The sequence below is a fragment of the Triticum aestivum genome, chromosome 5A (assembly GCF_018294505.1).
Source record: "Triticum aestivum cultivar Chinese Spring chromosome 5A, IWGSC CS RefSeq v2.1, whole genome shotgun sequence".
Taxonomy (NCBI): Eukaryota; Viridiplantae; Streptophyta; class Magnoliopsida; order Poales; family Poaceae; genus Triticum; species Triticum aestivum.
In genome coordinates, this window is record NC_057806.1 from 389,461,030 (window position 1) to 389,528,403 (window position 67,374).

A 67,374-nucleotide genomic window follows, 5' to 3' on the forward strand; every position below is an offset into this window, starting at 1 on the left:
GGCACTGGCCAATTCCTCTTTTGCCTTGGAGGTTTCAGCCTGTTGGGTTTTCAGGTTTTCTCGCAGATCGATGACTTGGCTTTCTTTCGCCTTTAGCTCCGCCTGCAGGCATACAGATATATGTTTCAACAAATCGGTAGAAGGATTCAAGTACCAATCACATAACAAGTTATGCGCTTGGCACTTGGGGGCTAATGCATATTCGATCTTCATCTTTTAATTTTTTACAAAGTCCCAAGCTCAATACAAGTATTCAACTTGGCACTTGGGGGCTAATGGCTATTTGATCATATGTATTCTGATGCGGCAGTTTCAATTACTTAAAGTACCGGTTTAACTATGCTAAGTTGAACCGGCCCTTGGGGACTACATTAGCAAATTTCAAAGCATCAAGATTCATATTATTAAGTCCCGGTTTGAAAGAATATTTCAAATCGGCCCTTAGGGGCTAGGAGAGTCAGCAAGAATGAAAACATGCAAGCAGGAAGGAGCATATGGAAGTTACCTCATATTTATGATTCATCATGTTAACCAGACCGGCTTCATAGTCACGGCTGGTATACAGCCGGTTCAGATAGCCGGAATGGATATCTTGGGCGTTCAGAGCAGCGTAAGCCGTCATATCAGCATTCCACTTGCCTTTGCCAAAAGCAGCTAATTCTTCCTTGGCAGAATGTTTGGATAAAGCGACAGGATTGCTTCGCTCAGTATGGCTAGTGCCAGTAATGACAATTTCATCATCATCGGTACCGCCGGTTTGCACTGGAGCTGTGGGCTTGTCAGTAGGTTTTGCGGGACCGGTGGAGCTTTCAACCCGGAGGGAACCTGTGGGCTGATGGATAGGACCTGAGGTATTAGTAGGTATTTCCTCAGCAGTAATATCATCATCTGGCTGCGGTGGATCATTGGGAATATCCTCAGGAATAGCCGCTTCAAGATTGGGTGTGGTGCCTGGTTCAAGAATGACATCTTCTTCGGCCGCTTTATCCAGGCGGGCCTTCTTGCTCGGCCTGGGTTTGGCCCTGAGAAGAATAACAAAATTAAATACAGCATATGTTCTAAGGCAATATACTACAGACATCACAATAAATATAGCTTACCCAAGCACCGTTTTGAGCGGTGGGAGCTGAGTAGCCGACGACTCGCCAAAAGATGAGTGGGAAATAACCTGATAATCGGAGTCAGACGGATTAAGAGGTTGACGAAAGCAGCCCGCTTTAGGACAAGCACTGACAAGCGAATTAGAGACCTCGGAATGACATTTCCGAACCGGACTGTTCGGTAAACCGGCGGAGGTAACTACCTGGCCGCTGTGCCGGGTGGTGCGGCGAGCTTCGTGTTGTTGAGTCTTCATAAGAAGTTTAGGATCCAAATAAGCAAGAGGATGAGAAAATTTAACTTTACGGTTTGCCTGACAGATTTTTTGTGAAGGCAAAGTTTATGAATCGGAAGAGAGAATAATTACCTCTGCAACATCCGCATGGCTGGCTTCGGCATCATCCTGACAAATATCATCATCAATAAGATGCATGAAAAATAAACTAAGTGAGTCAAGCTCTACCTCAAAGTCTGGATTATCCACCTCGTCATCAAGGGCCGGATTAGAAGATGAAGTGGTTCTTTTCCGGTGGGCAGTCTTCTTCACAACTTTAGTTTTTTCCCGGGTTGCTCTTTCCGGTTTATCTGTTTTCTCTGGTTTCTCTTGCGGCAGCTTTTTGCTCCAAAACGGATCATCGCCCTGGTTATGCAGACACTGATATTAAAAACAATGACCAGATATATCAATAACAGATTCAGCAAAGAGAAAAATCAAAGTCTTACAGCTGGCGGTTTGTTGGTGGCACAGAAGGGAAGCAAGCCGGTTCTAGCGCAGATGTGCTCCGGTTCATTCAGTATCTTACGCACAGCCTCTGTGATTTCTTCACCAGAAAGCTGGAGTCTTGAATGTCGCAGTGGGTCATCCACACTATCAGTATATTCGCACATCAAACCGGAGCGCTGACTAAGGGGCAGTATGCTCCATGATATCCAACAGCGAGCAAGGTTAACCCCTGTTAAACCGTTGGCCATAAAGGCCCTGAGATTTGACAGCTGAGGAGCATATTTGCTTTTCTCCTGGGCAGTCAATCGTTGAGGAAAAGGATGGGTATTGCTGAGCCGCTCCGGACGAAAGCCAGGAAAGGGATTCTCACCAGCAGGGGAGGTGTCTTTGCAGTAGAACCATGTCTGATTCCACTCCTTGGGGTGACTATGCAGCTTGGCGTGAGGGTAGGTGACCTCTTTCCTTTTTTGAATAGCCATGCCACCCAACTCCGTATTAGAGCCATCAGTAAACTCAGTACGGCGGTTTAGATGGAAAAGATCTCTGAATAATTCCACTGTGGGCTCCTCTTGAAAGAACACCTCAAAGAGCACTTGGAAGTGGCACATATTTGTAACAGAGTTGGGGCCAGTGTCTTGCGGATGGAGTTGGAAATCAGCTAGAACAACCTGGTAGAATTTAGAACCGGGCGGTTTAAAACCCCGGGCTAAGTGGTCTACGAAAACAACAACCTCTCCTTCTCGAGGTGTGGGGGGGCATTCTTTGCCAAGAGCCCTCCAATGGACGGTGTCTTTGCTGCCTAAGGCGCCAATCAGGACTAAATCGTCCAGTTGATCCTCTGTGACGCGAGAAGGGACCCAATTGCACTCATACACTTGCTTGGCCATGATGAAATCTACAAAGTACATTGATATGTGCAATGTTAAACCAGAAGAAGATCTATCTAAACCGGAGTTTATGAAGCAACAGCATCCCGGCGGTTCAACAAGGGGACTAATGATATATGATAGATTGCTTTTTCACAGGTGAACCGCCTATGTGGTAAAGAAGATACAGATCTAAGGCAAGAATGACTAAGGAAGGTAAAAACAGATTTCATAAGGTCGCAGTGAAATTTTGGATCTACCGTAAGACAGGAAAATAAAAGGATTTAGACCTAAAAGGTTGATCTCAAAGCAATTCACAAGGAACCAGATCAGTGTTTTATGCGCATAAAGGTTTGCTTTGGTAACAGAAGATAAGCCATTACGGAGAATACATCAGGTTTGAAGTTTTATTCATGGGCTAAAGAAGAAACAAAGGAAGAACAACGCCAGAGTCTCGATGAACTTCGACGAACGAGGAAACTCTAGAACAGATCTACGAGGGAAAGGAAAGAAGATTTACCGGAGCTGAGGAAGAAGTGGAAGGTCGCCGCGATGCTCTGGTGTACTCAGGTTGATGCAGCGGCCAAGGTTGATGCAGAGGTCGACGGTGGCGGCGGAGCTCTGAAGCTGGGCGACGCGAGGAAGATGAAGCAGAAGGGGTCGGAGGGAAAGAGAAAGGAAATGACCCTTCGGTCCTATTTATAAAGAAAGGGATATGTCAGGCGCGAGAATCAAGGAGCCGCAAGGTTGGAAACAAAGCTGCGGCCTTAACTGTCGCAGGCTTGTTAACAGGATAAGGTTCTTTATAACCAGTGATGTCACACCGGTCTACCGCGAGCAGAGAAGATGACATCACGGCGGTTCAACAAAATACAAGAAGATGTTGAAGATGAAGATTTTTGCTAAGGATTGACATGAACCTGTTCAAATCAATTTGGGGCCTAATGTTGGGGATATTACTACTGGGCGTAAACTGACCAGGACAAGCCGGGTTAACTTCATCAGTAGTTGAGTGTGATAAAAGCCCATGAGGGCAGATGAGGGCTAAAGGCCCATAATCGGTTTAAGGCCTATAGCTATAAACTGGCGTCGGTATGTAACTTGTGTTATAGGTTAGGAATAGTGGAGACCGAACCGGACGCATCTATGAGCCGGTATCGGGACTCTGTGAACCGACGGGCGTCCCCATGTATATAAGGGGACAACCCGGCGGCGGTTGAAGGAGAGACAACAACTCGAGACATAGGCGAAGCTTATTTGCTCCCTAGTCATCGAAACACCGATCAATTCCATCACAACTAGACGTAGGCTTTTACCTTCATTGAAGGGGCCGAACTAGTATAAACTCTCTTGCGTCCTTGTGTCCGCTTTAACCCCTTCAAGCTAACCCGTAGCGATGGCTCCACGACTAAGTCCTTTCTCTAGGACAACTGCCGTGATAAAACCATGACAGGACATGATCTCTGCTTCAACAAGACGTGCCAAGGAAACCGCCTCGCATGACGCGCTGAGGTGGGATAATAAAGCGATTCGAATAAAGGCTTGGCCGTGGTGCGTCACACTACGGAATACGTCAGCAGATTAGATTTGTGAAAATATTATTCTCTCTGTGGCAATATGTGGAAACTTATTTTGTAGAGCCGGACACTATCTTTGTGTTCAAAATCTTCTATGAAGAACTTGGAGGAGGAACCCGCCTTGCAATGCCGAAGACAAACTGCGCGCCGGACTCGTCGTCATTGAAGCCAGGTTTAGGGGCTACTGAGGGAGTCCTGGATTAGGGGGTGTCCGGATGGCCGGACTATACCTTCAGCCGGACTCCTGGGCTATGAAGATACAAGATTGAAGACTTCGTCCCGTGTCCGGAAGGGACTTTCCTTCGCGTGGAAGGCAAGCTTGGCGATACGGATATGTAGATCTCCTACCATTGTAACCGACTTTGTGTAACCCTAACCCTCTCCGGTGTCTATATAAACCGGAGGGTTTTAGTCCGTAGGACAACATACACACCAACAATCATACCATAGGCTAGCTTCTAGGGTTTAGCCTCTCCGATCTCATGGTGGATCTACTCTTGTACTACCCATATCATCAATATTAATCAAGCAGGACGTAGGGTTTTACCTCCATCGAGAGGGCCCGAACCTGGGTAAAACTTCGTGTCCCTTGCCTCCTATTACCATCCGGCCTAGACGCACAGTTCGGGACCCCCTACCCAAGATCCGCCGGTGTTGACACCGACACCCTCCCACCGGCAAGGGCCGAGATCCACTCCGCCTCCATGGCCCTAAGGCCACTGGAGACGGGACAGACCGGCGTCGGCGCCGGCGGGAGGCAGAGAGCACTAGCTTTTTTAGAGGCGACGGCTTGACTACCTACCGATTGATTGTCCCAACAAAATAGCAAGCATAGAGATCAAGATAGTTTGCTATTATGGCCATTCTGCTCATTAAGATGGCTGCAGAGATCTTCAACAGGTGCTGGGGGTGGAGACCGACAACTCGCAGGATTAGAGTTGGATGATTCAGACCTGAATCCTTTGGCGAAGACAACTGTGTCACGAACTCATCATCACAAGAGGGATCGGAGAGGGGAAGGGGATGAGATCGAGACTTGGGGAAGAGGATTCTTTCCAAGGGAGGAGGTACAGGTTAGGTGAGAAAGGTTCAGAGAATCATCATACACAACACACCCACGCCTACTAGCTCCAGCCGACTAAATAGCCAAGCCACACTTGGCAACTTGCCTTACAGGTGGGTCCGTGCTCGCAGGCAGTGGGGCCCACCGAATCACGCGTCCACCGCATCAACTCCTGGTGATGCCGGTGTGACATTCCCCACTCCTTCAGAACAAGCGTCCTCTTCAGCAGCGCCGCGCTGATCGCCGTCGCCAATCGTTAGCTCGTCCCATGCTGGTGCTTGAGGAAAGCGGCAGCAAAGTGTGTCGTAGTCCTCCCAAGTGGTCGCCGCCTCGTCGTTGTGCCAGTGCACCTTGACTTGCACCATAGCGCTGGCGCCACGCTTGACCATGCGGTGCTCCATGATCTCCACTGGTTCGTCGTTGTGGCCGGCGAGATCGGGTGGTCATGGCAGCTCGGAGAAGACTGGTGCATAATTGGGGGTGAATGGCTTGAGCTGTGAGGCATGGAAAACAGGGTGGATCCTGCTGTCCGCCAGCAACTCCAGTTTGTATGCCAGCTTGCCGATCTTGTCAAGCACCGAAAATGGTCCGAAGTAGTTGTATGCTAGCTTGGCGCAAGGTCTGTTTGCCACACACGACTGCACGTAGGGATGGAGCTTGAGGAGAATCATGTCACTGATGACCCACAAGTGTAGGGGATCTATCATAGCCTTTTCGATAAGTAAGAGTGTCAAACCCAACGAGGAGCAGAAGGGAATGATAAGCAGTTTTCAGTAAGGTATTCTTTGCAAGAACTTATCAGTAACAGATAGTTTTGTGATAAGGTAATTTGTAACGAGTAGCAAGTAATAAAAGTAAATAAGGTGCAGCAAGATGGCCCAATCCTTTTTGTAGCAAAGTACAAGCCTGGATAAAGTCTTATATAAAGTAAAGCGCTCCCGAGGACACATGAGAATTATCGTCAAGCTAGTTTTCATCATGTTCATATGATTCATGTTCGGTACTTTGATAATTTGATATGTGGGTGGACCGGTGCTTGCGTACTGTCCTTACTTGGACAATCATCCCACTTATGATTAACCCATATTCCAAGCATCCGCAACTACAATAGAAGTATTAAGGTAAACCTAACCATAGCATGAAACATATGGATCCAAATCAGCCCCTTACAAAGCAACACATAAACTAGGGTTTAAGCTTCTGTCACTCTAGCAACCCATCACCTACTTATTACTTCCCAATGCCTCCCTCTAGGCCCAAACAATGGTGAAGTGTCATGTAGTCGACGTTCACATGACACCACTAGAGGGATGACAACATACATCTCATCAAAATATCGAACGAATACCAAATTCACATGACTACTTATAGCAAGACTTCTCCCATGTCCTCAGGAACAAACGTAACTACTCACAAAGCATATTCATGTTCATAATTAGAGGGGTATTAATATGCATAATGGATCTGAACATATGATCTTCCACCAAGTAAACCAACTAGCATCAACTACAAGGAGTAATCAACACTACTAGCAACCCAGAGGTACCAATCTGAGGTTTGGATACAAAGATTGGATATAAGAGATGAACTAGGGTTTGAGATGAGATGGTGCTGGTGAAGATGTTGATGGAGATTGACCCCCTCCCAATGAGAGGATCGTTGGTGATGACAATGGTGATGATTTCCCCCTCCCAGAGGGAAGTTTCCCCGGCAGAACAGCTCCGCCGGAGCCCTAGATTGGTTCCGCCTTATGGCGGCGGAGTTTCGTCCCGTGAGCTTGCTTATGATTTTTTCCTCGATGAAAGACTCCATATAGCCAAAGATGGGCATCGGAGGGCCACCAGGGGGCCCACAAGGCAGGGGGCACACCCCCCACCCTCGTGGACGGTGGGTGGCCCCCTCTGGTACTTCTTTCGCTCAATATTTTTTATATATTCTGAAACATGCTTCGTGAAGTTTCAGGACTTTTGGAGATGTGCAGAATAGGTCTCTAATATTTGCTCCTTTTCCAGCCCAGAATTCCAGCTGCCGGCATTTCCCCTCTCCATGTAAACCTTGTAAAATAAGAGAGAATATACATAAGTATTGTGACATAATGTGTAATAACAGCCCATAATGCAATAAATATTGATATAAAAACATGATGCAAAATGGACGTATCAACTACCCCAAGCTTAGACCTCGCTTGTCCTCAAGCGAAAGCGATCGAAAAATATGTCCACATGTTTAGAGATAGAGGTGTCGATAAAATAAAATACGGACATGAGGGCATCATGATCATTCTTAGAACAACAACATATACATATTATATATATTTATATATATATATATACAGCCGGTCTATTCTGATAATATTATCAGAATAACTATTCTGATAACACTTCCACACTGCATGCTCAGCGCGAGGGCACTGCACTTTCTTTAGCTAGAGCACTGCATTACAGAGACTAGTGAACTTCGTGTCGTAAAAAACTGTACGCAGTGTTTTTTCGGTACTGTTTTTGCTCTAGTTTTTTAACCGTTTATCGAAACGAGGCGTATGATATAATGTTGGAAAGCTATGGATTAGGCGTAACTTCGCCATGTTGAAAACTTTTCGAGATTCCTCTCGGTTTAAGAGCAGTTTCAAAAATGGTGCGACGAATGACGAGTGGCAGCGAGCGTATTTTCGTGATTGTTTCTAAACCGCTCATCGGAATAAGGCAAATGATACGCCGTTGGAAAGATATCATCGAGGCTTATCTTTTTCATATCTATTATTTTCTCTAATTCGTTACGGTTCAAGAGCAGTTTCGAATTTACTAAATCGCGGAATTCTGTTTTTTTTTTAATTTTTTGCAATTTTCGGTACTGTTTTGCTCTAGTTTTTGAACCCTTTGTCAAAACGAGGCGTGTAATACGTCGTTGGAAAGCTATGGACAAGGCGCAACTTTCATATGTAGAAATGGTTTTGAGATTCCTTACAGTTTTAAGTTAATTTTGAAAATCGTGCGGCGGACGATGAGTGACAGCGGCCGTTTTTCGCGAATTTTTTACAAACCTTTTGTCGAAATGATTCAGATGATATGCTGTTGGAAAGATATCAATGAGACACAACTTTTTCATGTAGAACACTCTCTCTAATTCCTTATAGTTTAAGAGCAGTTTTAAATTTACCGAAATGCGGATACTCTGTTTTTCGCGACACCCAAATCGACGTGCGTACTTCATCCGACTGAAAACCGCACTGCATCGGACGAAAAACCGCAGTGCATCAGACGGGTAAGAGAACTGCATGGTTTCTTTTATTCAAACGTAATTTTTCAAGGACGAGAAAGCAGAGTGCACTTCACATCGGGTGTAAATGGACCACAACGCTATCAAGAAGTGAGCGGCATTACTTTTTTCCCTCCCGTAATATTTTTTTTCACTTATGGGATGAACAACATCATACGGCCGACCACACTGCTTCAGAATGAAAACTGCACTGCATCGTACGGGCAAGCGAGCTGCATAATTTCTTTTGTCGGGCGTAACTTTTCTCATACAATTTTTGTTGTTTTTTTACTTTTTTTATGAACGAGAGTGGACCGCAGAGACTAGGGCAAGTGAACCGCGACATATATCAAAGTGAACCTCATTACAATCTTTGTTGTTGCGCTATTTTTTTTGCACTTTCATGTTGGGGGCAAGTGAACAGCATCACTCTCAAAAGTGAACCACATCCGAGGACCAAACGCACTTCAAGTGTTGATGTAGTCGACTGAATTTTAAGACACACAAAACAAATTGCACTTCATACAAAGGGGTAATGAGCTGTAGATGGGAGACTAGCAAACTTCACCAAAACACACCCGAGTCTTTGACAGCACAGCAGTAGCAACACTACACTGCAAATCCGACATGAAATTAAACTCTACGCGTCGTACTGCACCAAAACACACCGATTCACACCAAATTTTTGGAGTTGGCTGAACCAAACAAAACAAAAAAATCAGTGGTCCACGGTGTACTGCACGGCCAAGGGACGAGCCGGTCGCCATCAGCAAAGAACTACAATGAAAGAGTTGGGTACTGCACCAGCGATCCAACTAACCTGCAACCAAGAGGAACCTAGACTGCTGGCCGTCAGTGGAGAACTACAGTGAATAATTTGATCTGGGCATTTTTTTGTACCTGCTGGTACGCCATGGGAAGAAGACTGCTGGAGTGGGCACTGCAGGCCGCAGCGGAGGGCAAAATCATGTTGACCCTCATTGTCATGCTTTTTCATCCCCATGGCTCTATCTATAGCGGCAATAGTTTAGGCGGGGTACAATCCACGCAAAAGTCTTTAGATTATAGCCTGACATCATTTCTGATGGGACAAAATACATACCTAGTTGGTCGTGTCTCTGTTCCTGGGGACAACCTTGGTACCTGAATTAAGATGTAACAAAGGGAAAATGCACCAGAACTGGTTTAGTTATACAATGAAGTCCCTAGCGTTGATATAACTTTTGATATAGATGTCAGAGTACCTTCTCGGTGCTCTTTAACCTGCGAGCCACATGCCGCATGTATCTCATTTTTTCTAGTGCTAGCGCCTGATGGCCTTCAGACTCCAATTGCCTGAAGATATGAATTGCATCTGTACTACACGTCGTGCATACCCGCTCAACGCCAACGTGTGGTCATTGCACTGCACTAGCTCACACCATGGACTGTATGTATCCAGGAGAACTGCACGACAACAAAATCTGCACCAGAAGATGCTTGGATAGTTTACCCACCCGTCGTTGGCCCGACATCACACCGTGCAGTGGCTCGCAAGCTGCATCCAGCAAACTACACGACAACAAAATCTGCACACGGCAAACTGCACGCACGAGCTAGGCGAGCTGCACGCCCGCACAACCGAGCTTCATGCGGCTCGGTCGAGCAGCACTCCCGTCATCAGCGAATTGCAACCCACATCAATGACGCGCGCGCCATTGGACTGCACGGAGTTGCCGGCCGTACTGCACAGGCTGAGATGTGGGAGTTGGGGGCAGCTTGCTGGGAAGCCCAGCCGGAGATACAGAGAAAAGGACAAAGCCCAGGCCGACGCCATGGTCAACAAGCTCCAATCTCGACGGTGGGGGCACCGGAGAAAGCTTGACACGTGCACCATTTTGATTGTCGTCAAATGGGAAGAGGTGGGGGAGGAGCAGGGCTCCAGATCCGGGAGTGGTGATTGTGGTGGCCGGGTCAAGGCGGGAGATTGGGAGAACAGGGAGGTGAGGCGCCGACTAGCATGAAGAATTGGAGTAGAGAGGTTAGGGAAGGGAGGGGATTTCACGGTGGCATTGGATGAACCACACGAGGGCGCGCGACGCACTGCTCGTAGGATCCGACTGCACTAGACCAGGTGCGAAGCCAAACTGCATGGAGAGGTGGTCACCCCTCTTGTCCTCGTCGCAAGGGGATTGGTGGCTGTCGATCGCAACGAGCATCATGCACACAAGGGGAGAGGCAGTTTCCGTCGGTGTGTCGGCTCCGTAGCCGGTGACGGGGCAGCGCGCGGGGCCGTGGTCGGTTGGACCCTTTGCTAGAGCATCTCCTACCCCCTCTGCCGGCGACGGGAGGAAGTCGAAGGAGGGCGCTGCACAGGCCTGCCTCCCCGCCATGGTCGTCGTGGCCACCCTGGTTCCCACCATGGCCCTCCCCGTCGACAGATCCAGTCTGGGCACTACCGGATCTTGGCGGATCCGGCGGCCCTATGTCGTTGTGCTGGACGCCATGGCAGGGGGGCAGCACGGCGATGTAGGGCGGGGGCGGGGGGAATTGAGGTGTGGGAGGGGAGCGGCGCGGCGGCAGCCTGTGTGGTGCTCCGATGGTGGCGCTGGTAGAAGGTGGAGGGAGGTGGGGGTTTGGACTGGGAGAGGAGGCAGGTGGTTGGGGATGAGCCGGGTGGGGTTCGATTCGCCGGCGGGAGAGTACTCGGGTGTTATCATAATAAGCTCGGTGTTATTAGAATAAGACTCTTAAGGGTGTTATCATAATAGACCCACCCTATATATATATATATATATATATATACATAAACACTATTCTGATCACGGGATCAGAATAATATTCTGATCACAACATGAACTTCCCGAGTAACGCGCCTGACCTTCCCCGAGTACTAGGTTGAACTTCAGCTAAAAGATGTCCAAATGGGGCTTGCGATATACCGTTGGATAGCTATGGACATCAGTATCATGACCCAAATTAAATTTTTGGCAAAATGTAAGCGGTTTAAGAGCAGTTTTGAAAACCGTTTTTTCTTCATATAAAAAATGTGAATCGTATTTTCGATCGCATTTTTAAACCGTTTATCGGAATGAGGCAAATAATATGGCGTTGGAAAGATGCTGCAAAACCGCTCCTTCCGCATGTTGAAAGTTTTCTCTAATTCCCTACGGTTAAAGAGTAATTCGTAAAATCGTAAAATTTCGCAAACCGAACACCCGAGTTCGTATTTTCGACGCCATTTCTAAACGGCTAAACCAATTGAGGCAAATAATATGGCGTTGGAAAGCTTATGAAAATGCGCTAATTTTTTATGTTAAAAGTTTTTTCTAATTTTGAATGGTTTAAAAGTAATTTAGAAAACGGTACAAGTTCAACCGAGTTCGTATTTTCGAGCTAATTTTTTAACCGTACGTCCAAATGCAGCAAATGATATGGCGTTGAAAAGCTTGAAGAAATGCGAAACTTTTTTGTATATATTGTTTCTCCTAATTCATTACGGTTTTATGTCAGGTTTTAAAATGGTTAAAAACGTATTTGTGCCGTAATTTCTACAAACTTTATCGGAATGGGGCAAATAATATACCGCTGAAAAGCTACAAAAAATGCGAAACTTTTTCATGTTGATGGTTTTCTCTGATTCCTAGCCGTTTTCATGTAATTTCGAAAACGGCGGGATCATGCGTTCTGCCTTTATCGCGAAACAGATTCTTCGAAAATGCACCGTGTGAAGAACCTGAATTTCTTGGCGTGTGTACGTGAACTTCACTCTGTTTTTCACGTGATTTTTTTGCTCGTAGCTCTCCATCCACTCACCGGAATTGAGCAAGTGATATACCGATGGAAAACTGCCGTAAACACGCAACTTTCCCGTGTTGATCATTTTTTCATACTCGTGACAATTTTAAAAGTTTTTCATCTCAAATTCATTCACTATAGTAGTCGAACTTCGTGCTGTTTTCACGTTGAACTTGTATGACGTATTTTTGTTTTTAATTTTCCCATCAATTTCGTCAGTGTTACACAAATGATATTCTCTTTGTACAAACCTCTCTCACAACATATTTTTTAACTTTCTCCGACCGAGGACTTGAACTTACACAAGTGATATTCCTGCCATTTTGAAGTAAATTAGAAAATGATGAGATCATGATTTCTGCCTTCATCACGAATGGAAATGCACTGTGTGAAATAGTTGAACTTCTCCGGTATGTCGGTTTGAACTTTTGACGTGCTATTTTCTGCCCGTAATGCCCAAACCACTTACCGGAATTAAGCAAATTATATACCAATGGAAAGCTGTTGAAAACACGCAACTTTTTCGTGTTGATCAGTTTTTCATACTCACGACGGTTCAAAATATTTTTTTAATGCGTAAAAATGTGTTTTTAACGGTATACGTAAAACTTTAAACCATTCATCGGAATATAGCATATAATATACCGTTGGAAAGCTTATGAATAGGAGCATCTTTTTAATGTAGATAAACGTTACAATTTTTTGTCGTTTCAGAGCAGTTTTAAAAATGGCAAAAACAACGTCGTTGTTTGCCTGTTTTTTTACATGTAATTGAAGGTCGGACGTCTCGCACTAGAGATCTTGAACTTCACCGGGAGGAGCACGTGAACTTCTTGCAACAAACATTTTTAAGTTTTTTATTTTTTTATTTTTATATTCCTATCTAAAACACATTTCGTGTAGTAGTTGAACTTCCCGCTGTTTTCATCTTGAACTTCTGTTATGTATTTTTGTTCAACCTCTCTCACAACAATTTTTGAGTTTTCTCGGGCCAAGCACCTGAACTTCTAGCAACAAAATTTTGGACTTCACCTTTTTATTATTAATTTTCTTATACGAAACGCACACCATGCAGTACATGAACTTCTGGCTATTATTCATTTGAACTTCTCTCTATTTCGCTTTAGTAACGGAAAAAGTCTGAGTATTTTATAGACATCGAACCTCTCTAACTTTTTTTATTTAATTTCTTTGTGTATTTTTCAGCAATGTGAAAATTGGAGTTTTGTTAGAAACATCGAACTTCTTCGTTATTTCAAATTGAACTTATTGCTTTATTCTTTATTTAATGGAAAAATCTGATTTATCAAATAAATATCGAACTGTTCTGCTTTTTTGAATTGAACTTCTTAGTTTTTATTTTCTAGCAATCAGAAAACCTGAGTTTTTTAATATACATTGAACCACTCCATTTTTTATATTGAACTTCTTGGTTTTAATCTTTAGTATTCGGGAATATCTTAGGTTTATATAAACATCAAACATCTATTTAATAAACATTGAACCACTTTGTTATTTTAGTGCGAACTTCTAATTTAAAAAAAAGGAAAATCTATGTAAAAAATAATTTAGTTGTTCCATTTGTTTTAATTTGAACTTTTTGTTTTATTCTTTAGTAACGAGAAAACAATTGAGTTTTTATAAACTTCAAACTTTTTGTTAATTTAATTAGAACTTCTTACTTTCTAAATAGGCACAAACAATTTTTTTAATTGAACTTCATACTTTTATTTTTCTTATGAACTGAAAGAATTTGAGTTTTCCATTTACATTGGACTACTCCGTTATTTTAATTTGAACTTCTTGATTTTATTTCTTTACTAACAAGTAAATCTGATGTTTTTTATAAATATTGAAATGCTCTACTTTTGTAAGTTGGACTTCTTGGTTTATTCTTTTGTAACTGGGAAAATCCTAATTTTATAATAAATATCAAACATTTCCGTTATTTATATTCAAACTTATAATTTTTTTAGAAATTCGCAATTCCATATTTTATAAACGGTTTTTTATATACTATTTTTTGAATTGTCTGTTATTTCAATTTGATCTTCTTGGGGTTATTTAAAAATATATTTGATCCTGTTACAAAGTTTGAAAGGCTCTTTTATTTTAATTTGAACTTTTTCGTTATCCATTTTCAATAATGGGAAAATTCATGGGAATATTTTTTCGTACACCAATAAAATTTACTTTGAACTCTTCATTTTATCAAATTTGAACTTTGAGAGTTAAAAAGTTCTTGGTGACACTTGTTTTCTTCTTTTTGTATATATAAACATCGAAACATTAAAATGCTTGTTTATTTTAAGTTGGACTTCCTCGTTTTTGTTTCTAAAACATGGGAATTTCAAAGGAAAGTTCTTGCAAATATCTTTTATTACAAACGCCCTAGTAAATTTGCCCGGCCTTCTTTGCATTTTCTTCGAGTGAAAAATTCTCCCACTATAAGTATGGATTTCTCTGTTTTCCTATTCGAATTTCACTATCAACATTTCTATCTTATTCCATATAGTTTTAGTGCTTTTGTCCTTCTTTGACTTTCACACATGAACTTACATAAAAATATGTATTTTTTTCTTATTCAAACGTCATATTTTTTAACATATGAATAGTTGTTTTTAAATCTTTTTTTCTCAGTATATTGAACTGTTTTGTTTTCCTGGCTACCATAGATCTTCAAACATATGTGAAAAAACCAGTGTTGGAGGCGTGTTTCTTATTGTCAAGGCACTGTTGTAAATATATGTACTGTAACTAATGCCACATTATTTGTATAGAAATTGGATTATTCCCTTTTTAGTTAATTTTGAAATACTTTTATATTTTTTACTAGAACAATTCTTTTTTGTTAGTGGATTTCCACGAAACAGTAAGATATGCATAGAAGATTACAGTACATTAAGCTAATAGGGACCGACCATTAGTGGAAGCAACGAACATGCAAAAACGCATCACTGAAAATTTGCTTTTTGCATGAAACGCTGAACAAGTTTTGTCTGAACTTTTTCCCCAACTCCCAATCGCTACTGCACCTCACCACTTCGCAATCCAGGCGCCATTGACCACCTCTCCTCATCTCCACTTCGGCCATCAGACTCAAACACTACCCAAGGCGAGAAGGAGAAGAACATTTGTCTCCTCATCTCCACTGCTATGGGGAAGGAAATGGAGTGTTTGTCATAGGAAGTTCAGATGGGTGGAGCTGGCCGGTCGGCGGGAGGGGTAACCGACGGGAGAGCATAGCCATTACTTGTTTTCTGCAGTTCAAACAGAAGAGCCAATCAAGTTCGGGAGAGCCATGGTCGGAAGAGCCTCCGGGCATGGGCAAGTGGAAGTAGTGGAGGGGCGGAGCTGAGGAAGTGCGCGAGTTCGCACCTGGGTCGCACATATGCAGGAAGAAGATCGAGGGTGGGGCTGCCGGCAGGGAGCCCAGGAGTGGATTTGCGCTCGTGGACCTCCAAGCGGCGATCTCGTCGAAGAACACGACGACGGGATGAGGACGAGGTTGGCGGAGCAGTGGGGGAGTAGCAGTGGCGTCTAGGAGATCCGGCGGGCCACGCGCCGGCGCGTGGTGGCGTGATTGGTCCCGGGGGCAGTGGCGGCGTGCGGGATTCCGGGGATCCGGCGGCGCCCGGTGGTGCTGGCGGTCCGGCGGTGCCAGGAGGCGCATCAGGCCAGGGAAGGGGGTGTCGGCGGTGGGTGACGTGCTGGGGTGGTTGGGGGAGGAGGTGGCCCCGACGACGGTTGGGTAGAGGCGGCGAGCTAGAGGCGCGCAGCAATGGCGAGATCTGGCGTTCGGGGGAGGGACTCGAGGGAGGAGGCGGGGATCGGGGCAGTGGGTCGGGTGTGGTGGTGTTTTTTAGTCGGTCCAGTGGGTTTCTCAGGACTCCTGAGGATCTCATCGGGCCCTTATAGGACGGGCTGTGATCCAAATAACTATTCTGATCCCGGGATCAGAATAGTGCTACTCTCTCTCTCTCTCTCTCTATATTGTCATATGATCTCCCATGCTAAAGTAACAATTCATTCACGTACTCATGTATGAATCAGAAACTTCATTGAAAACTAACAAACTATAATCTCAGTAATTGAAGCAATTGCAATTTATCATAACATAGGAAAGAGTCGATATAAGAGCTTCTCAACAAGTCCACATACTGAACCATCATTTAGTCTTTCACAATTTCTAACATTCACGCGATATTTATGGTTATGAAGTTTTAATCGGATACAGAGAAAGACAGGGGCTTATAGTTTTGCCTCCCAACTTTTTACCTAAGGGTAATGTCAACAATAATAGTTCATGAAAACCCACATCCAATTAGCCATATATATCAGGATCTTTCCAACACATTATGCTTGCCAAAGGATAAAATGTAAAAAGGAAAGGTGAAGATCACCGTGACTCTTGCATGAAGTATAAGACAAGAATAAAAGATAGGCCCTTCGCAGAGGGAAGCAGAGGTTGTCATGTGCTTCTATGGTTGGATGCATGAAATCTTAATGCAAAAGAACATCACTTTATATTGCCACTTGTGATATGGACCTTTATTATGCAGTCTGTCGCTTTTATTTCTTCCACATCACAAGATCGTATAAAGCTTATTTTCTCCACACTAATAAGTCATACATATTTAAAGAGCAATTCTTATTGCTTGCAACGATGACAACTTACTTGAGGGATCTTACTCAATCCATAGGTAGATATGGTGGACTCTCATGGCAAAACTGGGTTTAGGGATATTTGGAAGCACAAGTAGTATCTCTACTTGGTGCAAAGAAATTGGCTCGCAAGAGAGGGAAAGACAAGCTCAACATGTTGGATGATCCATGACAATATAATTTATCTCAGATGTAAGAAAACATAACCCATTATGTTGTTTTCCTTGTCCAACGTCAACTCTTTAGCAAGTCATATTTTAATGAGTGATCACAATCATAAAAGATGTCCAAGATAGTATATTTATATGTGAAAACCTATCTTTCTTTATTACTTCCTATTAATTGCAACGATGACTAAAACTATGTTTGTCAACTCTCAACAATTTTTATTCATCATACTCTTTATATGTGAAGTCATTACTCTCCACAAGATCCATATGATCTCTTTATTTCCTTTTATTCTTCTCTTTTATTCTATTCCCTCAAGATCATAGCAAAATAATCAAGCCCTTGACTCAACACTAATCTTTATTATATATAGCTCACGGACTCGATTACATAGAAGGATCATAAAGCAAAACTAAAACTAGATCATACTAAAACTTTATTCTATTAGATCAAGATATTGCCAAAAGGATCGAACTAACAAAAACGGTAAAGATAAAAGTGATGGTGATACGATACCGGGGCACTCCCCCAAGCTTGGCAGTTGCCAAGGGGAGTGCCTATACCCGATGCTCAGTTCTTATTTGTTGGTGAAGAAGGTGTTGGTGATGATGGGTAGTCGCACATCGAGCGTAAGAGACCTTCCAATTTGCGGATAATGCCCTTGAGTGCGATGATATGCTCCTTCAACACCATATTTTCACTTGTGAGATACTTGTTTTGAATGCGAGCTAACTCAATCATCTTGAAAGCTTCAATCTCCGTTGGGGTAAAGAGATTGTGGTGAGGTTGAAGGATGTCTTCTTCTGCTACTGCCGGAACTTGATCCCCATGGCCTTCTTGATCCCATCATCCTTGTTGATCTCTCCGGGTTCTTCTCTCTTCAGCTCTATCTTCATTAGCCAAGCATCGTTGCCCTCATTGCTGGAGGAGGAGGGAGATGACATGATGCTTGGCCTTGACAACCCTCGCAGAAAATAGCTCGAAACAGATTTTTGCGTGATACGGTGGTCAAAACCTTTGGGAGATTATATAATGCATTTTTACCGACCAAAACAAGTATCGTGCAAGAAAACAGAGTCCATAGAGCACACGGGGTGCCCACGAGGCAGGGGGGCGCGCCCTCCACCCTCGTGGAAGCCTCGTGTCCTTTCCGATCTGCTTCTTATTTTCCTATTTTCTTAAATATTCCAAAACGGAGAAAAAATGCTATTAGAACTGTTTTGGAGTCGGTTTACTTACCGTACCACGTACCTATTCCTTTTTGTAGTTTGAAACATTCTAGAAAGTGTCCCTTATGTATTCCTCCGGGGTTATGGTTTCAATAACATTAGTTTCAATATTTATGGGATTACCTGAGATATAATGTTTGATTCTTTGATCGTTCACCACCCTCGGATTTGTGCCTTCGAAGTTGTTGATTTTTATGGCACCGGAATGGTAGGCCTCCTCGATAACGTAAGGACCATCCCATTTAGAGAGAAGTTTGCCTGCAAAAAAAAATCTTAAACGAGAGTTGTATAACAATACATAGTCACCTACATTAAACTCACGTTTTTGTATCCTTTTGTCATGCCATCTTTTAACTTTTTCTTTAAACAGTTTAGCATTCTCATAAGCCTGGGTTCTCCATTCATCAAGTGAGATGATGTCAAAAAGCCTCTTCTCACCGGCCAGTTTGAAGTCATAGTTGAGCTCTTTAATAGCCCAATATGCCTTATGTTCTAATTCAAGAGGTAAGTGACATGCTTTACTATAAACCATTTTATATGGAGACATACCCATAGGATTTTTATATGCAGTTCTGTAGGCCCATAATGCATCATCCAGTTTCTTGGACCAATTCTTTCTAGACCTATTGAAAGTCTTTTGCAAAATTAATTTAAGCTCTTTATTGCTAAGTTCCACTTGACCACTAGACTGTGGATGATATGGAGATGCAATTCTATGATTAACATCATACTTAGCAAGAATTTTACGGAAAGCACCATGAATAAAATGTGAACCACCATCAGTCATTAAATATCTAGGGACTCCAAACCTCGGAAAAATAACTTCTTTAAGCATCTTAATAGAGGTGTTATGATCAACACTACTAGTTGGAATAGCTTCTACCCACTTAGTAACGTAATCAACAACAACTAAAATATGTGTATACCCATTAGAGGAAGGAAAATGTCCCATATAATCAAAGCCCCAAACATCAAATGGTTCAATAACAAGTGAATAATTCATTGGCATTTCTTGACGTCTACTAATATTACCAATTCTTTGACATTCATCACAGGATAAGACAAAATTACGGGCATCCTTGAAGAGAGTAGGCCAATAAAAACCGGATTGCAATACGTTGTGTGCAGTTCTGTCCCCAACATGGTGTCCTCCATAAGCTTCGGAGTGGCACTTGCGTAGGATCTGTTCATGTTCATGCTCAGGTACACAACGTCTAATAACACCATCTACTCCTTTATAAAGATGTGGGTCATCCCAGAAGTAATGTCTTAAATCATAGAAGAACTTTTTCTTTTGCTGGTATGTGAAACTAGGTGGTATAAATTTAGCAACAATGTAATTGGCATAATCAACATACCATGGAGCAGTACGAGAAGCATTTATGATAACTAATTGTTCATCAGGAAAGCTATCATCAATAGGTAGTGGGTCATCAAGAACATTCTCTAACCTTGACAAGTTGTCTGCAACGGGTTTCTCAGCTCCCTTTCTATCAATAATATGCAAATCAAATTCTTGTAGCAAGAGAACCCATCTAATAAGTCTAGGTTTAGCATCTTTCTTTTCCATACGATATTTAATAGCAGCATGATCAGTGTGAACAGTTACTTTAGAACCAACAATATAAGGTCTGAACTTATCACAAGCAAATACAACTGCTAAAAATTCTTTTTCAGTAGTAGCATAATTTCTTTGGGCACTGTCTAGAGTTTTACAAACATATTGGATAACATTTAATTTCTTATCAACTCTTTGTCCTAGAACAGCCCCTAAAGCATAATCACTAGCATCACACATAATTTCAAATGGTAAATTCCAATCGGGAGGTTGAACAATAGGTGCAGAAACCAAAGCTTTCTTAAGTATTTCAAATGCTTCTACAAAATCATCATCAAAGATAAAAGGAACATATTTCTATAAGAGATTAGTCAGAGGCCGAGAGATTTTAGAGAAGTCCTTAACAAACCTCCTATAAAAACCGGCATGACCAAGGAAACTTCCTATACCTTTAATGTCCTTAGGACACAACATCTTTTCAATAGCATCAACTTTAGCTTTATCAACTTCAATACCTCTTTCAGAAATTTTATGCCCCAAAACAATACCTTCATTAACCATAAAGTGGCACTTCTCCCAATTCAAGACACGATTAGTTTCTTCACATCTCTGCAAAACTCGATCAAGGTTGCTTAAGCAATCATCAAAAGAAGTCCCATAAACAGAGAAATCATCCATGAATACCTCAACAATCTTTTCACAAAAGTCAGAGAATATGGCAGTCATACATCTTTGAAAGGTAGCAGGTCCATTGCATAATCCAAAAGGCCTACGTATATAAGCAAAGGTACCGAAAGGGCAAGTGAAAGTTGTCTTTTCTTGATCCTCTTTTGACACAGGTATTTGAGAGAAACCAGAATAACCATCTAGAAAGCAAAAATGTGTATGTTTGGATAATCTTTCTAGCATTTGATCAATAAAAGGTAAAGGGTGATGATCCTTTTTAGTAGCTTTATTTAATTTGCGGAAATCAATTACCATTCTATAACTTGTAACAATTCTTTGTGGGATCAATTCATCTTTATCATTAGGAACAACAATAATACCTCCCTTCTTAGGGACACAATGGACAGGACTTACCCACTGACTATCAACAACGGGATAAATTATACCTGCCTCAAGAAGCTTTAGTATTTCTTTTCTTACCACTTCTTTCATCTTAGGATTTAACCGTCGTTGGTGATCAACAACCGGTTTAGCATCCTTCTCCAATTTTATTTTGTGCTGGCATAAAGTGGGTCTGATGCCCTTAAGATCATCGAGAGTATATCCAATAGCAGCACGGTGCTTCTTCAGAGTTTTCAATAATTTCTTTTCTACATGCTCTGAAAGGTTAGCACTAATAATAACAGGATATATCTCTTTCTCATCAAGATAAGCATATTTAAGAGTATCAGGTAAAGGCTTAAGCTCAAACACGGGATCACCCTTAGGTGGAGGAGGATACCCTAGGATTTCAACAGGCAAGTTGTGTTTCAAAATAGGACCCTGTTTAAAGAATATTTCATCTATTTCCCTTCTTTCATTCATAAACATATCATTTTCATGGTCTAGCAAATATTGTTCTAAAGGGTCACTAGGAGGCACGGCAATAAAAGCAAGACTAATAATTTCATCTTTACTAGGCAATTCTTTATCATGGGGTTGTCTATGAAATTTAGCAAAATTAAACTCATGAGACATATCCCCTAAACCAACAGAAACAATATCCTTATTGCAGTCTATCTTAGCATTAACGGTATTCAAGAAGGGTCTACCAAATATAATGGGACAAAAGTCATCTTGTGGGGAACCGAGAACAAGAAAATCAGCAGAGTATTTAACTTTCCCACACAACACTTCAACATCTCTAACAATCCCAACTGGTGAAATAGTATCTCTATTAGCAAGCTTAATTGTAACATCAATCTCTTCTATCTCAGCAGGTGCAATATCATGCATAATTTCTTGGTATAAGGAATGAGGTATTGCACTTGCACTAGAACCCATATCACATAAGCCATGATAGCAATGATCTCCTATTTTAACAGAAATAACAGGCATGCCTACAACAGGTCTATGTTTATTTTTAGTATCTGGTCTAGCAATTCTAGCAGATTCATTGCAAAAGTAAATAACATGCCCATCAATATTATTGGCCAAGAGATCTTTAACCATAGCAACACTAGGTTCAACTTTAATTTGCTCAGGGGGTTTGGGTGTCTTAATATTACTTTTGTTAACCATAGTTGGAGCTTTAGCATGATCCTTTATTCTAACAGGGAAAGGTGGTTTCTCAATATAAGCAGTAGGAACAACATGATCATTATAAGTGATAGTCTTTTCTTCAACTTTAACAGGTGAACCTACTTTTACTTCAATGGGAGGATTATATTTAAACCACTTATCCTTAGGGAGATCAACATGAGTAGCAAAGGATTCACAGAAAGAAGCTACTATCTCAGAGTCAAGTCCATATTTAGTGCTAAATTCACGGAAAGCATGGGTACCCATAAAAGATTTAACACAATCAAACTTAGGTGTTATACCTGACTCCTTACCTTCGTCAAGGTCCCAATATTCATAGTTGAATTTAATTCTTTCCAATAAATCCCATTCAATAGTCTTCATCATGAAAGATCCAGTACAAGAAGTATCGAGCATGGAGTGATTACTGAGAGAAAGCCGAGCATAATTTTTTTGAATAATCATTTCTTTTGAGAGCTCATGATTGGGGCATGAATATAACATTGACTTAAGCCTCCCCCAAGCTTGAGCGATGCTTTCTACTTCGTGAGGCCAAAATTTATATATATAATTACGATCATGATGAACAAGATACATAGAATAAAACTTCTGATGAAATTCCAATTTCAATCGTTGGTAGTTCCATGATCCAATTTCATCACATAGCCTCTGTTGGAAATATGCCCTAGAGGCAATAATAAAAGCATTATTATTATATTTCCTTGTTCATGATAATTGTCTTTATTCATGCTATAATTGTGTTATCTGGAAATCGTAATACATGTGTGAATAATAGACACCAACATGTCCCTAGTAAGCCTCTAGTTGACTAGCTCGTTGATCAACAGATAGTCATGGTTTCCTGACTATGGACATTGGATGTCATTGATAATGAGATCACATCATTAGGAGAATGATGTGATGGACAAGACCCAATCCTAAACATAGCATAAGATCGTATAGTTCGTTTGCTAGAGTTTTCCAATGTCAAGTATCTTTTCCTTAGACCATGAGATCGTGTAACTCCTGGATACCGTAGGAGTGCTTTGGGTGTACCAAACGTCACAACGTAACTGGGTGACTATAAAGGTATACTACGGGTATCTCCGAAAGTGTCTGTTGGGTTGACATGGATCAAGACTGGGATTTGTCACTCCGTATGACGGAGAGGTATCACTGGGCCCACTCGGTAATGCATCATCATAATGAGCTCAAAGTGACCAAGTGTCTGGTCACGGGATCCTGCATTACGGTACGAGTAAAGTGACTTGCCGGTAACGAGATTGAACGAGGCATTGGGATACCGACGATCGAATCTCGGGCAAGTAACATACCGATTGACAAAGGGAATTGTATACAGGGTTGCTTGAATCCTCGACATCGTGGTTCATCCGATGAGATCATCGAGGAGCATGTGGGAGCCAACATGGTTATCCAGATCCCGCTGCTGGTTATTGACCGGAGAGTCGTCTCGGTCATGTCTACATGTCTCCCGAACCCGTAGGGTCTACACACTTAAGGTTCGGTGACGCTAGGGTTGTAGGGATATGTATATGCAGTAACCCGAATGTTGTTCAGAGTCCAGGATGAGATCCCAGACATCACGAGGAGTTCCGGAATGGTCCGGAGGTAAAGAATTATATATAGGAAGTGCTATTTCGGGCATCGGGACAAGTTTCGGGGTCACCGGTATTGTACCGGGACCACCGGAAGGGTCCCAGGGGTCCACCAGGTGGGGCCACAGGGCAGTAGGGGGTGCGCCTTGGCCTATATGGGCCAAGGGCACCAGCCACAAGAGGCCCATGCGCCTAGGGTTTCAAGAAGGGAAGAGTCCCAAAAGGGGAAGGCACCTCCTAGGTGCCTTGGGGAGGAGGGATTCCTCCCCTTGGCCGCACCCCCTAGGAGATTGGATCTCCTAGGGCCGGCGCACCCCCCCTTGGCCCTCCTATATATAGTGGGGACATGGAGGACTTCTCACCCCACGCCTTTGGTGCCTCCCTCTCCCTCTCCAACACATCCTCCTCCTCCATAGTGCTTGGCGAAGCCCTACCAGAGTACTGCAGCTCCATCACCACCACGCCATCGTGCTGCTGTTGGAGCCATCTTCCTCAACCCCTCCTTCCCCCTTGCTGGATCAAGAAGAAGGAGACGTTACGCTGACCGAACGTGTGTTGAATGCGGAGGTGCCGTCCGTCCGGCGCTAGGATCTCCGGTGATTTGGATCACGTCGAGTACACCTTCCTCATCCCCGTTCTTTGAACGCTTCCGCGCGTGATCTACAAAGGTATGTAGATGCAATCCGATCACTCGTTGCTTGGATCTTGGTGAAACCGTAGAATTTTTTTTTGTTTTCAGCAATGTTCCCCAACAGTGGTATCAGAGCTAGGTCTATGCGTAGTTCTCTTGCACGAGTAGAACACAATTTGTTGTGGGCGTTGATGTTGTCAACTTTCTTGCCGCTACTAGTCTTATCTTGCTTCAACGGTATTGTGGGATGAAGCGGCCCGGACCAACCTTACACGTACGCTTACGTGAGACCGGTTCCACCGACTAACATGCACAAGTTGCATAAGGTGGTGGTGGGTGTCTGTCTCTCCTACTTTAGTTGGAGCGGATTCGATGAAAAGGGTCCTTATGAAGGGTAAATAGAAGTTGACAAATCACGTTGTGGCTTTCACGTAGGTAAGAAAACGTTCTTGCTAGAACCCTACTTCAGCCACGTAAAACTTGCAACAACAATTAGAGGACGTCTAACTTGTTTTTGCAGCAAGTGCTTTGTGATATGATATGGCCAAAGTTGTGATGAATGATGAATGATATATATGTGATGTATGAGATGTTCATGCTATTGTAATAGGAATCACGACTTGCATGTCGATGAGTATGACAACCGGAAGGAGCCATAGGAGTTGTCTTTATTTTTTGTATGACCTGCGTGTCATTGAGAAACGCCATGTAAATTACTTTACTTTATTGCTAAACGCGTTAGCCATAGTAGTAGAAGTAATAGTTGGCGAGCAACTTCATGGAGACACGATGATGGAGATCATGATGATGGAGATCATGGTGTCATGCCGGTGACAAGATGATCATGGAGCCCCAAGATGGAGATCAAAGGAGCTATGTGATATTGGCCATATCATGTCACTATTATTATTTGATTGCATGAGATGTTTATCATATTTATGCATCTTGTTTACTTAGAACGACGGTAGTAAATAAGATGATCCCTCATAATAATTTCAAGAAAGTGTTCCCCCTAACTGTGCACCGTTGCGACAGTTCATTGTTTTGAAGCACCACGTGATGATCGGGTGTGATAGATTCTAACATTCACATACAACGGGTGTAAGACAGATTTACACATGCAAAACACTTAGGTTGACTTGACGAGCCTAGCATGTACAAACATGGCCTCGGAACACAGAAGACCGAAAGGTCGAGCATGAGTCGTATAGAAGATACGATCAACATGAAGATGTTCACCGATGTTGACTAGTCCGTCTCACGTGATGATCGGACACGGCCTAGTTAACTCGGATCATGTTATACTTAGATTACAGGAGGGATGTTTATCTAGGTGGGAGCTCATTGAATAATTTGATTAGATGAACTTAATTATCATGAACTTAGTCTAAAATCTTTACAAAATGTCTCGTAGATCAAATGGCAACGTAGTCCTCAACTTCAACGCGTTCCTAGAGAAAACCAAGCTGAAAGACGATGGCAGCAACTACACGGACTGGGTCCGGAACCTGAGGATCATCCTCATAGCTGCCAAGAAAGATTATGTCCTACAAGCACCGCTGGGTGACGCACCTGTTCTCCCTGCAGAACAAGATGTTATGAACGCTTGGCAGGCACGTACCGATGACTACTCCCTCGTTCAGTGCGGCATGCTTTACAGCTTAGAGCCGGGGCTCCAAAAACGTTTTGAGAGCCACGGAGCATATGAGATGTTCGAAGAGCTGAAAATGGTTTTCCAAGCTCATGCCCGGGTCGAGAGATATCAAGTTTCTGACAAGTTCTTCAGTTGTAAGATGGAGGAAAACAGTTCTGTCAGTGAGCACATACTCACTATGTCTGGGTTGCATAACCGCTTGACTCAGCTGGGAGTTAATCTCCCGGATGACGCAGTCATTGACAGAATCCTTCAGTCGCTTCCACCGAGCTACAAGAGCTTTGTGATGAACTTCAATATGCAGGGGATGGAAAAGACCATTCCTGACGTATTTGCAATGCTGAAATCAGCAGAGGTAGAAGTCAAAAAGGAACATCAAGTGTTGATGGTGAATAAAACCACTAAGTTCAAGAAGGGCAAGGGTAAGAAAGCCTTCAAGAAAGACGGCAAGGGAGTTGCCGCGCCCGGCAAGCAAGCTGCCGGGAAGAAGCCAAAGAATGGACCCAAGCCCGAGACTGAGTGCTTTTATTGCAAGGAAAGTGGTCACTGGAAGCGGAACTGCCCCAAATACTTAGCGGACAAGAAGGCCGACAAAACGAAAGGTATATGTGATATACATGTAATTGATGTGTACCTTACCAGTACTCGTAGTAGCTCCTGGGTATTTGATGCCGGTGCAGTTGCTCACATTTGTAACTCAAAGCAGGAGCTGCGGAATAAGCGGAGACTGGCGAAGGACGAGGTGACGATGCGCGTCGGGAATGGTTCCAAGGTCGATGTGATCGCCGTCGGCACACTACCTCTACATTTACCTACGGGATTAGTTTTGAACCTCAATAATTGTTGTTTAGTGCCAAGTTTGAGCATGAACATTGTATCAGGATCTCGTTTAATACAAGATGGCTACTCATTTAAATCCGAGAATAATGGTTGTTCTATTTATATGAGAGATATGTTTTATGGTCATGCTCCGATGGTGAATGGTTTATTCTTAATGAATCTCGAGCGTAATGCTACACATGTTCATAGTGTGAGTACCAAAAGGTGTAAGATTGATAATGATAGTCCCACATACTTGTGGCACTGCCGCCTTGGTCACATAGGTGTCAAACGCATGAAGAAGCTCCATGCTGATGGACTTTTAGAGTCTCTTGATTACAAATCATTTGACACGTGCGAACCATGCCTCATGGGTAAAATGACCAAGACTCCATTCTCAGGAACAATGGAGCGAGCAACCAACTTATTGGAAATCATACATACTGATGTGTGCGGTCCAATGAGTGTTGAGGCTCGCGGTGGCTATCGTTATGTTCTCACCCTCACTGATGACTTGAGTAGATATGGGTATGTCTACTTAATGAAACACAAGTCTGAGACCTTTGAAAAGTTCAAGGAATTTTAGAGTGAGGTTGAGAATCAACGTGACAGAAAAATCAAGTTCCTACGATCAGATCCTGGAGGAGAATACTTGAGTCACGAGTTTGGCACACACTTAAGAAAATGTGGAATAGTTTCACAGCTCACGCCGCCTGGAACACCTCAGCGTAATGGTGTGTCCCAACATCGTAATCGCACTCTATTAGATATGGTGCGATCTATGATGTCTCTTGCCGATTTATCGCTATCTTTTTGGGGCTATGCTTTAGAGACTGCCGCATTCACTTTAAATAGGGCACCGTCGAAATCCGTTGAGACGACACCGTTTGAATTATGGTTTGGGAAGAAACCTAAGCTGTCGTTTCTAAAAGTTTGGGGATGCGATGCTTATGTCAAGAAACTTCAACCTGAAAAGCTCGAACCCAAATCGGAAAAATGCGTCTTCATAGGATACCCTAAAGAAACTATTGGGTATACCTTCTACCTCAGATCCGAAGGCAAGATCTTTGTTGCCAAGAATGGGTCCTTTCTAGAGAAAGAGTTTCTCTCGAAAGAAGTAAGTGGGAGGAAAGTAGACCTTGATGAAGTATTACCTCTTGAACCCGAAAATGGCGCAACTCAAGAAAATGTTTCTGAGGTGCCTGCACCGACTAGAGAGGAAGTTAATGATGATGATCAAGATACTTCTGATCAAGCTCCTACTGAAATTCGAAGGTCCACAAGGACACGTTCCGCACCAGAGTGGTACGGCAACCCTGTCTTGGAAATCATGTTGTTAGACAACAGCGAACCTTCGAACTATGAAGAAGCGATGGCGGGCCCGGATTCCGACAAATGGCTGGAAGCCATGAAATCCAAGATAGGATCCATGTATGAAAACGAAGTATGGACTTTGACTGACTTGCCCGATGATCGGCGAGCCATAGAAAATAAATGGATCTTTAAGAAGAAGACAATCGCAGATGGTAATGTGACCATCTATAAAGCTCGGCTTGTCGCCAAGGGTTATCGACAAGTTCAAGGGGTTGACTACGATGAGACTTTCTCACCGGTAGCGAAGCTAAAGTCCGTCCGAATCATGTTAGCAATTGCCGCATTCTATGATTATGAGATTTGTCAAATGGACGTCAAAACGACATTCCTTAATGGTTTCCTTAAGGAAGAATTGTATATGATACAGCCGGAAGGTTTTGTCGATCCTAAGAATGCTGACAAGGTGTGCAAGCTCCAACGCTCGATTTATGGGTTGGTGCAAGCATCTCGGAGTTGGAACATTCGCTTTGATGAGATGATCAAAGCGTTTGGGTTTACACAGACTTATGGAGAAGCCTGTGTTTACAAGAAAGTGAGTGGGAGCTCTGTAGCATTTTCTTATATTATATGTAGATGACATACTTTTGATGGGAAATGATATAGAACTCTTGGACAACATTAAGGCCTACTTGAATAAGAGTTTTTCAATGCAGGACCTTGGAGAAGCTGCATATATATTAGGCATCAAGATCTATAGAGATAGATCAAGACGCCTCATAGGTCTTTCACAAAGCACATACCTTGATAAGATATTGAAGAAATTCAATATGGATCAGTCTAAGAAGGGGTTCTTGCCTGTGTTACAAGGTGTGAAATTGAGCTCGGCTCAATGTCCGACCACGGCAGAAGATATAGAAGAGATGAGTGTCATCCCCTATGCCTCAGCCATAGGTTCTATTATGTATGCCATGCTGTGTACCAGACCTGATGTAAACCTTGCTGTAAGTTTGGTAGGAAGGTACCAAAGTAATCCCGGCAAGGAACACTGGACAGCGGTCAAGAATATCCTAAAGTACCTGAAAAGGACTAAGGAAATGTTTCTCGTTTATGGAGGTGACGAAGAGCTCGTCGTAAAGGGTTACGTCGACGCTAGCTTCGACACAGATCTGGATGACTCTAAGTCACAAACCGGATACGTGTATATTTTGAATGGTGGGGCAGTAAGCTGGTGCAGTTGCAAGCAGAGTGTCGTGGCGGGATCTACATGTGAAGCGGAGTACATGGCAGCCTCGGAGGCAGCACATGAAGCAATTTGGGTGAAGGAGTTCATCACCGACCTAGGAGTCATACCCAATGCATCGGGGCCAATCAAACTCTTCTGTGACAACACTGGAGCTATTGCACTTGCCAAGGAGCCCAGGTTTCACAAGAAGACAAGGCACATCAAGCGTCGCTTCAACTCCATTCGTGAAAATGTTCAAGATGGAGACATAGATATTTGTAAAGTACACACGGACCTGAATGTAGCAGATCCGTTGACTAAACCTCTCCCTAGAGCAAAACATGATCAACACCAGAATTCCATGGGTGTTCGATTCATCACAATGTAACTAGATTATTGACTCTAGTGCAAGTGGGAGACTGTTGGAAATATGCCCTAGAGGCAATAATAAAAGCATTATTATTATATTTCCTTGTTCATGATAATTGTCTTTATTCATGCTATAATTGTGTTATCCGGAAATCGTAATACATGTGTGAATAATAGACACCAACATGTCCCTAGTAAGCCTCTAGTTGACTAGCTCGTTGATCAACAGATAGTCATGGTTTCCTGACTATGGACATTGGATGTCATTGATAACGAGATCACATCATTAGGAGAATGATGTGATGGACAAGACCCAATCCTAAACATAGCATAAGATCGTATAGTTCGTTTGCTAGAGTTTTCCAATGTCAAGTATCTTTTCCTTAGACCATGAGATCGTGTAACTCCCGGATACCATAGGAGTGCTTTGGGTGTACCAAACGTCAGAACGTAACTGGGTGACTATAAAGGTATACTACGGGTATCTCCGAAAGTGTCTGTTGGGTTGACACGGATCAAGACTGGGATTTGTCACTCCGTATGACGGAGAGGTATCACTAGGCCCACTCGGTAATGCATCATCATAATGAGCTCAAAGTGACCAAGTGTCTGGCCACGGGATCATGCATTACGGTACGAGTAAAGTGACTTGCCGGCAACGAGATTGAACGAGGCATTGGGATACCGACGATCGAATCTCGGGCAAGTAACATACCGATTGACAAAGGGAATTGTATACGGGGTTGCTTGAATCCTCGACATCGTGGTTCATCCGATGAGATCATCGAGGAGCATGTGGGAGCCAACATGGGTATCCAGATCCCGCTGCTGGTTATTGACCGGAGAGTCGTCTCGGTCATGTCTACATGTCTCCCGAACCCGTAGGGTCTACACACTTAAGGTTCGGTGACACTAGGGTTGTAGGGATATGTATATGCAGTAACACGAATGTTGTTCGGAGTCCCGAATGAGATCCCGGACGTCACGAGGAGTTCCGGAATGGTCCGGAGGTAAAGAATTATATATAGGAAGTGCTATTTCGGGCATCGGGACAAGTTTCGGGGTCACCGGTATTGTACCGGGACCACCGGAAGGGTCCCGGGGGTCCACCGGGTGGGGCCACCTGCCCCGGGGGGCACATGGGCAGTAGGGGGTGCGCCTTGGCCCATATGGGCCAAGGGCACCAGCCACAAGAGGCCCATGCGCCTAGGGTTTCAAGAAGGGAAGAGTCCCAAAAGGGGAAGGCACCTCCTAGGTGCCTTGGGGAGGAGGGATTCCTCCCCTTGGCCGCACCCCCTAGGAGATTGGATCTCCTAGGGCCGGCGCCCCCCTGGCCCTCCTATATATAGTGGGGACATGGAGGACTTCTCACCCCACGCCTTTGGTGCCTCCCTCTCCCTCTCCAACACATCCTCCTCCTCCATAGTGCTTGGCGAAGCCCTGCCGGAGTACTGCAGCTCCATCACCACCACGCCGTCGTGCTGCTGTTGGAGCCATCTTCCTCAACCTCTCCTTCCCCCTTGCTGGATCAAGAAGAAGGAGACGTTACGCTGACCGAATGTGTGTTGAACACGGAGGTGCCGTCCGTTCGGCGCTAGGATCTCCGGTGATTTGGATCACGTCGAGTACGCCTTCCTCATCCTTGTTCTTTGAACGCTTCCGCGCGTGATCTACAAAGGTATGTAGATGCAATCCGATCACTCGTTGCTAGATGAACTCATAGATGGATCTTGGTGAAACCGTAGGAATTTTTTTTGTTTTCTGCAACGTTCCCCAACTGCCTCAACCATGTCAATGCATCTCACTTCAAAGATAAAGGGAAGACCTTCTTCTTGATAACATCCTCGGGCATACCTGCAAGCTTAAATAATCCACAAACTTCATCCACATAGATTAGGTGCAAATCGGGATGTAATGTTCCATCACCTGTGAAAGGATTAGCTAGCAGTTTCTCTATCATACCCGAAGGAATTTCAAAGTAAACATTTTCAGTAGGTTCCATAGGTTGAGGAGCAACTCTTTGCTCTACTGGTCGGGGTGAAGATACCCCGAACAACCCCCTCAAAGGATTATGTTCCATAGTAACAAGTGACAGTAAATTTCAGCACACTATATAAATTTTTACTTACCAAATTCCACCTACCAAAGGCTCTTCACTCCCCGACAACGGCGCCAGAAAAGAGTCTTGATGACCCACAAGTGTAGGGGATCTATTGTAGCCTTTTCGATAAGTAAGAGTGTCGAACCCAACGAGGAGAAGAAGGAAATGATAAGCAGTTTTTAGTAAGGTATTCTCTCCAAGCACTGAAATTATCGGTAACAGATAGTTTTGTGATAAGGTAATTTGTAACGAGTAGCAAGTAATAAAAGTAAATAAGGTGCAGCAAGATGGCCCAATCCTTTTTGTAGCAAAGGGCAAGCCTGGACAAACTCTTATATAAAGTAAAGCACTCCCGAGGACACATGGGAATTATCGTCAAGCTAGTTTTCATCACGTTCATATGATTCGCGTTCAGTACTTTGATAATTTGATATGTGGGTGGACCGGTGCTTGGGTACTGTCCTTACTTGGACAAGCATCCCACTTATGATTAACCCCTATTGCAAGCATCCACAACTACAACAGAAGTATTAAGGTAAACCTAACCATAACATGAAACATATGGATCCAAATCAGCCCCTTACGAAGCAACGCATAAACTAGGGTTTAAGCTTCTGTCACTCTAGCAACCCATCATCTACTTACTACTTCCCAATGCCTCCCTCTAGGCCCAAACAATGGTGAAGTGTCATGTAGTCGTCGTTCAGATGACACCACTAGAGGGATGACAACATACATCTCATCAAAATATCGAATGAATACCAAATTCACATGACTACTTAGAGCAAGACTTCTCCCATGTCCTCAGGAACAAACATAACTACTCACAAAGCATATTCATGTTCATAATTAGAGGGGTATTAATATGCATAATGGATCTGAACATATGATCTTGTACCAAGTAAACCAACTAGCATCAACTACAAGGAGTAATCAACACTACTAGCAACCCATAGGTACCAATCTAAGGTTGGGATACAAAGATTGGATACAAGAGAGGAACTAGGGTTTGAGATGAGATGGTGCTGGTGAAGGTGTCGATGGAGATTTACCCCCTCCCAATGAGAGGATCGTTGGTGATGACGATGATGATGATTTCCCCCTCCCGGAGGGAAGTTTCCCCGGCAGAACAGCTCCGTCGAAGCCCTAGATTGGTTTCGCCAAGGTTCCGCCTCGTGGCGGCGGAGTTTCGTCCCGTGAGCTTGCTTATGATTTTTTGCTCGATGAAAGACTCCATGTAGCCAAAGATGGGCATCGGAGGGCCACCAGGGGGCCCATGAGGCAGGGGCGCGCCCAGGGGGTAGGGCATGGCCCCCACCCTCGTGAACGGTGGGTGGCCCCCCTCTGGTACTTCTTTCGCCCAATATTTTTTATATATTCTGAAACGTGCTCCCGTGAATTTTCATGACTTTTGGAGATGTGCAGAACAGGTCTCTAATATTTGCTCCTTTTCCAGCCCAGAATTCCAGCTGCCGGCATTCCCCCTCTTCATGTAAACCTTGTAAAATAAGAGAGAATAGGCATAAGTATTGTGACATAATGTGTAATAACAACCCATAATGCAATAAATATGGATACAAAAGCATGATGCAAAATGGACGTATCAGTCGCCCACCTCAAAGGAGCACTCTGAGCGATGCTGATCCGCCTGTTTCTTGAAGCAATGTTGGGCGTAAAGAATTTGCTCTCGCAGACACGCCTTGTGCAGTCCCCAGTCCCAGGGCTTGCCGTCGATCTTGGGCACCGTCTTGTCGTCCCAGAGAGTCATGGCGCCCAGGTTGGGTTCAACGCCATATAGAGCTTTGAAGGGGTGCATTTGATCGAGGAGTGGAACGACGAGTTGTACCGGAATTCTGCTGTAGGTAGCCAGCAGCGCCATTGCCGGGGCGAGTCGTGCACGGCGCAATGCAAGTACATCTCCATGCACTGGTTGACGCGTTCGCTCTGGCCATCCATCTGGGGGTGGTAGGCAGTGGAGAAGTGTAACTTGGTGCCCGCACTGGCGAAGAGTTCGCGCCAGAGTGCGCTGGTGAAGACGCGATCGCGGTCCGAGACAATGGAGCTGGGGATGCCGTGCAGCTTGACGATCTGATCCCAAAAGACCTTGGAGACCCGAGGAGCCTTGAATGGGTTTCGAAGCGGAATGAAGTGCACTGATTTGGTCAGCCTGTCCACGACCACCATGATGGAATCGAAGCCCTCTAAAGATGGTAATCCTTCCACGAAATCCATGGTGAGGTCGCGCCAGGGAGCCATTGGCACGGGCAGGGGCGTGAGCGTGCCCGCCGGCTTGGATTGCTCGTGTTTGGCATGTTGACACATGGGGCACTGCCGCAGGTAGTCGGAGACGTCGGTCTTCAATCCGTCCTAGACGAAAAGTTTCTTGATGCGCTGGTAGGTGGCTGTAGCGCCGGAGTGACCACCGAGCATGCTGTTGTGCAGAGCACTGATGATCTTGGTGCGCAGAGTCGTGTTCTTGCCGATCCACAAGCACTCCTGCTTGCGGATGAGCCCCTTGTAGAGCTTGTAGCCATCATCGTCGGGGTTGTGGATCGCGAGGCGCGCCAGGCGATCCTGTGCATCGATGTTCATGGCGTAAGAGTTGGCCACCTCTTGCACCCATGCTGGCTGGCAGATGGAGAGCGCGTCGAGATTCAGGGTCGCGCCCACTAGAGAGAGAGCGTCCGCAGCTCCATTTTCACTGCCGCGTCGGTAGCAGAACTTGAATTGAAGTCCCACCAGCTTGGCCATGGCCTTGCGTTGCAAGTCGGTGGCGAGCTACTGATCTTGCAAGTTGCAGAGACTTTTGTGATCCGTGACAATGGTGAAGGGGCCCCTCTGCAAGTACGTGCGCCATTTCTCGACGGCCACCATGACGGCGATGAACTCCTCATACGCCGACAGCTTCTGATTGCGCACGCCCAAGGCATTGCTGAGAAACGCCACCGGGTGTCCTTCCCGTGCCAGCACCGCGCCAACGCCGTTGTCGCACGCGTCCGTCTCGATCACGAATGGGCGTGTGAAATCTAGGAGCGCGAGCACAGGCACGGTCACCATTGCGTGCTTGAGGAGATCGAACACCACCTGCGCTTTCTCTGTCCACTCGAAGCCCTTCTTGGTGAGCAAACTTGTGAGCGGCTTGGCGATGATGCCGCAGTGTGCAGTGAACTTGCGGTAGTAGCCGGTGAGGCCGAGGAAGCCGCGGAGCTCGGTGGTAGTTGAAGGAGTCAGCCATGCCACCATAGCGTGTGTCTTCACCGGGTCTGTGGCGACGCTGGCCTTGGAAATGATGTGGCCGAGGTAGGAGATGTCGTCTTGAGCGAAAGAGCACTTGGACTGCTTGGCGTACAGTTGGTGCTCGCGAAGCAGAGCGAGCATGAGACGAAGATGCTCCAGGTGCTCCTCCAGAGTTTTGCTGAAGATCAAAATGTCATCCAAAAATATGATCATGAACTTACGCACATACTTGGCGAAGATTGCATTCATCAGGCACTGGAACATTGCCGGTGCGTTCGTCAGCCCGAACGGCATGACCTTGAAGTGAAAGTGGCCATGGTGTGTCTTGAACGCCGTCTTCTCTTTGTCGCCTGTGCGCATGCGTATCTGGTGGTACCCAGCGCGGAGGTCCAGCTTGGAGAAGAAGGCTGCTCCAGCTAGCTCGTCAAGCAATTCGTCTACGATGGGCAGGGGAAATTTGTTCTTGACCATGGCGTCGTTGAGCCGGCGGTAGTCGATGCAAAAGCTCCAGGTGCCGTCCTTCTTCTTGACGAGCAGCACGGGTGCAGCGAACGGGCTCATACTGTGCTCAATGACACCCGACTGGAGCATCTCGTGGACTTGGCGCTCGATCTCGTCCTTCTACAGGGGCGAGTAGCGGTACATGCGCGAGTTGGCGGGGCGCACGTCGTCCACCAGGGTGATGGCGTGATCATAGCAGTGGTGAGGAGGCAGGCCCTTGGGTTTGGCGAACACGTCAGCGAAGTCCGTCAGAATGCTCTGACCACTTGGTGGAATTTTGGTTGCGGGTGGCTCGAGTGCGCGGGGCTAATCCAGCACGGCCATGTACCAAATGTCGTTGCCGGCTTGCAATTTGCACAATTTCTCTGGCTTGATCTCCTCCACCTGCTTGTGCTGCTTCGATCGAACACCTTGCAGGGTGATCATGGCGCCGTGGTGCTTGAAGGTCAGCGTCTTGTCGAGCCAGTGGCAATTCATCGGACTGAACTGCTCCAACCAGTCCATGCCGAGCACGCCGTCGTAAGCTCCCAACTCCAGTTGACGCGTATCTGTGGTGAAGGTGTGGCCTTAATCCACCAGTTCAGCCCTTGCACCATGCTGTTGCAGGTCATGCGCTCGCCGTTGGCCACATGGACCTCCACCGCGGGCATAGGAATAGTTGGAGTGTGCACGCGCTCGGCGAACGCCTTGGAGACGAAGCTGTGCATGCTCCCTGAGTCCACCAAAAGCAACATGACTTGATTGCCGACGAGCGCACGCAGACGAATGGTGCGCGACGACTTGGTGCCGGCGACCACATGGGTGGAGAGCATGCAACAATCGGGCGCAGGGTCTTGATCAGCTGGTGCGTCGAGCAGGTCCAGGGTGTGCACCGCATCGTCACTAAGCACTTCTCCATAGTTGTCGACTTGAATCGTGAGCAGTTGCGTGGCCGTCTTACATCGATGGTCACGGGAGTAGCGCTCACTGCATTTGAAGCAGAGCCCGTTGGCGCATCGGTGCTCTCGTAGTTGCCGCTCACGCGCCAGGTCGTCATTGGGGGCGGCCGCGCCGCCTGGCCATGGCGCCCCCACGGTGCTGGGAGGAAGTGGCAGCGGCGGCGGTGGTGGTGGTGGTCGCCCTGCCGGAATGATCCGTGCTCGAGCATGTTGCATGCCCGCCTCTTCTTCTATGATCCGGGCCAACACCGCTGCACGCGTGATGCTTGACGGCTCCTGAAGGCGGACCGCAGCCGGCAGATCGTCGCGCAAGCCCAACAGGAATTGGGTGATGAACAACTTGGGGTTGAGCGACGCATCGAGGGCGAGAAGGTGATACATGTGGGTCTCGAACCCCGTCCTATACTCGGAGACGGTGCCGGTTTGGCGAAGTTGCAGCAGTTTATGCATTTCCATCTCAAATTCGTCTGGTGCGAATTCGTTGATGATGGCCGCGGCGAACTCCTCCCACGTCGGCGAGCGATGTGTTTGTCGGTACGCCTAGTACCAGTGCGCGGCGTGGCCGTCGATGTAGAGCAAGGCGGTGGTCACCCAGATATGCGGAGGAACGCGATAGAGGTCGAAGTAGGTGATGCAGCGGTCAATCCAAAGGCTGGGCACGTCGCCGTCGAAGTGCGGAAAGTCGTGCTTCGGCGGCTTGACCGTGTACTCCTCGCGCTGCCCGGTGCATGCGTCGCGGCCCGCCATGAACGCGTTCGTCTGCCCCACGCCCACGTACGACAGTGTGTGCTGCGTGGGTAGCAGAGGTGGGTCATTGTTAGCGAGGCGGACGGCTGGGCCTTGAGGATGAGATCCGCAGACGTGCTCCAGCGACATCATCGCAGAGGCCTGGGTGTCGCTGTCGTGGTGGTCGGCGGTGTGCGGTAGGTGGCGCTTTGCTGCTGACGGCGAAGGTGGGAGCTCGCGCTGCTGCCGAACCTCGTCGACGTCATCTTGGGTGAGGTCCAGCTTCTTGCGGATGTGCGCCAGATCTGCAGAGACTTGCGTATTGAACGCGATCTGGGCCTCACACTGCTTGTTGCCCGCAAGCGTGGTCTCATCGAAGCGCTTCAAGAGCTCCCGCAGCATGCTTTTGAGCTCTCCCGTGGATCCGACATGGCGGAAATGATGTGGCAAGTTTGAGCAGAAGGTTTGCTGGGAGGCGCCGTCGCCCTCGCTCCAAATCAGGCCAACCCTGCTGGGGATTTCGAGCAGATCTCGCCGGAGCAAGACTGCACCCGCAGCGGTGGATGTTACGGCTAGATCGAGAGGATTTGAGGGGCAACACAAAATAATTTGGGTGGGAAAAACCTAGCTCTGATTACCAATTGTCACGAACTCATCATTGCAAGAGGGGATCGGAGAGGGGAAGGGGATGAGATCGAGACTTGGGGAAGAGGATTCTTTCCGAGGGAGGAGGTACAGGTTAGGTGAGAAAGGTTCAGAGAATCATCATACACAACACACCCACGCCTACTGGCTCCAGCTGGCTAAATAGCCAAGCCACACTTGGCAACTTGCCTTACAGGTGGGTCCTTGCTCGCAGGCAGCGGGGCCCACCGAATCACGCGTCCACCGCATCAGCTCCTGGTGATGTCGGTGTGGCAAACTGTTCGGCTTTAGGGTGCTTTTGCTCCAGGGGACTCGTGTTGGATCACCCCGCTTTAGGAGGCTGGATTTGATAATGTTGTTCTAGATGTTCACTAGCTTGATGGGCACCAGGGTAGGGTGCCTGTTATCTTACCTGGCTTTTACTTTTGCTGCACTTGACTGACATTCCTTTTTCTTAAAGGAAATATATCATTTCATTAAAATTCAGGCACAACATGATCGTTGGCTAATAAGTTTACAATACTGCTAGGGACATCATCCACCCAAAAGCAATCCTAGGACTCATTTCTCACCCCGACTTGGGAAAGTTCATGCGCTACGGTGTAATAGACACGACTACTAAAAGAGAACTTGAAAGACTCAAAATTTGAAACACTTATCACCAGTACGCCGATCTTTGCCATATCAAACCCCTTGTTGTTCAACGCTTTCACAAGATTGGGAGCATCAGACTCTCAAAATTAATTTGGTTTGCGCCAAGTCTGATAGCCCCATCAATAGCAGCAAGGCACACCACTGCTTCAAAATGAAGTAAATCTCTCGGGTGCATAGATATTCCCGTGCCAGCAGCAGCAAAATCATCTCTGAGGACTAGAAACTGGCTCCCCTGTGTTGGCTTTCTTGCTGACATCCCACCACTCCCACACAAGATAAGAGCCCTCAGCTGGGAGGCACTATCAGCTTTCCACAATTCACCAAGCATCTCATGGGAAGAGCTGTGCTTAACCAAGATTTCCCTAAGATGACCCAACACCAGCCTGCTCCGACATTCTTTTACCTTACATTTGAGGAAAATGTGTCCGTCGTCTCATTCAACCGATGACACACTGGGCAGGCTATGTCCAGTTCCACGCCCAACCTCTGAATCTTCATCCTGTTTGCCAAACTGTTGTGAGCAAGGCGCCACACAAACATTTTGAACTTATTGGGACCCCACAACTTCTGAATTTGCTTACAGTTGAAATTTCCAGTGCTGCTCCCTTTTGTTTCCACGGGGGTAGCCATTGATCCTATTTACAGGGTAAAAGTTACTTCCCATCGCTGGAATATTTTGCTTGTGTTTTGTGGGAAAAGTGTGAATATCTTGAATGAGGCCAAAAATGGACTTCCTGGATAAAACGATGGAACTAATGTAAATTTCAGAGTAGTGATGTTGAAATCAGTTGATGAGGACAGACTGTTAGATCCTTTGGATTGGATAGGTTAGATCATTTCGGTGAACCTACCTTCTGCTTGTCCAGATGAACTCGATCCAGCGTTGGCCATGGTGAAATAGGGGCCAGTGATGGCAGAGAGATGGCGGTGGTGGTGTGCTTCCCGTGAGCACCGCGCTAACCCTAGATCGGTAGGGATTGTAGGTGGGGATTGTGGCAGCGATTAACCTTGTAAGTCGTGCCCCAGCCCCCACCTCTGTTTATATATAGCGCGGGTCACAAGGGCCCACAAACCATGGTTTGGTTGGGCGCCCCCCATCAGGGCGCGAGTCAGGGGCTCGTTCGACCTGTTGGGTTCAAACGGGAGAGAGATCAACCTAACATTCTCCCTCTTGATCTCAACTTTACTTTTAACCTTATACTTTCTAGTTTATTTGTTTCATCACATATTGGTACATAGAGCATGTTTCATCGTCACAGCTCAATTTCCTATAGGATCATTCAGCTACAACATACATTTTGTTCAGAAACAAATTCTGTTCCTTTTGGGCCTATCCAGGAATCATAAGGCTTTCCCTTAAACCCATGCCGGCTAAGTGTTCCTTGAACACATTGGGTGGTAAGCCTTTCGTTAGCGGATCTGCAAGCATATCCTTTGTCCTTATATGCTCGAGACTTATAGTTTGATCCTGTATTTGATCTTTCACAACATAATACCTTATCTCTATTGTTTTGGCAGCATTACTCGACTTGTTGTTGTGAGCATAGAATACCGTGGGTTGGTTGTCGCAGTACATCTTTAGTGGTTTGTGAATACAATCTACCACTTTCAAGTCGGGTACAAATTTCTTTAGCCGTATCGCCTACCCTGTGGCTTCGAAGCATGCTATGAATTCTGCATACATCGTGGATGATGCAACTATCGACTGTTTGGAGCTTTTCCATGAAATAGCTCCCCCAGCGAGAGTGAAGACGTATCCTGACGTGGATTTTCTATCATCTCTCCCCCCCCCCCCCGCAAAATCTGCGTCTGGATACCCTTTTATCTCCAGGGAATCACTTCTCCTGTATATTAGCATGTAGTCCTTCGTGCCTTGCGCATAACACAATGCTTTCTTTACCATCTTCTAGTGCTCCATGCCTGGATTCTCTTGATATCTACCGAGTACCCCGGTGATAAAAGCTAAGTCAGGGCGAGTGCACACTTGTGCATACTGTAAGCTGCCAACTGCCAAATCATATGGTACTGCTTTCATTTGATCGATCTCGTACTGGTTCTTGGGACATTGGATTTTCCCAAAACTATCGCCCTTGACTATTGGAGAAGGTGTGGCTTTACTCACATGCATATTATACTTTTTAAGAACCTTTTCTATATATGCTTTCTGCGATAGTCCTAAGACTCCATTCTTCCTATCTCGGTGAATTTCTATGCCCAAAACATATGATGCTTCACCAAGATCTGTTATGTCAAAATTTGAGGATAAGAACTTCTTTGTTTCTTGTACTAGACTAACATCACTACTAGCAAGCAAGATATCATCCACATACAAGATTAGGAAAATATATTTCCCATTTTTAAACTTTGCATAAATGCAGTTATCCTCAATATTTTCTTTAAATCCAAAACTTTAAATCGTTTGATTAAACTTTAAATACCACTGTCTAGAGGCTTGCTTTAATCCATAAATGGATTTCTTCAAGCGGCATCCCATATTTTCCTTGACTTCCATGATAAAACCCTTAGACTGTTTCATGTAGACATTTTCTTTTAAATCACCATTCAGAAATGTTGTCTTAACATCCATTTGATGTAACTCTAAATCAAAATGAGCAACTAATGCCATTATGATTCTGAAGGAATACTTACATGAGACTGGAGAAAATGTCTCATTGTAATCTATCCCTTCTCTTTGTGTAAATCCTTTTGCCACGAGTCATGCTTTATACTTTTCTACATTCCCTTTAGAGTCATACTTAATTTTGTAGACCCATTTGCAGCCTACTGTTTTGGCTCCTTTAGGAATTTCCTCTAAGTCCCAAACATCTTTGGAACTCATCGATTTCATCTCGTCTTCCATTGCCTTCATCCACTTCGATGAATGAGGGCTTCTCATGGCTTCTTCATATGAAGTGGGATATTTTTCCATATGAACCATTTCTGTGTTATAAACTTCAAAGTCAATAGAAATAGCTGACTTTTTCTTGGTCTTGTAGACCTTCTAAGGGCCTCACTTTCTGGCACATTCTGTGCCTCAACTTCTAGCACTTCTTCTAAAATTTGTTGTTGCACCTCCCTTTCATGCTCAACAACGGGTTCAGTCGGCTCCTAACGGACAGGTTCCGGGTCTACTCCCATAGTTGTCATGGATAGTGTTGCAATTGGTAGTGAGAAAAATGGCTCCTGAATCATCGGATTAGGTGCATGCACCCACTTCTCCTCAAGATCAATTTTCCGAGCTACCAAGCTCCCCCTCATCATTTCATCCTCTAAGAAGACTGCATGTCTTGTTTCTACAAACTTTGTATATCTGTCTGGGTAGTAGAAACGAAAACCTTTTGATCTATCTGGATAGCCAATGAAGCGGCAACTTACTGTTTTGGGATGTAACTTTGCAATGTTTGGGTTAAACAGTTTGGCCTCAGTAGGGCACCCCCACACCCTGAAATGTTGTAGGGAGGGCATCCTTCCTGTCCATAGCTCGTACGGTGTTTTGGGCACCGACTTGCTTGGTACTCTATTGAGAATGTGAATGGCGGTTTTAAGCGCCTCCATCCATAATCCCAATGGCAAGTTGGAATAACTCATCATGCTGCGCACCATATCCATAAGTGTACGGTTGCGCCTTTCAGCTACTCCATTTTGCTGAGGCTCGCCCGACACTGAATACTGGGCTACTATGCTAGTCTCTTGCAAGAACTTCGCAAAAGGTCCAGGGACTTGGCCATATGGAGTGTGCCAACCGTAGTACTCTCCCCCACGGTCGGACCTTACTATCTTTATTCTTTTATCATGTTGATTTTCAACTTCAGCTTTGAATATTTTAAATTTATCCAACGCTTCAGATCTTTCTTTGATTGGATAAATATAACCATAGCGAGAGTAATCATTTGTGAATGTTATGAACGAGTCATATCCATCCACACTTTTCACAGGAAATGGTCCACAAATGTCAGTGTGGATGATTTCTAGTGTGCTTGTGCTATGGATTGCACCTTTTTTTGATTTGTTTTATATACTTTCCTTTAATGCAATCTACGCATTGTTCTAAGTCTGAGAATTCTAACGGAGGAAGAATTTCACTTTTGACTAACCTTTCTATTCTCCCCTTCGAAATATGGCCCAAGCAACAGTGCCATAATTTCGACGAGTCAAATGTTCTCTTTCTTTTCTTTTGTTCTTTATTCGACACGGAAACATGTACTTTCACATTGCGAACGGAATAAACTTTTTCACGAAGTGATAACAAATAAAGCTCATCATGTAGTAAAGCATCACCCACATAAGCATTATTATACCATATGGCACACTTGCCGTGTCGAAAATAACACTCATAATTTTCTTTGTCCAAACATGAAACACTAATTAAGTTTCTATTACATGAAGGAACATAAAGAAAATCTCTAATTAGAAGCTTGAATCCATCAGCTAACTCCAAGGAGATGTCGCCGACAACTTCAACTTCCGCTTGAATTCCATTTGCTACTTCAATTCCTCTTTCTCTTCTTAGCGTAGTCCGGGTCGAATGGAATCCCTTGCTTTGCGATTAAGGACTTCAGCCAAACAGGGCAGTCTTTCTTGTAATGCCCGGTCTTCTTACAGTGGAGACAAGTGTCTTTATCCACTGGGAAAGGCTGTTGCTGAAGCTGATGCTGATAGGGAGCTTTTCCTTGGGGCTTTGAAGGAGAACTTTTGTTGTTTTGATTGTAATTCTTTTTCTTTTGATCCTTCACATAGTTGAGTGAACCACCATGTGAGGCTTTGAGTCCGTCCTCTTCTTGGACACACATTGCTATTGTCTTTTCAATGTCCCATATTCCAGGTGACATATTGTAGTTCACAACAAAAGTTTCAAACTCCTTTGGCAGTGAAGCCATGACCAGGTGGACCAGGAGCTTTGGTTTGATCTCCAAATCCTCATCCATGGTCTTTAGCTTTTCTGCCATATTGCTCATCCTAAGGATGTGCTCTCTTATTCCATGACTACAACCTGTGTAGCGTTCTGTCACCAGTTGTTCTAACACCTGGGTGGCATATATCTTTGAAGAGCCAGTGAACTGACTCTTTATCTTTGTAAGCAACTCCCCTGCGGAAGTGCACTCTGCAATGGAGCCCACAATGATGCTCTCACTTGTATTCTTTATAAATGCCATGCACTTTTTGTTTGCATTGGTCCACTTTTGGTTTTCTATGATGTATGACATCTCCAAAGGAGCATAATCTCCCCTCTTTTTAGCCCACGTAGCATCATCATCAGTGGCCTTTCTTACTGGTTCTGTAGGTCTGACCGGCTGTGGTTCATCCAGAACCCAGTCCAGATCAGCACAGACAAATGCCAGTTCAACTTTCTTCCTCCACTCAGTGTGATTGTCACCTCTGAGTGTCGGAACATCTTTTAGGCAACTCATCAAGTGAAAGCCTCCTGAAATCACAATTTAAGTGACATCAGTATAACAATCATATGCATTAATCTAATGTTGGTCAAAATAAACATACAATTGTCTATGCAATTAAATCTATATTATCGTTGGGCAAAATATTAGAAATAAATGCACCTTTAAATTTCAATAATAAAACATGATCGTGTTATTAATAATATTGGTCATAAAACTAACATATTCATATTCATTCTAATAATCACTTTAACATGCTCTTAAAAACATAATTCTATCTAAACTTTTATTTTCTTTGTAAAAGAGCACTATTAATTACTTATGCAGCGGAAAAACATGAATAAAAAATCATGAACTTTTTATTATTTATAGAAACTTTTCTTTGACCAAATAAAAATTCATGAACTTTATTATTTTCTTTTTAAAATTCATGAACATTTCATTTTCTGGTTACTTTTATATTTTCTAAAACAAAAATAGCAACAGTGAAGCCTAGCACACGCGGCCCACAGCGGAAAAGGAACGGCCCACGGCCTGTCTACTACGCACCGCGGCGCGGCAGCCGGCCTGGGCGGCCCGCAGCTGCAATTTCAGCCCAGCATGCAGCTGCGCCCGCCTCTACTTTTGGCCCGGCAGCCTAGCGGGTTCTAGGGTTTACTTGTGGCCATTGGATCAGATCCAACGGTCCAGCGCGCGGATCGTTTGATCAAGACCAGCTAGTGACGCAACCACGACGAAACCCTCGCTCCTTTCCCCCTGCTCGCCGCTCTCATTGTCTCTCGTGCCTGGAGCGAGTGCGGCCACCAACGGCAGGCAGTCCGGCCGCCGGCGACGGGGTCGAAGACCACCGCGCCGCACGTGCCTCATGCTCGCTTCTCTTTCATCCCGTTCCCCCTCTCTTTTCTTCTTATTTCTTCCTGTTGCAGAGTGGGCGGGGCCCGTGATCCAATCTTTCCCCGCAGCGGTAGTCGACGGGGCGGCTCTGCGAGCTGGCGACAGTTGCCGATGGCCCGTCTGTGCCACGTGCCGCACTCTCCTCCCCCGCGAACTTTCTCCACCACTAGCGCCTCCTCTGTCCAATGTGGACGACAATTGTGGCGGAGCTTTCGGACGGCGGCGCCGTGGCCTTCCCCCTCGCCGGCTGCGCGTCCACCTCTCGGTGAGCGCGTCGCCGTCGAGCGGTTTGGTCGCGGTGCCCTTTGCCCCTCATGGGGTGGTGTTCTTCTTCCCCGCACCTCGGCTTGCCGATGCGTGTGGGGATCAAGAGGAACGGCGCGGCCGGAGCGGCGGCGCAACTTTTTTTTTTTAGATTTCTTTGCCCTGTCTATGGTTCTTGGGGGAGGGGATTTCTTTCTGTGATTTCTTTTCTACCGAAGATCTTAGCCTTGCATGGCTCTAATACCATTGTTAGATCCTTTGGATCGGATAGGTTAGATCATTCCGGTGAACCTACCTTCTGCTTGTCCAGATGAACTCGATCCAGCGCCGGCCATGGTGAAGTAGGGGCCGGTGATGGCAGAGAGATGGCGGCGGTGGTGTGCTTCCCGTGAGCACCGCGCTAACCCTAGATCGGTAGGGATTGTAGGTGGGGATTGTGGCAGCGATTAACCTCGTAAGTCGTGCTCCACCCCCACCTGGTTTGGTTGGACGCCCCCGATCAGGGCACGAGTCAGGGGCCGTCCGACCCGTTGGGTTCGAGAGAGATCAACCTAACACAGACTTGTTTCACATGGTGTTGTTTGGTTTAGGCCAGGGTTATGCTCTTATTTGGACCAGCACATGCAGAAGCAGGTGTCATTTTGTAATGGAAGTAAGTTGTCTTCTTTGAATACTAGTGTATGTGAGTGAGTGCTAAAGGGATTTGAAATGTGACTTGTTCTTGACATAAATGCCATTTTCGTCTCCATTGGAGACTGATGGATTCTATTCTCTTCCTCATCAACTTGGGTGAAGCTTTTTTTAAGGAGGGTCAGGCCCGGCCTCTGCATCAGAATGATGCATGCAGCCATACTATTCTTCCTCATCAACTTGTGTGAAGCAGACCATACCATTCGCGAAGAAGGAAACTGCGGCATCCTTTGTGGACTTAACTCTTTAGAGATTCTGGTATACTCCTATTTGAAGATGAATTCTGGTACTAGGATCTAGTTTGAAGAATTTTTCTACTCCCTCTGATCTAAAATTGTACTAGAGCTGCGACAATTAATTTGGATTGGAGGGGGTATTACCTTTTGTGAGCTTAAAGTGACTCTACTACTTCTTCATAGCCATCAAACTAACTTTTAATCTCAAGAATCAGTGCTGACGGAAGTACACGGGCCATTGCTTTAAGTGCGCAATCCCATGGGGTGGTGATTGGAAAGTGAAAGGCTATGGGGACAGGAAATTCTTAGCTCAATTCCCATCTCTCGCTACGCTTAGCAAAATGACTGAATATCCTTAGTTTGGTCTGAAGGGAACCAATGTGAGTGTGAAGGTTGTTGAGTGGAATTCGGCTACTAAGTTTAAATTGTTCTGTGTGTGGGTAAGAATTTACGGGATACCGGAATCTCTGCTGCATAGGGACGGTTTTGAGGAAATTGCATCTTTGCTGAGCACTGTGCAGGATGTAGACATATAAGAGTACAGAAAGTCGGACTGGTGTGATGAGTTTTAAGATGTTTATGAGATGAAAATTTCACACAGCGGGGATAGCTCAGTTGGGAGAGCGTCAGACTGAAGATCTGAAGGTCGCGTGTTCGATCCACGCTCACCGCAATCCAACTTCTTTTGCTTACGGCCTAATCTTTTCTTCAGGCAGGTTCAGTAGCACTATTTGCTAAGCGAGGGAGCTAAACTAGCTTAAACTTTTAACAGTGGCCGTATTTAATTTGTCTTTTTTCACCTGCTGCCTTGTTGGACATTGTACTATCACTTCTCAATCTGCATGCATATCAAAGGTAGTTTTTTATATTGTACAACATGATACAAAACAATGTCAAAGGTTGTGCTTGCCAGTTTAACTATGTCGAATTGCACGGATGAACAGAGACCGTGGGCAGAATTCGAGATCAACATCACAACAGATGCAAGAGCAATCTACCAGGCAGCGGTGCACACAACTATTGGCAATGGCAACACGACCCTATTCTGGGAAGACAGATGTCTTCATGGCAACAGAATACAAGATGTGGCACCAAACATCTATGGCATGGTGGTCCCCAGGACAAGGGCCTCACGAACAGTACGACAAGCCCTTCATGAAAATACATGGACAACGGACGTTGGGCCTAATCTTGGCCTAGCTAACATTGAGGAATACATACATCTTTGGGGAAGAGTGACAGAGGTGGAACTAAATAACGAGAGGGAAGACAACATCTGCTGGGCCTGGGAAGCCAATGGATCCTACTCGATTCGATCTGCGTACGCGGCACGTTTCATAGGACGAGAGGTGGCAGCATATGCGGATTTTGTATGGAAGCAAAAGGCGCCCCTACAGTGTCGTTTCTTTGCGTGGTTGGCGATGCGAAACCGCTGCTGGACTTCGGACCGCTTGGCTCGACGAGGTCTCCCACATCAAGCCACGTTCCCCTTCTGCAACCAACAGATTGAAACAATCAACCACATACTCCTCACTTGCGTTTTCATGAGGACATTATGGCTATGGATTTGGAGTGCACTTGATGAGCCGAAACATGCTCCGGGGACTGAAGATGACTTGGTGGAGTGGTGCTCCACACGCATGGTGACACAATGTGCATCTAGAGACTTAAATGCAATCATCACATTAGGTTTGTGGGGGCTGTAGAAACACCGCAACGCTATAGTTTTCAACGGCGAAACACCGTCACTTCTAACGGCACTACATAGCAATGATCGCGAAGGGTGGACGTGGAGATCGGCTGGGCTGCTTAAGCGTGACATGGAGTTATTCTTTAGTGGCCTCGGTAGGCGGGCTAGCGGCGAGTAATTCCTTGTAGCGTGAGTGATTGTGGAGGCTAGAGAGCCTTGTAAATATGTGGTTGTAAAGTTGTGGAGGGTCTCTTCACCCCTTTCTTCTATAATATATGATATGCACACTCGTGCATATTCTATAAAACTATGTTGAATTGTCATTTTTTACACGTGATTTGCCAAAAACTATTTGTTGTGCTCTGCTAGTTTAACTATAGGATTTTGTCATATTTACACCTGATTGTCAACAATGATTTGTCGTGCTTGCCATTTTAAATATGTCGAGTTGTCAATTTTTTTACATGTAATTGCTAAAAAATGATTTGTTGTGCTTGCCAGTTTTAAATATGACGAGTTATCATTTTGTACATGCAATTGCCAAAGAATGATTGTTGTGCTTGTCACCTCCACTTTTAATATGATGAGTTGACATTTTTTTACATGTAATTGCCAAAAAAAGATTTTTTGTGCTTGCCATTTTTGAATATGATGAGTTGTCAATTTTTTACATGTAATTGCCAAAAATGATTTGTTTGTGCTTGCCGGTTTAACTATGTCAAGTTGCCATTTTTTACATGCAATTGGAAAAAAAGTATGGCAATTAAGTTATTTTCTATCAGGCAAGTAAGTGTTTACAAATATGACAAGTGCAATAATATGGCAAGTATGGACAAAAAAAATTGTCAAAACATGTCAATATGAGATCTAGTTTCGAAGATCTCATTGCGAGAAAGTCAATGTAAAAACAGATCATCGATTAATTAACTGTTTTGAAGATAAAACCTTTTGAATTTCAAACATTAGATGGAAGCATGGTAGAGAGAGGGGGATTTTCCGTCGCATGTCAAAGCTACTGAGAAACAGTATAACTTAGCGAGCTACAGCCTTCCACAGCGATTTGATGTTTTGAACCATCCGATCCACTCGTTTAACGCCGCAGATCGTTCTGTTACACAGCGCACCTTTTCACCGGTCGCCCCGCTCATCCAGGCTTGCCCAACGTTATCGGGCCGCTGCTCCCGAGATCGACTTGGGCGGCTTCTCGGTCGTCAATCAGCTGAGTATTTTGTTTTTTGCATCGAGCGCCACAGGCCCACGAGCATCACCTCCACTTCCCTATCGGCCCAGGTCGTCCCTTCCCATTCTGTCGCTCTATAATGTCCGCCGGCGGCGCCATAATGACGAGGGTCAAGGCCGATGGTATTCCTTCAGTAACAGTCCACCGTAAAGTGCAGGCCTACATTTTGATTCCCCTCTCTCTTTCCTCGAAGTTGATAGTGCTAATCGTGGCTGTTCTCTTTGGTGATTGTTCATGAATCATGGAGGCGGCGACGACGACAAGCGAGAGAGATTTGCTCCGGTGTAGGCGAGCGATTAGTATAAGGAGGAGGCGGCCTAAACGGCTTCGATAAAGAATACTGACTGTAAAGATCTCTGCCTTCTTCGGTCAAATCTGGTCAACAATTCTGGTAAAAAATCTTATATTCTCATTTGGCCGGGGTATGCACATTCATCTTACAATAACTGTTGAAGGAAATCTACATACGTACTAAAGAAGACGAGAGAATATAAATATTCAACATCAGTTTATTGACGCCTCTCCTTAAAGATTGATGATATAAATCACTTTTGTTTCAACATGCTAGGACTTGACTTCGATCAGTTCATCTTTGTACCCTGTTATACGGACGATTGCTCATGTTGTTTCTTTCTCTTAAGTCATTGGTTAATTTCCTGAGCATTCCAAATGGTTTGTTGACTGATGAATTCAGGCTTGCTAAAACTTTGTTTCTTCTCTGTTACTTTTGTCACTACTGTAATATCACACTAGATCTTAAATTGGATGGTTTAGTCCGTACAAACTATTTGATGTAAGCTGAACTCTCGGGAATGTTACTCAAGCATTAGAGTTGATGTTGATCTTGTGCAAGAATAGAATATGCTAGCCTTTACAAGATAGAATATTGTATTATTTTTGCTCTGTATTTCCTTGCATCTTCTTGTAATGACCGGACAAAGAGAAAATGTAAAAATGAAAGCATTTATGTGAGTGTATAGGTTCCAAACTTGATGTAAATATGCGCCACCATCAGTGTCAACACATCAAAATTCAATTAGTTTGAATTTTACCAAATGTTTCCATTGTTCAAGTTTTCTAAATATTTATATAGTAGTTCTTTTCTCTAGATGGACGAGCGCGGCAACGCGCGCCATCATGATCTAGTTTGAAGTATAACACGACTGAGGGACGCACTAATTTTGAATTAGCTGGGCCGCCGCTAAGGATGGCAATGGGTTCGGCATAAGGCGGGTAAAACAATACCATACCCATACTTGTGTAGTGAACGGGTACAAAATTTTACCCATACCCGTACCTGACGGGTACCCATACCCATCGGATACCCAACGGGTAGATCAAACAATACACAAGTTATTCACAATTTTACATTCATCAATAGCACATTTGACAAAAAAAACATTTGATGTAGACGATGGAATTTCCTGTAATAGTGTGAGGCGGGAGTAGTTGGGTCACCCAGCTCCTTTGCCACTACCGACCCTTACGCATATGTTGGACCTCTACGGGTAAGGTTTACATGTCAGTATAAATGAATAGAGTATGGGTATATCCACGGGTACAAGGTTATACCCGTGCCCTAAACACGATTTAATGGGTAGTGTATGAGTACTATCCATGAGTATAAAATTGTGCCCATACCCTACCCATGCGGATACAGTATCCGCCGGTACCATACCCATGGGTAAAATTGTCATCCTTAGCCGCCGCACGAGAATACCCAGGTGCGGCGCCGCTACATAGTGGGTCTTTCAGGTTTTCCAAGCCAACACGCATACTTGTTTTTCAAATGAGATGGGTTTCCCTCCTCCCCAACTTATTATAAAAAGCCAAGGCAACAGCAATTCAAACTACGACAGTTCACAGGTCACGACTTGCAGTTTGAAAATCAACTACAACTGCCCTACTTATTACAACTGCATCAGGCGGCAAAATTTTCCACACACCCAGTCATACAGCTACAGCGGAAGAAGTAAAGAGCTTCCTACACTATAGCATCAGGAGGGTGTAGAAGGAGGATCTCACCAAGTGATCCTAAGCAATTCTCCTTGCCGATGATCGAGAAGTCTTAGGCACTCGAGGAGCAATGTAGCTTGAGCATCTGAGCAGAGAACTTCCCATTGTCGCACCAGTGAACCCACCACACACTTCATACTTCATCATTTTCGCCCCTGAAAAACAAAATCATTCCGAAGACGCCATAAGCCCCACAAGGTGGCAGATGTAACCAAGTTGACAGCCTCACACTTCTTACGTTTCCAGAAGGATGCAAGCGACTCAAAACCACAAGGAACAGAAATGTGTAAAATCTCAGCCACAATTTCTCACATTTGCTTAGCAACGGCACAATCAAAGAATAAGTGTTGAATAGACTCAGGTTCTAAACAGAACACACAGGACGTGTCAGGTACTACCTGACGCTTAGCTAAGTTATCTCTAGTTAAGTTCTTGCTATAAACAATAAACCACAAGAAAAAAATGAATACTAGGTGGTACTTTAATCTTCCAAATACACATATTCCTTCCTTCCCTACTCCTGGAAGCAGTGAATTTGTGCAGAATTATAATTCACACATAGAGGTTAGGCCAAGTGTTGGAGCTCAGGATAGTTCTAGACAGATGACTGCTAGTAGAAAGGATAAGAGGAATGTTAGTGGAACCTACAAATGACAGTCAACAGGACAGAAAACTGGGTGTTCTAACTCCAACAACAACAGCAACTCCAGCGGGACAGAAAGTCAGACTGGTGAGAGTGAAGCTGGGCGTGAAGAATCCTAAAAGAATTCCTGAAGTATAGAGATTGTGGAAGATCCCTATATATATCACATATATTTTGAGATGGAGGTGATTGTTGAGCAAGGAGGATATCTGAAGGATGGAGTGTTAGTACCATTTGAGCAGGACAGAGTTTTGGATAAAAGATCCGAGGACAGAAATGCAAAGAAGAACAGAAACAGTGAAACTGATGTGGGGCCGAGTTCTAGAAGTATGCAGGATGTTGACATGACTGGTGAGGGGGACAGAGAGAAACAACGGCAACATGTTAGTTTGTCAGAGCCAGAGAAGGAGATGCAACTCAGGGAGATGTTAGAAAAGCAGAAAATGGAGAAACGGAACAATGAATTGCAAATTTCTGAAGGACTTGGAGAAAACAATGAGAAACATGTTGAAGATGCTGCTATGATGGATTTTCAGTAAGATGGATACTCACAAGAACGAGTTAACTTCAGTGATGATGAGTTGGAAAGGCAGAGGGCAGAGGAGGAGCTGGGCCCTGAAACACAAGCATTGAAGAAGAGGATCGAGGAGGAGTACAAAAATCCTGAAGAAGTGCCTGGCTCACAACCTGAGATGCAATCATCTGAATGTACTAGTGTGCATTTTGGCATAGAGAATGTTGTTAGAATGGGGAAGGAGACAGTGGGAATTAAGGACAATGTGGTGGATGAAGATAGGAGGAGAACCGTAAGTGCGATGTTGAAGAATCTGGAGGTGCTCCCAGGTAATGAGATTACACCTTCTGTTCTAAATACTGCTAGACATAAATTGGAAAGTACACTATAGCTGCTGGTGTAGGGATTAAATTGGGACAAAACGCAGTAGAGGTAGATGATAATGTGCAAGTGATTAAACATTTATAAAAAAGCTAGATTTGACATTTTTAGAAGTAAAGCATTAGATGAGCAGAAACATAGTAAAGAAGTAGATGCTGCTGATGTGCAAGATAAAGAGGCTGAGCATGCTTACTGCTAATGATGATAGTGAACAAGATAATGACAATATAGAGAAGGTGGTTAGTAATATAGTAGGATTGGGTAGTTTCTTACATAAAAATAAATTTGGTAATTTTTTAGTAAAGGTATTGTTTTAGGAAAAAGTAGAAGTAGAATTTCTAGTGATATTAATGCCAAAAAGCTTTTCTAATGGCTGATATTTGCAGGAATGCCAGAAGGCCGGGGGATCCGGAGAAGAAGTATTTCCTTAGAGATGCTTTTCGTGAGCATAAACTGAGATTTGTTGCTGTACATGAAATTAAGAACCATTTTTTTCTCCCTTGATTTGGTTAATTGATTTGCTTAATAGCATCAGTGGTAGTCGTAATTTTTCCGGGGCTTATGTTCCATTAGTGATCCTTACCAAAGATAACTTAATAAAGCGGCGACGGGTAGGTAGTTCACGATGTTGCTTTTGTGTTCACGATGAAACAATTCAACACTTATTTCTTGATTGCCCTCTCGCGAAGTTACTTTAGAGGTCTGTCCATATAGCCTTTGATATTACTCCTCGTGTTAGCATTGACGCGTTGTTTGGGATGTGGCTAAATGGAGTGCTTCCTCATATTGCGTCAAGTATTCAGATTGGAATATGCGCACTTGTTTGCGCTATATGGAACTGCAGGAATGATATAATTTTTAACAGACTATCTATTATTAACTTCTTGCAGGTTATCTTCAGGGCTACGACATGGATCCGTACGTGGTCGTTACTCACTCCTACGGGCTCCAGGGAGCAGCTGGCTACTGGGTGCAACCGGTGGGAGATGGTAGCACATGCTATATTCAACCGGTTTGGATGGCGGTCGCATAATAGGATAGGTCCTTAGTATCCTTTCGTCCGGCCAGTAGTGGCTTTGAGTTGCTCTTGTTTTATTTGTTTCGCTCCTTCTGTGAGCTGTACTTTGCAGACCAGACTATTTGTTTTGTTGAACTTGCTCTAATAAAGTGGCCGTATGCATCTTTCCGATGCAGAGGCCGGGGGATGACCTCCTTTTCAAAAAAAAAATCTAAAGGTCTCTCTGGTGGCATGTTACTCGGTGTAGATAGTGGTTTTTATAATGTGATAGATACGGAATTAGGAGTTCTTTCATCAAAATGCTGGTAGAGGATAAGCAGTCTGGGAATTTGATTAATATTTATGGTGCTCCTCATAACAAGATAAAGAGATTTTTTTAGTAGAACTTGTTTATGTTTTGAGAAATAAAGATTTCTCTGTTATTATCAGAGGGTACTTTAATATTATTAAGAAAAGTAATGAGATTAATAGGAAGAAAGTTTTATCTAAATGGTCTCGCCTTTTTGACACTGTTATCTGGAATTGTGAATTAAAAGAGCTAGAACTCTCAGGTTTGAGATTTACTTGGTGTAATGGTCATGAGGACCCCACCTTTGAAAAGTTGGACAGGATTTTAGTTAGTGTAGATTGGGAAGCTATGTTCCCTTTATTATATCTTAATGATTTGCCTATGACACTGTCTGAACATGCTCCTCTAGTATTAGATTTCAGTTTAAATCAGCCAAAGATTGCTAGGCCATTTAGGTTTGAATTATGTTCCTTAAGCGGATCTGCGCAGATCGAGAATAGGCTAGGGAAGCTCTCCCTAAGGGGCATAATACCTACCCAGGGGTCCAGCCAAAATTAGGTCCCAGCCCCATTACCTATAGAGGAAGAGATTCCAACACGAATATCCTCTTGATCCCTTGGATGGATCTACAAAACTGGGAATCACCTGTGCGGGAACATGCTAGCAGCGGCTCGCCCCTTAGGTAATTTGCCTAAAGGAGCTGGAGCCCCAGGCCACCCTCGCCGCGCATGATCCGCCAAACCCATCACAGCATGAGCGCAACGTTCATGCGACGTGAGGTAATAATACCCAAGCCACCCCAGTCCTTGGGCATACAGATGTTCACCCACTTGACCATGTGATACTTCTGGCGGCCATTAGCAGCCTGCTAGAAGAACCTAGCGAGCTCCTTATCGAACGGGCAACGGATGACCTCTGAAAGGATATACATCCCCATCATATACATGGGGAGGCTCGCTAGATTAGAGAGATAAACCGCCCATGCCATGGCTCGGCCTTAGAGGCTACAAGCCCGACCAACGAGTCGAAAGCACTCATCAAAATCTTTGAGTCGGCCATCGACATTCCCAAATATGTGATAGCAAATGAGGCCAACCTACAGTTTAGGTTGTCTGTGATCCGCTGTTGTTCTTTCGTCGGGAATGCAAGGACGACGACCTCACTCTTATCAAAGTTGATCTTTAGTCCCGACATAGCCTCGAAACAAAGGAGGACTTAAGATTCACTATGTCCATGTCCGACCCCTCCACCATAACCATGGCGTCATCAACATATTGCAGATGAGTGACACCACCCCCGGGGATCAAGTGGCCAACTACCCCGAGAGATGGTCAGCCCTCCTAACTTTATCCAAGATTCTGGCCAGCGCATTGACGGTGAGGTTGAAGAGGAGGGGGGAAATCAGGTCCCTTGCTTTGCTCCTACAGAGGATGTAAATAAGGATCCCACCTCACCAATAATATTAATCACCCTATTACCAGACCTAACCAGCTGCATGGTCCAAGAGCACCATCTGTCATCGAAGCCCTGACGCTAAAACACTAATCGCAAGAAGGACCAATCCAGTCGGTCATAAGCCTTCTAGAAGTCCAACTTGAGGAAGACGGACTTATAGCCACGTGCCCTCACCTGATGGACTATCTCATGAAGGGGCAAGATCCCATCATGGATCCTTCGCTCCTTCAGAAACACCGTCTGGAGTGGGTGATCTAGCCGCTCCGCAACAGGGGCCAGATGAGTCGCGCAAACTTTCGCGAAGATGTGTTCTAGAACATTGATCACCGTGATAGGTCTAAAGTGTCGAATATCCGTAGCCCCAACTACTTTTGGGATCAGGGTAATGACACCATAACTTATTCGGGACATGTCGAAAGTCCCAATGTAAAGTTCATGGAACATTGGCATGATCACCGGCTTTAGGACATTCCAAAATTTTTGGAAGAAGGCCACCGACAAGCTGTATGGTCCAGGGGCCGACCCCGCCTTCATAAAGGCGATAGCCCTACCCACCTCTTCTGGCGAGAATGGGAGAGTCAATTCCATATTCTTAATGTCAGAGACTCTGTCCGCAGCCGGCCATAAGTCCTCCGCCAAAGATACCCCACCACGGGGTACCGCCATAAAGAGCTCCTTAAAGAAGGAGTAGATGTGGGATCTAATCCCATCCGGGTGATCCAGGAGGTTGTCACCCACCCAGAGACACGGGACAGAACATTTCCGAGACGCCTATTGGCAATTGCTTGAAAGTACGCGGTATTTGCATCGCTCTGGAGGATCCACTTCTGGCACCCTCGGCGTTGCCAGAATAGCTATTCTCCCTTGAAAATCTCCATCAGTGATGATTCAAGGGAATACCGTCGGAGCCACTCATTGACTGACAAACCGGTCGAATCAACCACCACATCTAGAGCCTTAATCTGATCCAGCAAAGCCCCTTTGCGGGCCCTGATGTCCGCCCCTAGATTGGCCCCCCACCCCTGCATGAATTGGCGGGTGACCTTAGTGGAGTGGTGCCATATGTCCATAGTGCAAAAAGAGCATGGCGGGGTGGCCAGACCTTCTACCCATTGGTCCCGCACCAACTCAATGAACCCTGGCTACAACAACCACGACGGTTCGAAGTGGAAGCATCTCACCCGCGGTGGTGACTCTTCCCCCGAGGAGAACATCAGGGGGCATGATCCGAGCCGATCCGCGTGAACGCCCTAAGCGAGCACAGTGGGAACATGAGTTCCCACTAGACAAACGCTAGAACCATATCAAGTACACTATGGATAGGGTCCACCTACTTATTAGTCCACGTGAATCTGGCCCCAACACAGGCAATCTCGCGTAGAGCCAAATCAACAATGCAATCATTGAACAAACACATACGCAGACGATCTATATTAGGGGAACTCTTCTCAGCTTCCTTCCTAATAAGGTTAAAGTCTCCCGCGACCACCACCGGCGTGGTGCAGTGTTCCACCTTATCCTTAAGCTCGTCCAGGAAGTCTGTTGACCGCCCGTGATCTGCCGGGCCATAGAAGATGGTCACCTCCCAACTGAGGTTCCTTCGTCGGCCAGTGATGGACACACTAACGAAGAATTCCCCTCTTTCCATGTCTTCAACTGAGAACAGATCCTCCCGGCCACCCAGCAGGATGCCCCCAGATAGCCCAATCGTGGGCAGCCACTGCCAGGCAAACAAGTGTTGGGACAGCCCCTGTAGTTCCTGGATGGAGAAGTCCTGGCGGATCGTCTCCTGCAAACCTACAATATCGATCTCCTCCTGCCTGATGTAATAAATCAACTGCCGCCTCCGGCCCAAGTCCTTGAAGCCGCGTATGTTCCAACATAGGAACTTCATATGGAACCACGGTTCGGACTAATAGGCCCCTCGGGTGGGGCCGAACTAGCCTGACCGCCATTTGCCGAGGGGGGGGGTGTTGCTTGGTCGGGCGCCGCGGCGCCCCTTCCTAGTAGTGGCATCCACGGCCTCGGTTTCCCGAGCGGGAATGTCGACACTAGCTCCACCCACTGGCACCAGCTGCTCGGTGAGGTGGAGGCGCGTGGGCGGCCTACCCCTGAGCACCCTTCCCTCTATAGGGTGCCCAAGGGTAGCGGTAGCCGCCCCTATGCGGCTTGGCGCCGACTCAACCCCGGCCTCTCTATGCCCAGAGTCAGTGGTGACCGAGGCGTCCACAACCCCCTGCTTAGCACGAGCACATGCCTCTACAAGTGCCCCATCTAACCTCTCCTTGGCACAAATGGTTGAGATATGCTCAAATCGAGGGCCCTTCTCGCCTTGAAATACAATGTCACAATCCGAAGAAACATCACCGAGATATGCGACCGGGACCAAATCAAGGAACACAAAATGAGAACCCGAATAGGACCAAAGGTGGGGGTGTCATACCTGGGGTGAGATCATGTGTCGCCGCACGCATGGCCACCTTCTCCAGGATCGTAGGAACCCAACCGCCCAGGAGAGTCCGAGACCGGCAGAGACGCGCGCTCTGCCGGATGCCACTGCCAGTGAGGGTACAGGCCGGGTACCGGGGCTGGCCACGGGGGAGTCGGTGAGAGCGAGAGTAGCACACCACCCTAGGGGAGCGCGGCGGGGACATCGGGCGATCATCCAGCCTAGCACTCAGGGTATCCTCCTACAGCTCAAGAACCAGCGAAGATGCCGCTACAACAGCAAGGGTAAGGGTGGAGCCACCCGACAGTCCAGCACCCTCCTGCTACGTCTTGAGCTTGCATTGGTTTTCCCCGAAGAGGAAGGGATGATGCAGCAGAGTAGCGTATGGAGATACAATCAATTAAAGAGAACTTTCATAATTCGGACTATAAGCATGTGGAGAATTTAGCACGGATTGCAACAAGGAAATACAATCAATTAAAGAGCAACTTTCATAATTAAATTCCTTGAAATCCAATATAGTGGGTTTAGCAACATCTAGATTTTTATTTCTTTCAATCCCACTTTCATCAATTTCATCATTAAGATCTAAATACTTCGAATTTTTAGAACGCCTTCTAGGTAAAGGAATATCATATCCAGTTTCATCAAGATTCATATTGCAAAATAAAGATTTAATAGGGGACACGTCAATAACTTTTAGATCTTCATCTTGATTTTCATAGGTATCCGGTTTAGCAGCCATCTTATTAACTAAGGTGGCTTGCATATCCGAAATTTCAGCAGTCATCTTTTCTAGACGAGCAATTTGGGATCTTATACCATCAAATTCTTTAGACATATCAGCTAGCTCTTTATTCATATAACTCATAAAACTTTTTTGTTCCTTAAGCTCATTTCTAAAGAAATTATTATGCTCAAATTGCAAAACCATAAACTTCCTGACGTTGGTTTCGATCTCCTCTAACCTTTTAAGGTGAAGATCACCAAATCTCGGTTGAGCCATCATGACAAACAAGCAATCTAACACACGGGCAAACAAAAAGGCAAGCGAGCAAAAAGAGGCAAATAGAGAGGGAGGATAGGGAGAGAGAGGGAGAATAAAATGGCAAGGGTGAATTGGGGGGAGAGGAAAACGAGAGGCAAATGGCAAATAATGTAATGCGAGAGATAGGGATTGTGATGGGTACTTGGTATGTTGACTTTTTGCGTAGACTCCCCGGCAACGGCGCTAGAAATCCTTCTTGCTACACCTTGAGGTTGCGTTGGTTTTCCCCGAAGAGGAAGGGATGATGCAGCAGAGTAGCGTAAGTATTTCCCTCAGTTTTTGAGAACCAAGGTATCAATCTAGTAGGAGCCCACGCTCAAGTCCCTCGTACCTGCACAAAGCGATAGCTACTTGCAACCAACGCGATTAGGGGTTGTCAATTCCTTCACGGTCACTTACAAGAGTGAGATCTGATAGATATAATATTTTTGGTATAAAGATGCAAAGTAAAAAGTAAAAGCAAAATAAAAAGCAAAGCAAGATTAAAGTGATGGAGATTGATATGATGAGAATAGACCCAGGGGCCATAGGTTTCACTAGTGGCTTCTCTCAAGAGCATAAGTATTCTATGGTGGGTGAACAAATTACTGTTGAGCAATTGACAGATTTGAGCATAGTTATGAGAATATATAGGCATGATCATGTATATAGGCATCACATTCGTGACAAGTAGATCGAAACGATTCTGCATCTACTACTATTACTCCACTCATCGACCGCTATCCAGCATGCATCTAGAGTATTAAGTTAAAAACAGAGTAATGCCTTAAGCAAGATGACATGATGTAGAGAGATAAATTCATGCAATATGAAATGAACCCCATCTTGTTATGCTCGATGGCAACAATACAATATGTGCCTTGCTGCCCCTTCTGTCACTGGGTAAGGACACCGCAAGATCGAACCCAAAGCTAAGCACTTCTCCCATGGCAAGAACTACCAATCTAGTTGGCCAAACCAAACGGATAATTCGAAGAGACTTGCAAAGATAACCAATCATACATAAAAGAATTCAGAGAAGATTCAAATATTATTCATAGATAGACTTGATCATAAACCCATAATTCATCGGTCTCAACAAACACACCGCAAAAAGAAGATTACATCGAATAGATCTCCACAAGAGAGGGGGAGAACTTTGTATTGAGATTCAAAGAGAGAGAAGAAGCCATCTAGCTACTAACTATGGACCCGAAGGCCTGAGGTAAAGTACTCACACTTCATCGGAGGGGCTATGATGATGTAGAAGCCCTCCGTGATGACGGCCCTCTTCCGGCGGAGCTCCAGAACAGGCCCCAAGATGGGATCTCGTGGATACAGAAAGTTGCGGCGGTGGAATTAGGTTTTTGGCTCCTGTTCTGATCGTTTGGGGGTACGTGTGTATATATAGGAGGAAGAAGTACGCCGGAGGAGCAACGAGGGGCCCACGAGGCAGGGGGCGCGCCCCCACCCTCGTGACCGCCTCTTTTGTTCCTTGGAGAAGGGTCCAAGTCTCCTGGATCACGTTCGGTGAGAAAATCACGTTTCCGAAGATTTTATTCCGTTTGGACTCCGTTTGATATTCCGTTTCTTCGAAACAGTGAAATAGGCAAAAAAACAGCAATTGTGGGCTGGGCGTCTGGTTAATAATTTAGTCCCCAAAATAATATAAAAGTGGAAAATAAAGCCCAATATAGTCCAAAGCAGTAGATAATATAGCATGGAGCAATCAAAAATTATAGATACGTTGGAGACGTATCAGGCATCCCCAAGCTTAATCCCTGCTCGTCCTCGAGTAGGTAAATGATAAAAAGAGAATTTTTTGATGCGGAGTGCTACTTGGCATAATTTCAATGCAAATCTTCTTAATTGTGGTATGAATATTCAGATTAGAAAGATTCAAGACAAAATTTTATATTGACATAAAAAATAATAATACTTCGAGCATACTAACAAAGCAATTATGTCTTCTCAAAATAACATGGCCAAAGAAAGTTATCCCTACAAAATCATATAGTCTGGCTATGCTCCATCTTCACCACACAAATTGTTCAAATCATGCACAACCCCGATGACAAGCCAAGCAATTGTTTCATACTCTAACTTTTTCAAAACTTTTTCAATCTTCACGCAATACATGAGCGTGAGCCATGGATATAGCACTATAGGTGGAATAGAATGGTGGTTGTGTAGAAGACAAAAACGAGGGGAAGATAGTCTCACATCAACTAGGCGTATCAACGGGCTATGGAGATGCCCATCAATAGATATCAATGTGAGTGAGTAGGGATTGCCATGCAACGGATGCACTAGAGCTATAAATGTATGAAAGCTCAACAAAAGAAACTAGTGGGTGTGCATCCAACTTGCTTGCTCACGAAGACTTAGGGAAATTTGAGGAAGCCCATTATTGGAATATACAAGCCAAGTTCTATAATGAAAAATTCCCACTAGTATATGAAAGTGACAACATATGAGACTCTCTATATGAAGAACATGGTGCTACTTTGAAGCACAATATAGGAGACTCGCTATATCATGGTGCTACTTTGAAGCACAAGTGTGGAAAAAAGATAGTAGCATTTCCCCCCTTTTTTTGGGCCTTCTTTTTTTCTTTGGCCTTTCTCTTTTTTTATTGGGACAATGCTCTATTGAATGATGATCATCACACTTTTATTTATTTACAACTCAATGATTACAACTCGATTCTAAAACAAAGTATGACTCTATATGGATGCCTCCGGCGGTGTACCGGGATATGCAATGAATCAAGAGTGACAAGTATGAAGAAATTATGAATGGTGGCTTTGCCACAAATACTATGTCAACTACATGATCATGCTAAGCAATATGACAATGATGAATGTGTCATGATGAACTAGATGGTGGAAAGTTGCATGGCAATATATCTCGGAATGGCTATGGAAATGCCATAATAGGTAGGTATGGTGGCTGTTTTGAGGAAGGTATATGGTAGGTGTATGATACCGGCGAAAGGTGCGCGGTATTAGAGAGTCTAGCAAAGGTGGAAGGGTGAGAGTGCGTATAATCCATGGACTCAACATTAGTCATAAAGAACTTATATACTTATTTCAAAAATCTAGAAGTTATCAAAGCAAAGTATTACACGCATGCTCCTAGGGGGATAGATTGGTAGGAAAAGACCATCGCTCGTCCCCGACCGCCACTCATAAGGAAGACAATCAATAAATAAATCATGCTCCGACTTCGTTACATAACGGTTCACCATACGTGCATGCTACGGGAATCAGAAACCTTAACACAAGTATTCTTTAAATTCACAACTACTCGACTAGCATGTCTTTAATATTATCACCTCCATATCTCAAAATAATTATCATGCTTCAATCTTTTCTTAGTATTCAACACACTCAAAAGAAAGTTTCACAAATCTTGAATACCAAGCATATTATTATTAAGCAAATTACCATGCTATTAAGAGACTCTCAAAATAATTTAAGTAAAGCATGAGAGATCAATAGTTTCTTTAAAACAAATCCACCACTATGCTCTAAAATATCTAAGTGAAGCACATAGAGCAAAATTATCTAGCTCAAAAGATATAAGTGAAGCACATAGAGCAAAATTATCTAGCTCAAAAGATATAAGTGAAGCACATAGAGCAAAAATTATCTAGCTCAAAAGATATAAGTGAAGCACATAGAGTATTCTATAAAATTTTAATTCATGTATGGCTCTCTCAAAAGGTGTGTACAGCAAGGATGATTGTGGCATACTAAGACACAAATACACAAATAATACAAGACGCTCCAAGCAAAACACATATCATGTTGGTGAATAAAAATATAGCTCCAAGTAAATTACCGATGGAAGTGGACTAAAGAGGGGATGCCTTCCGGGGCATCCCCAAGCTTCAACTTTTTGGTGTCCTTGGATTATCTTGGGGGTGCCATGGGCATCCCCAAGCTTAGGCTCTTGCCACTCCTTGTACCATGATCCATCAAAAGAATTCACCCAAAACTTGAAAACTTCACAACACAAAACTCAAAATAGGAAACTCGTGAGCTCCGTTAGCGAAAGAAAACAAAAGACCACTTCAAGGTACTGTAATGAACTCGTTTTTTATTTATATTGGTGTTAAACCTATTGTATTCCAACTTCTCCATGGATTATAAACTATTTTACTAGCCATAGATTCATCAAAATAAGCAAACAACATACGGAAAACAGAATCTGTCAAAAACCAAACAGTCTGTAGTAATCTGTAGCTAGCGCAAGATCTGGAACCCCAAAAATTCTAAAATAAATTTCTGGACGTGAGGAATTTATATATTAATCATCTGCAAAAAGAATTAACTAAATAGAACTCTTCAAGTAAAAATGACAGCAGTTCTCGTGAGTGCTAAAGTTTCTGTTTTTTACAGCAAGTTCAACAAGACTTTCCCCAAGTCTTCCCAACTGTTCTACTTGGCACAAACACTAATTAAACACAAAAAACACAACAAAAACAGAGGCTAAATAATTTATTTATTACTAAACAGTAGCAAAAGGCAAGTAATAAAAATAAAATTGGGTTGCCTCCCAACAAGCGCTATCGTTTAACGCCCCTAGCTAGGCATAAAAGCGAGGATAGATCTAGGTATTGCCGTCTTTGGTAGGCAATCCATAAGTGGCTCTCATGATAGTTTCATATGGTAATTTTATTTTATTTCTTGGAAAGTGTTCCATGCCCTTTTTTAAATGGAAATTGAAATCTAATATTCCCTTCCTTCATATCAATAATCGCACTAACCGTTCTAATGAAAGGTCTACCAAGAATAATAGGGCAAGAAGGATTGCAATCTATATCAAGACAATGAAATCTACGGGCACATAATTCCTATTTGCAACAATAAGAACATCATTAATTATTCCCATAGGTTTCTTAATAGTGGAATCCGCAAGATGCAAGTTTAGAGAGCAATCATCAAAATTACGGAAATCTAGCAAATCACACAAAGTCTTGGGAATAGTAGAGACACTAGCACCCAAATCACACAAAGCATAAAACTCATGATATTTAATTTTAATTTTAATAGTTGGTTCCCACTCATCATAGAGTTTTCTAGGGATAGAAATTTTCAACTCAAGTTTTTCTTCATAAGATTGCATCAAGGCATCAACAATATGTTCGGTGAAGGCTTTATTTTGACTATAAGCATGTGGAGAATTTAGCACGGATTGCAACAAGGAAATAAATTCAATTAAAGAGCAACTTTCATAATTAACTTCCTTGAAATCCAATATAGTGGGTTTAGCAACATCTAGATTTTTATTTCTTTCAATCCCACTTTCATCAATTTCATCATTAAGATCTAAATACTCAGAATTTTTAGAATGCCTTCTAGGTAAAGGAAGATCATATTCAGTTTCATCAAGATTCATATTGCAAAATAAAGATTTAATAGGGGACACATCAATAACTTTTAGATCTTCATCTTAATTTTCATAGGTATCCGGTTTAGCAGCCATCTTATTAACTAAGGTGGCTTGCATATCTGAAATTTCAGCTGTCATCTTTTCTAGACGAGCAATTTGGGATCTTATACCATCAAATTCTTTAGACATATCATCTAGCTCTTTATTCATATAACTCATAAAACTTTTTTATTACTTAAGCTCGTTTCTAAAGAAATTATTATGCTCAAATTGCAAAACCATAAACTTCCTGACGTTGGTTTCGATCTCCTCTAACCTTTTAAGGTGAAGATCACCAAATCTCGGTTGAGCCATCGCGATAAACAAGCAATCTAACACACGGGCAAACAAAAAGGCAAGCGAGCAAAAAGAGGCAAATAGTGAGGGAGGATAGGGAGAGAGAGGGCGAATAAAACGGCAAGGGTGAATTGGGGGGAGAGGAAAACGAGAGGCAAATGGCAAATAATGTAATGCGAGAGATAGGGATTGTGATGGGTACTTGGTATGTTGACTTTTTGCGTAGACTCCCCGGCAACGGCGCCAGAAATCCTTCTTGCTACGTCTTAAGATTGTGTTGGTTTTCCCCGAAGAGGAAGGGATGATGCAGCAGAGTAGCGTAAGTATTTCCCTCAGTTTTTGAGAACCAAGGTATCAATCCAGTAGGAGCCCATGCTCAAGTCCCTCGTACCTGCACAAAGCAATAGCTACTCGCAACCAACACGATTAGGGGTTGTCAATCCCTTCACGGTCACTTACGAGAGTGAGATCTGATAGATATAATATTTTTGGTATTTTTGGTATAAAAATGCAAAGTAAAAAGTAAAAGCAAAATAAAAAGCAAAACAAGATTGAAGTGATGGAGATTGATATGATGAGAATAGACCCGGGGGCCATAGGTTTCACTAGTGGCTTCTCTCAAGAGCATAAGTATTCTATGGTGGGTGAACAAATTACTGTTGAGCAATTGATAGAATTGAGCATAATTATGAGAATATCTAGGCATGATCATGTATATAGGCATCACGTCCGTGACAAGTAGATCGAAACGATTCTGCATCTACTACTATTACTCACTCATCGACCGCTATCCAACATGCATCTAGAGTATTAAGTTAAAAACAGAGTAACGCCTTAAGCAAGATGACATGATGTAGAGAGATAAATTCATGCAATATGAAATGAACCCCATCTTGTTATGCTCGATGGCAACAATACAATATGTGCCTTGCTGCCCCTTCTGTCACTGGGTAAGGACACCGCAAGATCGAACCCAAAGCTAAGCACTTCTCCCATGGCAAGAACTACCAATCTAGTTGGCCAAACCAAACGGATAATTCGAAGAGACTTGCAAAGATAACCAATCATACATAAAAGAATTCAGAGAAGATTCAAATATTATTCATAGATAGACTTGATCATAAACCCATAATTCATCGGTCTCAATAAACACACCGCAAAAAGAAGATTACATCGAATAGATCTCCACAAGAGAGGGGGAGAACTTTGTATTGAGATTCAAAGAGAGAGAAGAAGCCATCTAGCTACTAACTATGGACCCGAAGGTCTGAGGTAAAGTACTCACACTTCATCGGAGGGGCTATGATGATGTAGAAGCCCTCCGTGATGACGCCCCTCTTCTGGCGGAGCTCCGGAACAGGCCCCAAGATGGGATCTCGTGGATACAGAAAGTTGCGGTGGTGGAATTATGTTTTTGGCTCCTGTTCTGATCGTTTGGGGGTACGTGTGTATATATAGGAGGAGGAAGTACGCCGGAGGAGCAACGAGGGGCCCACGAGGCAGGGGGCGCGCCCCCCACCCTCGTGACCGCCTCTTTTGTTCCTTGGAGCAGGGTCCAAGTCTCCTGGATCACGTTCGGTGAGAAAATCACGTTCCTGAAGATTTTATTCCGTTTGGACTCCGTTTGATATTCTGTTTCTTTGAAACACTGAAATAGGCAAAAAACAGCAATTCTGGGCTGGGCCTCCGGTTAATAGGTTAGTCCCAAAAATAATATAAAAGTGGAAAATAAAGCCCAATATAGTCCAAAACAGTAGATAATATAGCATGGAGCAATAAAAAATTATAGATACGTTGGAGACGTATCACCTCCGTACCAGCCGAAGCTGGCGCGCGACGGCTCTCGGTCGACGTCGTTGGCGGAAGCCCAACCCTCAACTTTGCGGAGCTATCCGCAGACTGGCTATCCTCGTTGTCCCGTCCCGCTGTGGGTGGGGCCGACGGTGGTGCTGGCGGCTCGTCCTCCGGTCACCCCTCAAGTGGATCTAGGTCGATCTTGTATGTGATACACTTGCCCTTGTGCTTGCCGAAGTAGAAGATTACGGACAAGCCATCCACATCAGTTGGAGCCTAACAAAGGAGCTCGAGACGCACCTGGCCATCGCCCTCCAAGGAATCCAGATCGACCGTCAGAATCTTTCCCACCGGCTCTGAGATGGCCTTGAGAATGTGCTCGCGCTTGCCCCCACTCGGGAGCCCGTAGATGAGCATCCACACCTAGTCAAGAGGGGCCACCGTGTCCGGCTCAGCATCAGCCTTCTGGATTGAGATCATGAACTTGTTGATGGGGCACTTGACGTGGTCGTGGCTGCAGACATTGAGCATCTCAGCAGAATGGAAGGGTACCGAGAAGACCATCGGTGCTGTCTCAGTGACTTCCCAAGAGAAGGAGATGTATCTATAATTGCCAATTTACGCTGACAGCTCCGCTCATATAATGTCAGTGGTAACCACAACCGACGGCGGCGGCTGCTGATCCGGGACGAGGGTGATCGTCGCTAGGTGCGGTCGGACGGGTTCGTCCTCCAGGGTCGCGTCCACATAGTAGAAGCCACCCCCTCCACCCCGTACCCCAGGTAGGCAAGAGTGGTAGGGCACCAGGAGGGCGCCAAGCACTCCGAACGGAAGTGACCAGCACACCCACAGTTGATGCACAGTGTCTCATCATGGGTCCGGGCGCGACGGGCTTTGGTCGGGGGAATCATCGGGGCCTCCTGCTCCGGATCCCCGATGGCCGACCTCCCGGGTCTATCCATGATGGTAGGACCACTAAGCCCACCCGAGTGCTTCTTCTTCTTCTTGTTTC

The 67,374-nt window shown here is 44.6% G+C and overlaps 1 non-coding gene across 1 annotated transcript; it reads left to right on the forward strand.

The window, feature by feature from the left end:
• Positions 1-46,710: 46,710 nt before the first annotated feature.
• TRNAF-GAA (transfer RNA phenylalanine (anticodon GAA)) lies at positions 46,711-46,783 on the forward strand. Its single transcript has one exon. It is a non-coding gene; the product is annotated as a tRNA-Phe (tRNA).
• Positions 46,784-67,374: the final 20,591 nt, after the last annotated feature.